The 72,089-nt window shown below is 39.7% G+C and overlaps 1 long non-coding RNA gene across 1 annotated transcript; it reads left to right on the top strand.

The window, feature by feature from the left end:
* The first annotated feature begins 23,227 nt into the window (after positions 1-23,227).
* On the top strand, positions 23,228-47,405 carry LOC107306040. Its single transcript, XR_001551967.1, has 3 exons — positions 23,228-23,537; positions 24,314-24,411; positions 47,170-47,405. It is a non-coding gene; the product is annotated as an uncharacterized LOC107306040 (long non-coding RNA).
* Positions 47,406-72,089: the final 24,684 nt, after the last annotated feature.

Genomic DNA, 72,089 nt, shown 5'->3' with positions numbered 1-72,089 from the left:
ATTGACCATAGTCAGAGTGCTCTACTGCAAAACGGATGCCTTCCACAATTTACTCTTTGGACTCAAGCAGAAAATCCAAAATATCAAAGCAATAACTGCATCTCAAGGTGGTCAGTCTCTTAGCTGAATTTAAAAAGGCAGGGATTACAAAGCAGTTGGCTCTTCAGTCAAAAATGAAAGGCATAATACTTCCATAGCTCTTTCCAGATGCCCATCTCCTTTATGGAGAGCTCATGTGCTGTTGACAAGTCTGTTTCCAAATAGCTTGTAATCAGAACCTTTGGCAAACAGTCTGTATCTTCAGAGGAAATGGCTATTAATTTAGTATATGCAAATAATAAAGCTCAAAACAACCAGTAATCTGAAGCTGCCAGCCGTATATTTCAGTCATTGTGGTCATCTGAGCGACAGCTTTCCTAGAATCAAAGAATCATAGAACAGTTTATGTTGAAAGGAATCTTAACTGATACCTGGCAATAAATTCAGAGCCTTCAGCAATTAATTCAGACTCTTCAGCAAACCAGTATTCTATCCAGGGAAGGTGGTTGCTCCCAGGTAAGCAGGACATCTGGAGCCCCCAAGCAGCCTCAACATCCCACAGTCTGTGAGAAGGTACACTATACCCTGGTAGGGCTGATAAGACAGGCAATATAACAAGGCTGACATGCTAATTAGAACTTATTCAACAGCCAAATTTGCTGTATATAAAATTTTGACCAAATATGGGACCTGGCTTTTGTCACACACAACCTTTTGCATGGATAACACAATGCAGTAGGACCTCATAACCACCAAAGGCCCAGGCAGTTTGAGGGCATACAAGTAGATTTGAGCAGATTTCATGTGAATTGTGCAGAATGCATGACATTGGAGTCAAATTCATGAAAATATGATGAGAACAGACAGGTCGTTCAGTTCGACTATTATTTGAGTATCTGTGCTAAAAGAAGCTCACACTGTCAGTGACCCAATGGCTAGGGCATACAACAAAAACTCAGCATCTCCCTTCCCAATGAGTGAATAGCTCTTTATACAGAGCACAACAGTTGCAACTGAAAAGGGGATGGGTTCACCCCCTTCTGTCTTTTGTAGCTGAAGGCACAGCAGTCTTCTGAGTGACAGGAGATCTGGACCATAACACTAAGCGCTTATTTGGATCTAAGATCTTTTGCACTCCAGCTGGAGATACTGGAGCTTGAAGCTTGTGTGTCAGAAAGAAATGGGTCAAATCTAATCAGAGAGGCTCCTCAGAATTTTTTTTTCAGCTATGCTGTGTCTAATTTACACTCTTCTCAGTTATATTAATTTATTACTTCCATCCATCTCCTGAAGAAATGTCTATGATAACACAATCCAACACAGATTTAATACTTAGGAAAATCTTTTAACTTGCATAGGATGACCCAGAGTGTAAGGCAACCTGAAATGTGACCCATTGTATTGTTCATAGCACTTCTTACTGGGCTTCTTGAGTTTTCATGGAATTCTAGTAGTCTGTGCACTTGTTTATGTTGATAAAACAGAATATATGGAAAGGAAAAAAACAGGTAAGGATTGAGTGGGACACAGAAATGATGGATAACTTGGACAAAGTCATTGCAAGTTCACTCTTCTTTAAGTGTTGAAACCTCAAGTGCAGAGGTATCTTCAAGCATTATTTCTAATCTTGTGTTCTTAAAGTTTTGCGAGACAAGAAGTATCAGTCAAGTTAATGTATAGGCTTAATACTTTTGCTCAGGCTACTAGAAACAGAATCCTCCAGTTCAAAAAAATCATAAATCCATGTAACTAGTTAATATGCATATCATTTCAGTCACAGTAATGCCAGGGTCCAGACCCACTGTCACTGCACGCTTGCTTTTATCAAGCAGTCTCCAAACACATCGTAGTACAAATATGCAGGACAGCGTTTTATTTTTTGTTTTGTTTTGTTTTTCCACATTCTGAATATCCTTTTTTGTTTTTGTTTTCCAGTGAACTGCTATTACAGCATTTGCGTAGGAAGAAAAGATTGCCAAGAGGAGTGTGAATAATTTATAAAAAATGGGTGAATTTGATATGGCTTTCAAACAATTCATGTATTGAAATGAAGATGAAACACACTTTTAAGAAATCATTTTTGCATTCATCTCCACCTCATGTAGTCCTGCACAGCTGCTATCAGAGATTCAGCATCGAGTGTTAATTTCTAACTATCATAAATTTCTTGGATGTGTTTTTTTATAGAAGATTTTATGCTGTGACACTTTATTGTATCTCCTATTTATCACTAGGCTGGCTTAATTTTACTTGCTTCTTCCTGTGATTTATGTTACTGGCAGACTTAGGAAACCAATTACCTCAAACGGAATGATCTAAAAACAAAATGTTGTGAATTCCAAGTGAATATGTGCAATTGCTTTCCTTTTATTAGCTGTACAAACCTATTATACCTCTGGCACACAAATCATTTGTAATGGGCTGCTAAATGTATTTGTTAATGCATTCACCCTCAGCTTAAGCAGTGTTCTTCAGCAAATCCAATAGATGAAGCATTCAAAATAAACAGAGAAGGCCTTCAATAGCATTGACCTGGACTTGCATAAAAATCAATTTGGATTCCTCAGACTGGAAACAAGCATTTTGTTACAGAAACCTATCATTCCCTGCCTCAACTTATGCTATCAATTTCTTTCAGATGTGTCCTCACTTGGACATTCTCCTTGATCACACTACAGTTTCATGAAGTCTGTATTTCCTCCTGTAAGGCATCTATCTTTTAGACACTGCCATGCATTAGGGTATAAGGAAAGTAGGCAAAATCATGTGGTTTACACATGCTCACAATGATATGCCCCAAGTGTGTCAGCTGGTACCATCTGTGGTGCCTGGAGCGCTGTCTGGGAGTCTGTGACAACTCAATTGCAGACTGGAGGTTTTGAAAAACAGTGGATAATTACTATTCCCTCTTAGGCATGAGGACTCCTATGTGCAGTATTAGAGGGGCCACATCTGTTACAGCTATTACCAAGTTCCTGTCGATCATCAGTATTACAATAAAAATAGTCATTAATCTGGATGAAAATCGCCGTCTCTTTTCAGTTTCAGCCCACTGATTTGATCAAGTTGTAACTAATAAATTGGTGCTCTGTCTACCCTTCTTTTCTGTGCTTTTATTTGCATTCTGGTTGTTTTCAGAAGCTATGCATCTTGACCGAAACCAATAACCCATAGTGAAATGGCCCAAACAAATACCTTGCAGTGGAATTCTTGTATAAGATCTTACCTCTTAATTTTTATTGGTTGATAATGTCTAGTTTGCATTTTTAGAACACATACAGGTTGTCATCTAACTTAAAATGGAGAAAATAGAGCAGAAGCTCTGGCTCAACTGAGTTGTTTATGCTCTGTGCAAATATGAGGCCAATTTTAATCAGTTTCATTTTATCCTAAACTGTGTCTTTACTGATCATTCACACATCTATGTAAGGTCTTTCTCAGTATAAAGCATAAAGTCCGATAAACATGGCTTTTTTTTAGCACTTTTTTGTCCAGCTCTGATACATGGAGACTTGATACTGCAAGTACCAGAATGACAAAACAAATATTACTACTGTAGAAATTAAGTATTCAATGTGACATGGATTTCTTTCTAGCTAGCTCAGCCCATGCAGTCCTGTGTTTTATGTTGAACCCAGCAGAAATAACATGACAAACCTGTTTCCAAACAGCAGAAACAAAACCTGAGCTCTTGAGACTGTGAAAGAAAGTTCATCTACAAATAAGTAGTGATGGAAAATACACAAGGGAACTTCTCACATGGTACAGTTTTGCATTGCCTCAAAACTGGTAACTCGTGAAGGAAAGTCTACTGTGCCATATCAGATATCTTAAAATAATGGTTGCCACAGTGTTCCAAGTTTTGTTTTCTTCATAGAGTCTAACAACAGACATAGCAACAGATAAATATCAGGACAAATTTGTTAATATTGCATTATTGGCAGCCAAAAAAGGATCACTTTACATTGGAATGCTGAGCTCCTGCCAACCACCAACAAGTGGATAGTTCTGTTTTAGAACTTACTGCTAATGGCAAAAAATATATGTGCTGCACAAAAACAGAAATGATCTGAAGGCATTTTGAAAGGTTTAAGTTCCATTCTAAGAACTCCTTGAAAACCAGGCCTGATGATGGAAATTGAAAAATACAGCTTGCGGAAAGGCAGTGGTATTTAATTTTTCCACAGCCCTTTACATCTCTTCAGTGCTCTGTGAAAAGGAACCACAGCGAGGAAGGTTATTAGGATCAGTCAGACTTAATGGAAGAGCAAATTCATACAGAGAAGAAATGATTCTTCCATGGCCACCCAGAAGATGGTCAGATCCCAAAGACGTCTGATAGGAAGAGACTACATAAGGTAGCAGGGCTGCTTTGAGAAGCATGAGGATCTGAAATGGAAAACTAGTTTTGAAGTCTGTAATTAAAGGCTGAACACTATTTAAGTGTGCCTTTAAAAAATGAGTGGTATTATAGAACTATAATTTTTATGTTGCCATGAATATTTAAGAGCATAAGTGTTAAAAGCAGAGACTCTTCACAGTGTGTGGGCCTTTCAGAAGTAAGGGCAGAGATACTGCTCTTGACCCTAAGAAGCCCGAGTCTGTTGGTATTCTGACAGTGTTTCTGCAGACAACAGATGTGGGCTTTGTGGCCCTTTATATAAGCTATGATGGTGGAGGGTTTATCTATTCAGGTAAACCTGATGTTAGAAGAAGGAGCTGGGGAAGAGCATGTATGTTGTGTTATTGCCCTTTTGCAGCAAGGTTCTGTTTCTTTGTTTACAGGGGAAGACTGCCCACCTTCCAGTTCATGACAACCCTTTTTATGTCTCATCCACTGAATTCCAGCCATTATGAGACAGTCTTCATGGCAGGGGTACCACACTAATGACATAGGACTTCATTTGCTCCTTGCTAAGGGGTTGTCTTGGTTTCCATACTTCTTTTCTGAGTCAAGTTGCTGACAAGACTGCAGTTTAGGCACAGTGACCATGAAGATGGTGAGAGATCAGGCACCTAATATAGGAAGTCCTACAGTCCTACAGACAGGAATAATCTGATTTTCCTGCCTCTGTGATGTCACAGATAGACTGTGTCATGCTTTTGCTATGTGAGATTTTACTGTGGCACATGAACACACAGAGATAAACACATACACACCAAATTAGTGAAACAGAAACTGTTTAAAAGAAAAAGTATACAGACTGAATCTTGAGGGATCTGAGCTACTGCCTACCTCATTTTTAAAGTCTTTGGCCTGGAGACCGGAGTGATCAGTATGTCTTACAAATTATTAGGTTTGGCTGCTTTTTTTTTTGTTTTGTTTTCTTCAAGCCACTGACGGTGAAAAGGAAACAAAGGGAAGATTTTGATTGATGTAGTAAATGTGGATATGGCTGGAGCCAGGAAGAATACATTAGAGAAGTGAATGATGGCTTTGATTATGGTCAGCGGATGGAGAACACCAGCTTTCACTGTAACTGCAGACTGCAGCTCATGATTCTTTCTGTCTGGAACTGTTTGTGTTTTCCTCTGAATAGGTTCACAGAGACAAGTAACAACAGAATTGGTATCACATTGATTTCATTAATGGTAGGTTGGTATTTATACCGTCAGGGACCCATCTTTACAGGAGTTCAAAACGTTCACAAGGTGGACCCAGATAGCAGTACTTATCTGGCCATATCTGTTGGGTTTTTGTTTGTTTTTTTTTTTTAATTGCTTCAGAAAATAAATAAATAAATAAATAAATAAATAAATATTCAAGATTTATTTTGTAATTTAAAAAGAGTGATCTTTTCTAATCCACTCTGGTGCCCAGTAAGGATATGCCACAGGAAAACGTTTTTCTACACCCCCTTTAAGGGCTAAGTCTGCCAGAAATATGTAGCTGCAGGAGCAGCTTTGGTGAGGACTGGGAAAGAGGGGGTGGAGTCTTTTGCACATCGGAAGTTGTTCAAGGCTAGAACATTAGACCTCTCTAGAGAGCAATGAGGAAACAGTCCCATGGATACCACAGCCAGAATAAAAATGTATGACTTTGGCATCAATGTCTTGTCAGCACAGTGAAGGAAGAAAGCAGTACAATGAAGATACAGTCTTTAGAGTTGGAAGGGACCCTTAAGGGTCATCTGGTTTAACTCTCCAGTAATGATCAGGGACATCTGCAGATAGGTCAGCTTGCCCAGAGCCTGATTCAGCCTCGTCTTGAAAGTCTCCAAGGAGAGGACATCACCACCCCTTGGGGCAACCTGTTCCAGTGTCTCACCACCCTTATAGTAAAAAGCTTATCCTGTATGTCCAATATAAATCTCCTCTCTTTTAGTTTGAAACCATTTCCCCCTGGCCTTTCACAACACACCCTGCTAAAGTGTGCCCCCTCCCTTCTTATAGCCCCCCTTTAGATACTGAAAGGTTTCTATCAAGTCTCCCAAGAGCCTTCTCTTCTCCAGGCTGAACAGCCCCAGCTCCCTCAGCATGACCTTACAGGAGTGGGCTTCCATCCCTTGGACCATTTTTGTGGCCCTTCTCTGAACAAATTCCAGCAGGTCCACGCTTCTTCTGCATGGAGGATTCCACATCTGGGTGCAGAACTCCAGGTGACATCTCACCCGTGCAGAGTACAGAGGCAGGATCACTTCCCCTAACCTGCTGACCATCTGTCTTTTGATACAGCCCAGGCCTTCTGGGCTGCAAGGGCACATTGCTGGCTCATATCTAGCTTCCCATCCATGAGTATCCCCAGGTCTTTTTCAGCAGGGCTGCACTCAGTTCTTTCATTCCCCAGCTTATATTGGTAGTGAGGGTTGCCTCAACCCAGATGCAAAAGCTTGCACTTGGTTTTATTGAACCTTAAGAGATTCACCTGAGCCCACTGCTCAAGCCTGCCTAGGTCTCTCTGGAAAGCATCCAGTCCCATGGGCATGTCAACCACACCCCACAGCTTGGTGTCATCGGCAAATTTCAGGAAGATTGCAGTAGCAGAGGAGGGAAGTGATTATGTGAATGAGAGTGTTTTGGTTTCAGGGATGGAAAGCAAAGGCTAGATATCTAAAATGCTGTTGAAGGTTTGGTTCATTGACTTCATCTTCTCACAGGAGGTGGGCTGGGGCTCTTTAGAAAAGGGCTGAAGTTCATTGGGGTTAGGACAAACACTGCAGGAAGTTTACATTAGTTATTGTGCTGTACTATTACTTTTGCAGTCTGTGAAGGCCACCCAGAGAAAAGGGTCATCAGAGAAATTTACCAGACTTGGAGCACACTGTCAAAGCTGTGGTCAAAGCTCTGCTAATTCAGAAGGCTTGTCCACTTCCTTCATCCTGTTGATGCAGTGTCACATGCACTACTTTGTTGTACTGAATGAACTTCTTACTATTTGTGCAGAACATGTATAAGTTAACCCTGCAGTGGCATAGTAGGTATCTGACATTCACACTTAATTGCTGTGACCTGATACTTGTGGAACTAGAGGATGAAAATGTTTTGCTTTATCTGAAGTGGATTTTCCATGTAATGACCATATAACTAAATTAGAGATGGATAAACTTGCTGAGATTTAATATGAGCTCATAGCAAAAAAATGCATTTAAATAAACTTTCTGTTCAGATAGGTCTTGACAACCGGCAAAAATGCTATTTCTCATTCTTTGCTAAGATATGATCTCATTACACATGAACAATCACAGCAACACAGGCAGAAAACAGTATAAGAAAACCCCCCTTTCTGATATTATCTCTGGTTGTCAAGTGTTAGATGCAAGTCTAATGAGCTTTGATCCAAGTGCCAACCAATTTAATTCTCTCCATTATCTTGGCTGAATAGGGATATATATTAGGTTTCCCCACACGTGCTCACTGTTACACAAAGGCAATGAATCATTCTTATGCCACAGTAACAAAGCTGGTCTTTACTTCATCCATCAGAGACTAAAGCTTTGATTCTTGCTCCACAGGAAAAGCTCAGAACATAAAACTGCTCCCAAAACCAGGTGTCCAGGGAGGGCTACACCTGAAGGGATCTTATGGCATTCTGGATCATGGAGACAATGAACTTGACTTACTGAGGATACTACACCACTAGTCTGATTTTGTTCCATTAAGGAAGATGTCTGGATAGGGGTATAACAACTTAGGTGAATCTCAAAGTTTGTTAGTTATATCAGCTGCTTCTACTGAACTGTTCTGGTGATGTTCACAGACATATGAACACTAGGAAATCAATACAGATAGTGTAATCCAGGTCCAAAAAGGTGAAAGAAAAAGAGAGGAGAATGTTAACCAGGGCCACATGAAATAAATATGCCAGAAATATCTTGTGCTCCCCAAGACCTTCTTTTAAAAGATGAGGGAGAACCTCAGATCAGGACATTCTGAACCATGCTAATTAATACACAGTATCAAGCTCACCTATCTCCCATGGGTATTCCACTTTTGTCTGCTGAAAATGCATTGGTATCCACAACCCACGGTACAAGTGGGCTCTCCACGAGTAGGTTCATTGATGAAGGTGTCAGAATACAGACCTCAATAGCTAATTTGTTTTCTAACTTCTACTCAAATGGCTTGCAACTTTGGTCTTGTAAAAGCACACCTTGTGAGAGTAGTAGCCCAGGATATACAAAAAATAAATAAATAAAATTATTTTCCCTTAATTGAATCTTTGCAGTTTTGTTATTCTTCATAGAGTAATATGATGTCTTAAGGATGGAATGCCAACCTCAACCTCGAATCTTTCTTCTTTTCTCAGCTTCTGTCAACTGTATTTCCTTAGCATTATTTCAAGATCACTTGGGTATTTAATTCATCAGGCTGCAGTACTCCGCTAGTCTAGCAGGGCATTTCCCAAGCCATTAGACATGTCTGTGTGTAAGTTCACACCCAGTTGATGTGCCAGCTACAATTCAGAAAGATAAAGGTTTATTGGAGGCTTTTCAAATATATTCCATTAATCAAATGCAAGGTGAAGGTTTTCTCAGCATGAACTAAATAAGAGTTGCCAAACAATACATACCATACAACATTGTTTTCCACCAGGTAGGCAATATCTGATATAAAAAAATTGCTCACCAGCAAACCATGCTGTTACAAATGTTTGTCCTCCAGACTGAAGAGATAAAAAGCAAATTCTCAGTATTTCAAGGACCAAACTATCCCAGGATGTAATATCCAACCTCCACATTCTCACAGTATTTCATGAAGTCTTATCAGTAAGCTGCAACTGAATCAACTTGACCTTCTTTGAGAGGTATAAAGTCAGCATAATTCTTCTACAATTAATTACAGATAATGAAAGGATATTAAAATAAATAAATAAATAAAGAGAGAGAGAAAAAAGGAAAGAAAGAGACACGATAACAAATGGTAACAGGCCAAGTACAAAAAATATATCAGACAGTTTTTCACCTGGGAAATTCCCCTGGAGGACTCAGGTTAAAAAATTACTCAGCCACTGAGGGAAAGCTACTATATCTTTCCAAATACCTAAGATCTTTTTTTAAGACCACATACCAGACACCTTTTTAATATCCTAAGCTTGACAGTAGGTCTGATGTTTTCAGTGCCGAAATACTGTTAAAAACAAACAAATAAACAATGCAAAGCAAGACTAAATGCACGACAATAATGGAGGGTGGGGGGAATGAAGGATTTTACAGCTTACTCGTTATTTTTGTGAGACATGTCACTTTCCACTGATCATTGCTTAGGTTTGGGTTTGGAGACATGGAGTAGCCTCAGTCATTTCTCATCCATCCTTATCAGACTGTAGGCAAATGTGCCAAGTTTTGGTCACTGAAAGGAGTAGGATTTGAAAAATGCAGTCTCTGAGTGATGGTTCAAATTTTCCATTTGGATATACTGTGAATCTTCTGAGTTTTATGTGAGACTGCTTCAGATCACAGGAAACTCAAGCCAAAAATGGGGAGACACACTGAAACTCACTGAGACTTGGCAGTGCATTGACTCTGCTGGGGCAGGAACAAAGGCTCAGCTAACAGCATATGCTATCTATTAAACTTTGTTCTTTGTGTGTGTAGACAGAGAGAGGGAGAGAGTGACAGAGGTAAGAACTCCAGCTCCCTCGTCTTGATTTCAGACATAGCTTTTGCCCAGATTATCTGATAGCTAAAGAAGCCTGGAGAGAACTAGGCATTTTTGGGAATCATTTCACAGAGACAAGTTTTTATTCAGTGCTCTTTCAGCTTTGTAGGAAACATATTTACAAACAACAATCTAACTAAATTCATTAAGGAATAAATGAAAGCAGGCATTTATTACAATTACTCTCTGCTTTGTTATTGATGAATAAACCTCTCTTTTCAGGCCAGGAAATTTTTTGCTGTTAGGAGACAGAAGATGTTTCCAATTAAACAGTTCACCTGCATCCTGGAAATATATGGGTAGCCTAAATAGGAATGACAATGATTCTTCACATCTTCCATGGAAAAAAAAAAGATGGGTAAGTGAAGCTCTGGAATAAAGCCACTGAGCTCAACAGTATTACAGCTGCAGTTGCCCACTGACAAAGAACTGACCCAGCATACTTTTCTCACGAATTAAAATCCAGTCTTCAAAAGTGAGACAGAAAAGAGTTTAAAATACACGTGGTAAAAGCAAAAATCATGTGTCATTTTGAAAGGGAAACGTAAAAGCCTGGCTTAAAAGGAATTATTAGTAAAATCATCTCTAATCTCAGTATCAGCAGGTTTTCAATCTTAGGTTCAGAGGGATAAGGCTTAGTTGGTGGGGTAGTGTGGCTGGACTTGGCCTGCCTAATCAGTATACCAAAAGCTGCCTTTTCTCACCTTTATCCTGTCTTCTGTCTTTCTGGGAAGCAGGCACCAGTGCAGTTACAGCAAAACTGAGAGGAGTGCCAGATGCACCAGAGGGTCATGGTGCCTTACTGAGGGACCTCAAGAGACTGGAGAAATACGCTGTGAACCTAGTGAAGTTCAGCTAGGAGAAGGGCAAAGTTCTGCACCTTGGGAAGAACAACCCCATTCACCTTTACACTGGGGGATGAATATTTGGAAAGCAACTTGGTAGAAAAGGCTGTGGTGGAGAGCAAGTTGCCTACCAATCACTAATGCACTAATGCAAGAAAGAAGTCCAACAGTATCCTGGACTGCGTTAGGAGGAATTCTGCCATCAGATTGAGGGAGATGATCTTTCTCCTCTTTTTCAGCACCAGTAAGACATACCAAGAAAACTGAGATCAATGTTGATCTTCTGGGCTTCCCAGAACCAGGAGACAGTGATGCAGTGAATCAAGAACAGCAAAAGACCGCTAAGATCTTACATACATAGGAGGCTGAGAGAGCTGAAACTGTTCTTTCTGGAGAACAAAAGGTTCAGTGGGAACCTTATCACTTTGAATAAATATCTCATGGAGAGAGTAAGAAAGATGGAACAGACTCTTCTCAAGGTTGCCTCAAGGACAGGACAAGAGACAGGAAATTCCATTTCAACACAAGAGAAAAAAAAATATTATAAAATGCTGGAGTAGGTTTCCCACAAAGGCTGTCAAGCCTCCAATTTTTACTGAGGTATCAAATCCTGATAAGATACAGTTCTAGACAATCTGCTCCAGGTAGAATGTAACAGTCTACTGGAGATACTCTGGAGAATCCATGTAGAAGGCATTTCATTTGGTGCTTTTTAAATGTTCCAGACAGAAGTTTTATGGAAACACTTTCTAATACACCATTTTGTCAGGAGAAGATGTTCCAAACATTTCTGGTCAACATATAACTGCACCTCAGAAAAGGAGATGATAAGAATGACAAGCCACTGTATGACTTCCCGTCTGGAATTAGGCAAGATAGACATCATTTCCAGTTATTGAGAGAACTTGTTCTGTCGGCACGTCATCAAGACATGACTCTACATTTTTAATATAAACAAGTGTGTGCAGTTTACACAAGGACCTCAGACATGGTAAAGTGATCCTGAACAATTTCTTGCTTCATTACATCTGCTAGAAATTTTGGTCCTTACGCATTTAAAAACCTCTGAGGATGAATCTCTACAGATGTCTGCTCTCAGTAAGGTTCTCCAGCCCACACAACTTTATATGCAGCCAAGTCTAGATAAGGCTACCATACATCCAGCTGTTCCAGACTTGGCTGCTTTTTCCATTCAGAAATGACGACTTTCTCCAGGTTTTTGGATGTCTGGTTGGATGACAGGCCACTACAGAGCTGAACATCTTGGAGAGGCTGAATATACTGCCTCTGCTGTGTGGACAGCCTATCAGTCATTGAGCTAAGCAGAAGGTACCATGATGTCTCAGATATGTCCAGTGTTTTAGCTGCTTTACTTACAAACAGTGCAGATCCTACTACTCCCTGCTATGACATGTGGTGTGGACACACCTGCTTTCAGTGTGGGAAGTTATGTGCTCTATTCATTACAGTACCTGCTTCAAAGTGAATCTAAATTCCTCTCAGAAAAAAAAAGTTTGAAAAGGATGTGGAGGGCATTATGTGTCTGTAGGAGAAAACTGCTCCTTAATACTGTCATTTGGTTTATGCTTCAAGCAACATAGATGTAAGCCCTTTTCTATTTCTTTTCTAGTTGCTCCCATTGCTCATTCAGATGCCCATCATGCATTACATAAACATATTGTTTTATTGGTTTCAAACAAGTTGTTATTCAGTTTCATGTCTCCATGCTTTCATTTTGTTGGAACAGCCATCTTCATTACAGCTTTAATTATTTTGTACACTTCTGTCATACTGTCTCTTATTTTTCTTCTCTAATCTGATCATCACTAAATTTTTCATGCTTTTCTAACATAAAAGACAGATCTATTCCTCACACTGTTTTTCTTGTATTTTTCCTTGGACTCTTAACATCTCCATCATATTATTATTGAGTTGGGTGACCAAGGATTAACAGAGAAGATAAGCCACTGGTTTATACAATTATATTATTTTCAATATTGTTTTATATCCTTTTCCTGATATGTTCTAATAGTGTGCCAACACTTTTACTGCACACAGAACAGATGGTTTGGCTAAGATGTCTGCTGTGGCACTTTTTCTTTCTTTCTTTTTTTTTCCCCTGTAAGATTGTGATTAATTTAGAGCCAAGAAATATGTCATTCTGATTTTTCCTTCCAGCATGCATTAATTTACCTTTGCCTGCACTGAGTTTAGCCACCTACCTTTCTCCACTCCAGTAGAGGTTCTTCACAGACATATTTCACTTGACTATCATGTCTATGCCCATGTAATTTCCAGATGTTACCGCACTACTCAGTCACTTGTTTTCTAAGATTATCAATAGCAAAATCTTCTTATTTCTTGAAAACCAGAAATTCTGTGCTTGTTGAAGACTGTCTCTTTGAAATTGTGCAGATTAACAGAAGAACCATCCTTGTGGTTTTCACTTTGTGTGAAAACCTTTTTTCCTGAAGACAGACTGAAAGAGAAACAACAATCAGCGCAAGTTAAGCAATTGTGGTATGCTGAGAGACCTAATCCTGCTTCAGACCATGGAGTTTTAGGCACCAGTGTGGGTTTTATCATGAGGGTGAGAATTTTCCCACCAACTCAAAATGGGGAAGAGGAAGGAAGTCTTTGTTCCCCAGCAGGGAGAAACTCTAAGTTCTGGAAACAATATCATATAGGAGTTTTGGAAAAGACTATTGTGAATATGAAAACATTAAATTCAAAGGACTTCATGTTTTGCAGTATAAAGAGAGGTTCTGACCCTGCAGAAACCTAAGGGGTGAGTGATGGAGATGCAGAAACAAGAAATGAAGACCTACATGGTGGTATGTAAGGGGGCAGGGTGATGAGAGAGATAGAGAGGCTGACCATTTTCTGTGTCTAACAGATACACCTAGGCCTGTTCCCTTCTGAGGAGGGTGACTAGGGTTTCTCTGATTTCTTTGATTCCAGTTTGACAAAATGAGAAGTGGTAAAACAGTTTTGCTCTCTCTCCAGGCTAAGCAGCCCATTCTACAGCTCTCTCAATTAGTTTGGGAGGTGAGGAAGGAGGCAATGCCAAAGCAACCCCAGTTCCCAGCATTGCTCTGCAGCCCCATTCTCTGACCACTCTCACCAGCCTTTGCCTCTTTCTACTCAGAATTAGTACAGACAGGAGGCAAAGGGGAGCAAGCAGTATTTTGCGCAGGCATGAGAATGATGAAAAAACAGATTTGACTTTTATATTTCCCGTGACAAATAAATTACGTATTGCCATCCATGTCTCCAGAAAAATCATTGATTTCAATGAAGTCTTAGTTAGAATTTTTCAAATTCAATTTCAAACTCTAAAATATTTCTGTCATTGGAGTAAATTGTGAAAAGCCTTTAGACTGCACCCAGAACAAAGCTCTCTGTAACTGAACACTATGAAAATGCGCACGTTGCATATGTTATTGCCAGAAGTTCACTCATATCGTTCCTTAATTCTTTTAAATCTCTGGATGCCTCCAGTCCCACCCCAGAGACTTTGCTGCTATTTCACATTTCTTCCATTATACGTTTTGACCTCTCAGCCTCTGGCATATATTGTAACTTTGCTACTCAGAAAATAGTAGGTATTTCCCCTGTATATCAGTGATTGACTTTAGCAAATCTTTTATCAGAGTTAGCATGAGAACAGAAAAATCACAGCATCTAGAGCCTGTTAGCCTCTGCCCAAACCTCCTTAGCATCTGGGACTAAAATATGTCTCTCTGTAATCTGTTTCCCATTGTGGTTTTAAAGGTCTGCAACATTTTTATAGGCTCAAGAACAAAGTAACTCAAGACTAAACTGTGTTGGCTCACCCTGATGTAACCCCTATAAATGACAAACAAATCAGCATTTCACAGTTAAAAAACAACACCAAGCATTCTACAAAATCCCCAAGAAGTTTACTACAGTGATGCTAACAATGCTAGACATTAAGGCAAGGAATTTCCTTTTTGCATTTCAAGAGAAAAACCACCACAGCTGTTTCTCAGTGGATTCCCAGCCAAGTTGAAAAGGTCACTGACCCAGCCATGATGTAACACCAAAAACCACAAGCAGTGACACCCCCAAGCTGTCACTCTCTCATGAGTCAAAGGGCCATCCAATAATCATTTTTGCCACACAAACAAGCTATTTACTTTGCACACTTCTTACATTAAACCCTCACCCAAAGAGGGTGGCACAGCTCCATGCTCTTCAAATGTCTGAAATCTCTACAAAAAGGTTTGTTGACAGACTGGCGATAATGGGGAAAGTCTGTTGATGAAAATGATGTGCATTACCTCTAAATACTGGGAAATGTGAATGGTCGAAGAGAAAATTATATCTTAGTCTCAACATTCTTAGTTTGATCTATGGTGTGCTTGATTAGAAACCACAAGGGTAGTAATTTCATATTGCCGGCAAAACATCAAAGTTATTGTATAGTCTAAACAGGAAAGGAACAAGACATGAGACAGAGGATCTTTGATGCTGTGACTCACATGCTGGGACTCTACACAAAAGTGTGGGCAAAAACCTGTGTGCTGGCCACCCTGTCCTCCATCCTGCACCAGGTGCCACCAGGCCCTGCAGCAAGGAGCCTGGATGGGCTGTGCTGATACTTGGCAATGTCTTCACGGGCTCTTAGCTTTCTGAGCTTCCTCATCTCTGTAACTGGAGAGTTTGTCTTGATCATGATCTCAATACAAAACCTGCATGTCATAGCAATACTGTGATGATCGAACAGGTTGTCCAGAGAGATGGTGGATGCCTTGTCTTGGAGACACTCAAAGCCAGGTTGGACAGGGCTCTGGGCAACCTGATCCAGCTGTGCCTGATTATGTTCACTGCAGGGGAGTTGGACTAGGTGGCCATTAAATCTCCCTTCCAACTTCAAACCATTCTATGATTCTATGGCCCTGGTAATTGCTGGCCTCCTAGGAAAAGCCACTGGTGTTTGTGAGGCAAAAAGAGCAGATTCTTCAATGAGGAAAGACAGGGCACTTGCAAGGGAAAAGGAAAGAAGAGAGATAAAGAAAGAACTCTGTATAAATTTGAGACCCAAATGCACATTTCAACATGAAATATTTTAACTAGTGGCAGAAGCAACCTCTAATCCTGAGCAGTCTGAGTACTTCCTTCAATCCATGTGCACCAGTCTGTCCTCAGTGCTTTGTACAGGACCTACTCAGTTTGTTAGAGGAAAACCATACTTTGCAGTTGCTTCTCCTTGTTTATCAAACAGAGAGGAAATATGATCCCGTTATTCACAGAATTAATACTTCCCTACAAATATTCCCTTTATAGGTTTTATGTGCTTGGGGGAGAGGAGGAGCTATTTAAGGACATGTGCAGGATTACTGGAACATGCTCTCTGTTGTGTTTGCAATATCTAGATTCAAGCCATTTATCTTGCATCACGATTAACCTTAACTTCTTTCATGTGACAGATTCTACTTCCACTTCACTGAGCCTCTACAAATCATTCACAGAGGTTTTTGGGATCCAGTAGTGGGCAGATGAGCAGGTACATAGGTTGCTATGAAGGTAATGCTTCCTATTTATTTCCATGGAACCTGCAATAGATACAAACAGTACAATAATACTCTTTGGTAGAGATATTCTCAAATACAAAACACAACTTTTCAACATAGTCATCACCATTAGATGATTTGTGCAGATGAGCTGATAGAAACGTTCTTCATTTCATGTGTAAAAGCTGTGCATGTCCATCTGGAGCATGGCTTGTCTTTCATATTGCTTTTTTCACCTTATTGTTCTCACATCCACTTTTTGGTCTCCACAAACATTCAGCAGGCATTGATGAATGTCAGTAGGTGCCATTTTTTCCACATGGATGAGTTAAATGACACACTCTTTTTTTTTGCTTCATACATACTTCTATGTCAGATGTCATTCTGTCGGAGTGCCCCTCTGCTGCCATCTGTCACATGGCAACGGCATGTAACAGGACATTGCTGGGAAGGTTCAACCTCCACTTCCATACCACCAACATCCAACTCCAATACTGTGGGCCAAAATAATATAACAGGAGAAGAAATATAACTTTTGGAGGAGCCCTTATATCAAATCAAACAGCCATTATAATGGCCACATTTGCACACAGGGAGGGAAGCAGAATGTAAACCAAGCAGTGTTTGCTGTCTTGAAGGGCTATTTCCAAATGTTCTTTCTCTGCTGCAAGCTAAACAAACTTTGTGTACCTTTGCACTTACTTCAGGTGTTCCATGAGAAGCTTTTATTTCAAGTGTATTCGCACTGACTCTCCTTCTTCCTTATTCAAATTACAAAAGATTTTGAGGAGGAAGCGTGTGTTGGAAGGCAGAATATCAAAAGTGAAAAAAAAAATTCTGCCTCATTACTTCTGCCCTTCCTCTGTGTCTAAAGGTTGTCTGGAACACAGGTCGGTGGGGGATGTGGGAATTTTTCTCAACTCTCTTGTTTGCAGTGAATGAGGAGAGCCAGAAAGTAGCCTGCAAAATTTTCCCATTAAAAACACATATAGCAAACACTATGGAGGTGGAATGTGACTAAGGGCCTACTACAAAGGCAGGACTGAAAAAAGACTCGGATAGATGTTAAGAGGGAGAACTGTGTTTATCACAGAAGCATAGGATGGCTTTGGTTTGAAGGGACCTCCAGGCCCAGCCAACCCCAACCCTCTGCCATGAGCAGGGCTAACATCCACCAGCTAAAGCTGCCCAGGGCCCCATCCAACCTGGCCTTGGGTGCCTCCAGGGATGGGGCACCACAGCTTCTCTGGGTAGCTGTGTCTCACAAGGGCAGAGCAGAGGGGTACAATCACCTTCCTCTGTCTGATGGCCACCCCTCTTCTGCTGCATCCTGGGATACTGCTGGCCTTCTGGGCTGCAAGTGCACACTGCGAGCTCATGTTCAGTTTTTCATCTACCGGGATCCCTGGGTTCTTCTTTGCAGGAAGAACTCAAGAAGTTCTTCTGTACATGTATCTGGGATTCTCCAGCCCTAAGTGCAGCACTTTGCATTTTGTCTTGTTGAAGCTCATTAGGTGGGCCCATTTATCAAGCCTGACCAGGTCCTTCTGGATGGCATCCCTTCCTTCTGCCATATCAACTGTACCATTTAGCTTGGTGTCATCTGTAGATTTGATGAGAATGCTGGTTGCAAATCTAAATCTCACTTTTGACATCTTGGGAATCCAGGACCTCTTTCCAAAGCTCACCGCAGTGCTGAACAGAAATGTCAATATGGGTATCAGCAATATGTCTGGGTAGCAGCTGTGATGAAGCTCTGCTGACACAACAGATGCAGATATGGGAATCTTTGTAGACCAGCACAGAGCAGAAGCATGAGACATCGTGTCTCTGCACACCTACCTTGGGTACTTTAAGAACACTCTTGTTGAGAGAACATCAGTTAAATATTTGGGTCATCCCCTGGATAACTCAGGTTGAAAACTGAGAAATGTTTTCTTCTTATTTCTCAGATAGAAAACAAACCCTAAAAAGAGAGAGAGAGAGAGAAAGAGAGAGAGAGAAAGAAAGTTTAAACCAACTAAAGTACTCTTTCAGGTCCTTCTTATGTACATCAGAAAAAGAATGCTCAATTTCTGTAGATAAGAAAAATCAATTTAAGTGACTAACTTGTCATTTCATGGTGAAACTGGATTTTATTCTGTTTGCAAGCTGCCCTCCTTCCTAAGGCACATAACTGTTCTGAAGTTTACCTTTCCCACAGTTTGCCCATTAATAATCCTTGCTTAGTGACTGATTAGGAGCCACTTTGGCCTCACTCTTGTTTATGCCTATGAAGGCTAGGATATAAAGGAATCCACACAGATAATCTATTTTACATTTTAATTCACTGTAAAAGCAAATCCGTTAACACTAGATTTCAATTTTTTTAAACTGTGTGTAATAGAGAGGAAAAAATAAACAGCAAAGCAATGGAAATATGTTATGGTCAGAAAAGTACCAAGTTCAATTGCTTTTTCCTCCTGATGTTTTGTTACTAAATTTTGGAATAATTAAAATATATATATTTTTATTAATATCCCCACATCATAGGAAAAAATAAATTTCATGATTAGCATTCATACTTCAAGAACTGATATATCTACTTCTTAAATTTTTATAAGCCACAGAAATGCAGTTGTTCCCATCTGCTTAAAGGACTGAAAAGACTTTGAAAGAACCAGGTGATATTCTACTACTTCTGGTGGTAGAGAGGGCAAGCCCACAGGCTTCACTGCAGGTGCCCAGGCTTTAACAAGAGCTGACTCACCTGCCTGTCAGTGCCTGCTGTGACTCAGCCCTGTGAAAAGGGAAAGTCAAAGAAAACTGGTTATATATATATATTTGTCAAAGTAGGTTTTGTTGTTGTTGTTTAAGAAAATGCAGCTATGACAAATTTCCAGCAAGACCGTGATGGATTTAATGTTCTTCCTCATGAGGCATTTGCGCATATAGGGTGTGTGCTGCACAGCGTGTAAAGCAAAGCAGTACCCAACTAGCTGGAGAAATGTTGGCTCTGCTATGAGAAGCAGCCTCCTGTCCAGCTTGAAGTTCTGTGCTGTCATCCATCATGGAAACAAAGCCTTGGATGTGGGAGTAAGCCTGAGCCTCTGTGCAGCAGGCAGAGGGCATTGCAGGGTTTCCATAAGCTGCAGCTCTGAAACAACCTTGCTATGGAAGCCATTGAAAGCAGGAGTCAATAGCACTCCAAAAGCTTCCATTTTTGGACCCAGCAGGAACCTTTGTGTCGCTGGAAATCTTGGCTGAGCTGGGGGCTTTGGCCCCTGGGAATTTCAAGTTCAGTCTCATTTTGGAAAGAGAGTTTCAGGTGATTCTGAAGGTAATTCAATTTGGATCTGTTTCTTTCCACGTATACATTTTAAGCTGACACTGAGTATTTGCCTCCAAGAATTTTCCTAAAGCGAATAAAGTGATTTTCCAAAGTTTGGTGAAATGCTGCCAAAATCATTTTTGATGCTATTTACTGTATACAAATGAGAATACCTGTTGAAAGCTAAGACCAAGGACTATCCAGTACTTTCTGAAAGGTTTTGCTTTGTTTCCAATGCTCTGTGTCTCAAAACCACCACTAGGAAAGACTGATGATGCTGCTCTGGAGGCAGTAGCATCCACGCGTTGTGCAGGAAACTGAGCGCCATGAGGAGCTGAGCCAGCCTGCTGGAGAAAGGACCCTGAACAAACAGAATGGTATGAGGAAGATTTGAGGCCTTTTGTGCTTTTATTTGGTCATTTCCTTTTCAAGTCTCAATCCTTTCAGCAACTGCAACAAAAAACCTTTTATGCCCAGATGTCGACTTCTGCCCTGGAAAAACCCTTCTTGACTTCTGCTTGCCAGCCCAGCCTCACCCCACTCCTGCTAGAGGAGGCTTGGTGGAAAGCACAGCAGGTGACAAGTGTGCCCACAACCAGCACCGATCTGCAGAGTGCTTCTGCCAATATGCCATGCCAGTGAGGTCCATGCTCTGCTTTGGAGGCCGTGCTTCTTGGGCGAGACTGGTGCTGTCCTAACATTCATGCTCCTTATTGTGTGTCTGCATGGCCACTGCTCCCAGACAACTCCGAAAATTAAGTTTCCAACTGAAATGAATGGCCAACTGCACATGGTCCTATCATCACATCCTCCATGTTTTTTCAACATCTGCAAAGACTTGGCCATTATGCCCTTCAAACCTGGAGGGACTGAAGCAGAATGGGTCCTCCTTTGAGCTGTCAGAGATACAGGAATTGCTTGTGAGTAGATAGAAAGTCATCTCTCGATCGAAACGCAACTGCCTTTTAAGGATGCACAGCAGAAGCACAGAATAATTTGGCAAAGGAGGCTGGAAGAAATGCTGCATCCAGTTGACATAGCAGGAACATTCACAGGTAGGAAGAATGTAATTATCCAGGCTGGAAGCAGGCCAGGATGCCATTCATACTGCAGACTTGGCATTTCTCAAAGTGAAAGAACAGATGTTTTTGTGAACTTCTGTCAGGCATACGTTTTATTAATTAAATCTGTAAAAATTACTCTGCCTTTGGCTCTTTTTTTTTTTTTTCTTTTTTTCTTTTTCTCTAGAAATGTAAGAAACCTGAATGTCATGTATGGATAGATAGGTATGCATATGAATGTACATATACATATCCACACGCCCATCTTCTGGTTCAGAACAGATTAATTTTCTGAAGTCAATGAAAGGGGAAGAAGTTGCTCTCTGGGGCCTCGTGTTCATCCCTAAACTTCAGCTACAAGAAAGACCCCAGACAGACAAAACATGAGAAAATTTGCTGGAGGCAGCAATTTAAGCTGACAGGGTGATGGACTAGGTGATCATATGGATTTGCACTACTTTTAACCTCTCAGAGGAAGAGAACCAGCTACGAGGAGGGTTATGTTATAGGAAAGGCAGACAGGAGGAGATATGTAACTAATGCACTGAACAGAAGCAGGTGAACAGTCCTTCAAAGAGACAGAACTCATTTTCCCACTCTGCAGCTGCCTTCTGCTGTGTGTACCCAGTTAACAGAGACGCAGAGCAAAGCTGTGGGCTGTAGACATTGTAATAGGTAACACACACAGGTAAACATAACCTCTATTTTGAATTGTTCTCCTGCTCACTACTTTAAGAAAAGGGAAAATAGAGTGAAACTTACTTGCTATACTACCAAAACAAGCAAAAAAAAAAAAAAAAAAAAAAAAAAAAAAAAAAAAAACAACCCAAAAAACAAAAACCAAAACCCAAAAACAAACATACAACAAACAAACAAAACAAACAGAAAGAAGTTGTATGTTTTTTGCTGTTGTTGTTCTTTTGTTCTCTTTGCAAAATTTTATTACCAGCTGCATGGTAATATATTGGCTTTCCTAGACACTGCAGAGCAGCTTTGACCTATCCCCCTGTCCCCAAGAGTACTGTGCTTGTGTGAGATTGAAGTGCCATGAGACAACATCGTAGCAGCAAACTGAATTCAAATGTCTCAGTAAAAGTCTCCCTTTGGGCCCTGGTGACAGCAGTAACTGCATTAATTGGTATTCCTTTGGTAACATGGGAAACTCTGGTGATCCCCCATGCTCTGACTGCTCACTCACTTCCACCGATCATTACTGATCATGGGCTCTCTCCTTTATGATGCTCTGGTTGTCTGGGATGAAAGGAAGCTCTGAGGGAAGTAATCCCTTTTGCTTAAAAAAAGATTTCTTCCATCAGAGCTAATGGGAGAGCTGTCACGGAAGATCCCACATTCTTCACCTCACCTCCTCAGTCAAGATTGCAAAGCAAACTAAAACACTTATTTATATACTTTTTTTTTTTTTTTTAATTCAGAGCACTTATTTGTTTCTCAAGTATGGGTGCCTGGAGGTTGGTTCTTCAGTAAAGTGAACTGAATAGCAATAGCATTATTTTAGCCTGGGTCATTATTTGATTAGGATTGAACAAGAGCATAGGGAAAATTAATATACTACATCTTCAAGCCACTCAAGGTAGCTTGGTTATTTCTGTAACTTGACATGAACAAATGCACTAGTGTGTCCAAATTCAGCGTTCCCACTTAAAACTGATGTTGAAAAATGAAGAATAGTTCAAAAGACCTACATGACTCAATGGATGAATGATCCATAAAACATGCCTGGTGGCGGGAAACTCAATATACTCAGTCAATCTGTTTTATCTGAAAGGAAATCAAAGGGGAAAGTCTGCTGATAGCAGTTGATTCTTTAGTGAAGCAGAAGAGGGCAGAAGAAGATTTAGGGTGGAAAGCTCATCATGGATTTAACAGACAAAAACTAATTTCTGACAGCCAGGGTGATTAGCGCTGAGGTACCCCTCCAAAGAGCTTGCCAGATGTTCCCAGAAGAGCACTGGGCAAGGTGTTTCATTTACAAATCTCAGTGCCAGGGTAGCATGCTCCCTCAGGTCCTGCAAGAGATCACTATGACACCAAACTGGGATTCAGAAGCTGGGTTTCTCCACTGCCATTGGTATCTGGGAATCCACTCAACTCTGTTTTGCACACAGATATAGTCTGAATTTTTTTAAGCCAAGATGGATACTCTTTGAAATGGTACTAATACACAAGGGTTTGTGTTGAAGTAATTTTCAGCTCAGGATTAATTTGAAAACCAGTGATTCAGATTAGTTCTGGGTTCAAGCTCACTCATTGTGAATGCAGGCTCTGACTCATGATCCTTGCTGGATTTAACTGAGGCACCACATATGATCTCAACCACCTGCAACAGCGGCTGTCTCTGCCGCAGAATGGCATGGGGCAATCCAGTCTTCACAAGCATGGCAAGATCAGCTAGTTTGAATCAATGCAGAAAGTGCGTGGGGGCTTGTACTAAAGAGAGAACACAGCTCACACTGTTCTGGTGCTGCTGTGAGGTGGGAGCCCCGCGCCCAGCTGAGAGGACAGATGGTGTGGCAGTGCTCCAGACTGCCTGGGTTGAAGCCAGCAAATGCAGTGAGCCATGGCCCCACAGGATAAGGGCAAGCTCTTGTCCTCCCATCCTCTCCTCCAGCATTGTAGTGCAGCAAAGGTAAGCAGAGTCCCCAGCGCTTAGATGGTTTCTATTTGGTTCCCTCCCAAGGTGGGGAGGACTATTTATGTTCATCAGAAAAAATTAACACAGTCTTCAGCTGTGTGGTGGGAAGTAGGCTGTTAGCTAAACAGGAAGAAAATTGTTTGGAAACTACTGAGAAACATTAAAGTAATTATTTACTCCAGGAAAACAGAAAGTAACGCAGCTGAGAGGTCAGGATACTCCAATGGACATGGAAGATTTGAAAGATGAACCACAGACTAAATTCTGTGCATGCATCTCAGCACATATAACTAGATTGAACTCATCTATTCATATTTGTTTTCATACAAGCAAAATCAACAGATTAAAATACTGACTCCTAAAGAGCTGATGCTGGGTTCTTTTATCTTGAAATTGGATGTGGACATAATGGTTGTATAAAATGTCTCTTTCCTAAATGTGCAATTGAATTCCTTGGGAGTACAGCTAAACAAACTTCTTCGGGTGCACAACAGTTAATAAGAAGAAATGTCTTGGTTAGGCATTTTCATGGGGCAGACTATGAACCACAGGGATGTAGAAGTTGGCAGAATCTTATGGAGGACATAATGTCCAGCTTCCCCACTCAAAGGATGGTCTAGCTGTTCATGGCCTTGTCCACCTTGTTTTTGATGGCCTCTACAACATTTTTGGGCAGCCAGTGAATGTTGGATAACTGTCATAGATGAAAAATGTTTGCTTGTTTGTTTTTACATTGAAAGGGATTTTTCTGTATTTTGTGTTTTTGTTAGTGGCTGCTGCTCCTGCTGCTTCACTTAATGCCAATGAGGAGAGTCAGTAAGGAGACCACTGCCCGAAATGCTGCATGGTTTGAAGGAAGAAGACTGAGGTAGGCTGGAAAGTGTACCACAAGACACTGCACTCATGAGATTTGCCTTTCTCCCCTGCTGTCTGGATGAACATCCATTCCACTCTCTCTTGCAAAACCTCATGAGACCAGTCCAATGCCTGCTATGCATTATTTTGAGTCAAAGCCTGTGGGAAGACGTGATGATTTCTATTAACTTAGCAGATACTGCTGAGGGGGAAAAAAACTAAAATGGACTTTTTAGCCACAAACATTTTACAGGACTGTTCCTGTAAAAGTGACTGAAAGATTTTGCCCCTATTACATGTTGCAGCTGTTTGATACATGCCTAACTCATTCACTGTAAAAAATCTAAAGCTTCTTCTTTTCAAGTACAAAACAAGCACATTTGTTTATTGCAAGGAAGTAAAAAAGGTGTGTTCAAATTACAATAAAAGAACCAACGTTTTGTTAATGAAAAGATAATATGCCAGTTCATATAATATGTAAGTTCAGCAAGAACTGGTTCCACTTCACTCTCACACGCAATCTCAGTTTTCCAGTGTAGTGTCAGTCCTTGTGAACATATAACTTCTTTTGCCTCTGGAGGCTGGGACTCACTGGATGCTAGATGGATGGTAGAACTAGTTCCCTCTGACTGTTATGAAATGTAAGATAGAAGACAATGCAGAACACTGACAGGTTTTTCTTTTTATTTGACATTTCCCATATGCCCCTGTTTGTTCCAGCTATATGAAATTATTTCTTAGAAGTCTGGGCTATGATGGCCCAGTCCTGTCATCTTGTTCAGTTATTGTCAATAAATGATATTGATTTCAACAGATATTTTGCCTGAGCTATATCTCAAAGCATATAGACTTTAATTCAAAGTGTATACAGCCAAACACAAGATCACCTAATGCTGAGCAGATATCAGGTTAAATTTCAGTCATGATTCATACACTGGCATGATAACAGAATTTCCTGTTGATATCAGCACAAAGTGTCTTCAGATCTGAAGCTCTGGTATTAAGGAGAGTTCAGACTTAAGAAGAAACACATGTCTCTGTAAGAAGGTGATTCCAGACTCCTATTGTGACTGAGCTTATTCTTTCTTTCTTTAATTTAACCTCCTATCTTCTTACAGCCTTCCTGGAAAAATCTAAGCCCAGAAATACTGAGTCATGTCCATCATACAACCCCTTAGTAATTCAGTTCTTCTCTAAACTTAATTATCAGCAAAAAAAAAACTGTTCAACCATGTTTACCATTGCTAACAAGCACATCTAAAGCCAAACTGAAAATGCAGTTTCAGTTTAGTTCAGCGAGATGAACAGAGTGTTCTGTTGACTCCAGTTTATTGTCTGATAGAGGCATTGTGGATCTCAGAGGGCTTTGGTCAGCACAGGGAAGCAAGTAGCAGAGAAATTTATTCTGACTTTGTCAGAATGAGCAGATTTGCAAATTGGGCTGGAAATCTCAGGAGCACAAAGTCTGTGTTAACATGCTTTGGCAGCAGTCTGGCAGAAGTGCAGGAATAGAACTGTTTACCATCAGGCAGTTCAGCATTTTCACTTCCCATCTCTGACCAAGAAAAGATTTCCAGAGATACTGAAATAGAGGGGCTGGCCTTGGGTCTCCAGTCACCAGAGGTGCGCACTCATCTTGTATCTATCTGGTGCCTGGAAAACAGCCTTATTTACACAGGTAAGAAGTCCTGTTGAATTCAAGATGTTATTTTCATGAAAGCTGTTTTCAAAACTGAAGCACAAATGAGAGATCTTATCAATTGCTCCTCTAGGCCTGAACATCTCGACTTCAGCCTGTCTGGAAAAGAGCTTGGGTTACTGGCTTATGACATTAAGCAAAATGTACTGTGGCTCATAATGATGATCAGGGATACCAGGGCAGCAGAGCCCGCTGGGAATTCCTCAAGAGTATTTAGTTAGTACCTGACTTCTTCCATTTGGATTCTGAGCCAGGAAATGAGCTTGGAGCCCAGACCAGACTAGACCTTTTCAGTAACACAAGAAAAAGCATGGCTGAAGTCCCACTCCTGTTGCTGACTTTTTCTGGTGGTTTTATAGTCTTTCTCCAGGGAACTTGGTTGAAATCTTGCCCACATGAAACAAGAATGTGGACCCTGGCTTCTGTCTCCCACTCTCAGCTGCATTTTCAGTATACTGTGCAAGCAGCACGGCCTCTTTACTTTGGAAGAGCCAGTATAGAAGTCAATTTTCAGAAACCAGCCAACCAAGGGATGGAGGCTCATGGCAAGCTGGGCAAGAGGGGACACCCTGTGAGTTACACTCCAGAGGAGCACAGCAGGGCTGCCCCAATTGCATATCTGTCCAGCTTGTGGCAGACACATACAGCACCATAGAGATCTTAATGGGAGAAATAAAAGAGCAGAAGAAATTTGGCATCTTCACAAGTCAGGCAGCAGCTGAACAGAAGGATCAAAATTTTGGACGCAGAGAGTTAAAGTGTCAGCCTCTGTGAATGTAGTTACTGGTGCCTAGAAAGAGATTAATTTCAATCTGCATATCAGACGTGCTTACTAGGAGAGGTGCTCTCAGTTCAGAGTGGGATTTAGCAACAGTGCTACAGTCAAAAAAATGTTAACAGCCTGAAAATGTATTTTGAGTTATGCTTTAATTATACTGGTGATAATGCTGTAAATATTAATGAAAATGTCAAGCATACAGCTTGGAGAAACAAAATATATATATCTTAAGTGAGACACAGTCATATTCTATCAGCAGTACAAAAATGGGTATTTTGGAGGAGTCAGAAAATGCTTGTGGATTTGACACTGAAAATGAAACTAGCTTGCATTAAAATGTAGCTTGAGCAAAAGAGAATTTTTTTTTACATATTTTACACTTTTTCTGTGAGCAGATTACAATACAGGGGGCTAGTTAATAGTTTTAAGAGAAAATAATCATCGAGTTATTTTCACATTTTGCACATGATGCTGAGCATGTTTGTAGCTTTATGGTTCTGAGTACAATGACTTTTTTATTTCTAGAATTCAAGTAATGTTTTAATAAATTTGTCTCACGCCTATTTCCTTATAAAGCAGCACAGAAAGGTCAAAGAAGGGGTTTCCTTTTATATTATGACAGCCCCCAGTGGGGTAAAGAATAAAAGTGGTTTATAAATAAAAGTCTCTTTCATCTGTCCTTTGATCCCCCCACACAACAAAACCTCCTTGCAAGTATTTTGCTTGACATAGTCATCATTTCATATTAGTTTCAAAATTTCTGCAAAACAATGTCTTGATCATTAGTTATGGTTAAACTCTTTTGGTAACAGAGAAAGGAGTGCATTGTGCAGGGATGGATAGAAGAGACTGCATACTGGTTTTGTTCATTATTTTCAGCTCCCCAGACCTTGATAAAGTAGGACAGAGATTAAACCTGCTGCATGTTTCAGGGCAGCTCCATACTTGGATAAAGCTTGAGTTACCTACAAGCATCATGTATCTTAACCACACTCTTCTGCTCAGGATTTCCAATGCAATTCTCTGCTAGATGCCATGAAAATGAGTTCTACTGGTGAGCTCTAGCTGTATGTGTCAGGTGCCTGAGGAAGTTTCTGTTGCCCACTGCTCTCCCAGCTCTGAGGAAGAAGGAACAGGAGGTACTCCTATGCTTCCACACCCTTCTGCTCAGTTCTTTTCTGGTCTCAGATGCATGGTGTTTTAATAATCACTACAGAGAATGATGCATATTCAGGCCATTCATCAACGGCCTGGACAAAGGGACAGAATGTGTCCTCAGCAAGTTTGCTGATAGAAAGTTGGGAGGTCTGGCTGACACACTAGAAGTCCGTGGTGCCATTCAGAAAGATCTGGACAGACTGGAGAGCTGGATGGAAAGGAATCTTATTTAGACCAACACGAAAGTTCTACATCTGGGGAGGAATAACCACACACATCAGTACAGGTCAGGGGCTGATCTGCTGGAGTGAAGCTCTGTGGAGATAGACCTGGGTGTCCTGGTGGACAGCAGGCTGGCCATTAGCCAGAAGTGTGTCCTGGTGGCCAAGAAGGCCAATGGGATGCATTAAAAAGATCATGGCCAGCACAATGAAGGAGGTGATCCTCCCAGTCTATGTTGCTTTGGTGAGGCCATATCTGGAGTACTGTGCCCAGGTCTGGGCTCCCCAGTTCAAGACAGATAGGGAACTATTGGAGAGAGTCCAACTGAGGGCTGCAAAGATGACTGGGGCCTGGTGCATCTCTGTTATAAGAAAAGGCTGAAAGACCTGGGAGAGTAAAGCAGGGCTTCAGTTGCAGAGCCAGCAGCTCACCCTGACCTATTCTGTGAGCTGACAATAAGAGAGCTTTTGGAAAAGTGAAAAAGGCCCTGTCTTTTAGAGATCTAACTGCACCTGAAAGGCAATTACACTAACATAATGAAATAATATAAATGAAACAAATAAAAATGGATATTTAAAAAGAGCTATCATTAACCATCATTAAATTCTTCCTCATACTGTAGCAATTGAAATTTTAATCTGTTTGCATCTTTTTATTTATGCTCAAGCTACATGGGGTTTGTTTAGTCCCTTTTCTCTAATAGAATTAATATTTACAAGTGCATCATTAATTTTCATTTATTAAAAACAGTTTTCCTGCAAAAAAAAAAAAAAAAAGTAATTCCAACCGATTATTAAAAACATACTTAAGAAGGCACAAAAAATATATTGATTTCAGGGATTTTGAATGGCAAGAAATATGTTTTTAATTACAGTTATTTTATTAATGGACAAGAACTATCTTATTAATAAATCTAAATTGGATATGTACTGAGGAACACTAATGCAAACCATTCCAAGAACAGAAATTAAATACATGTTGGTATATAATAAAGCTCTCGTATACAATTGAGGCGACTTACAAAAAGATCTTTCAGCTTTTGAGCAGACCAACAGGCAAGCATTTCACTGTCTTGAGTTCACAGTAAGGTCTTTCACATAAAGTATGTCGCATAAAAGAGCCCGCTTCTTCTTTCTGTTGGGATCACATGTTTGTGTAGCTCCATCAGCTTCCAGGGCATTGCTTCCAAGTTAAGACAGATCAAAACAAGATTTGGGCAGGGAAAGCTGAAAGCATCCAGCTAAAAAGTAGTAGAATAGACGTAAACTATCAAACATTGACCCTGAGAATGCATTGCAGTGTAGGCAGTTCATCTTGACTTCCCTTCTCTCTCCAGGCAGCAATTAGGTTGCCAACAGCTACAGAAGCCAGGAGTTAGGGAAGCTGAAGATGGTTGTGGACATCATCATAGACCAAAGCTCATCCTCTTGACTGTGCTAATATCTGATTGCAACCTGGGTTTGCAGTATGCAGAAAGCGAATCTTCTTCCTCTTACATTTGTTTTTGTCCCAACAGCATAACAGGTCACTTGAAAGCTGCCCATGCCTGTTATAGCTGCTTCTTATGATTCTCTTGTGCTGAGAAGCAGACTCTCTAATCCCATCTTTCACCAGAATACATAGCAAAGCCTCAATGCCCACATATGTGTAGCAGATTCCTTTTTTTTTTTTTTTTTTGAGCAGCAAGAGTTGCTTGCGCTTTCAATGCAAGCCTGCTATTGCTCATTTATATGGTTCCAGTAAAGAAACAAGCATATTTTGTTATTGTTTAATGAGGGGGGGTTATTAGACTGATGATCTGAGCAAAGATACCTCAAACCACAGCAGCATTTGTTTTGTCCTAGACATATTGGAATACCAAAAAGGAATTTCCTGTATTTACTTGGAATAAACAGTTTTCTGCAACAAGTATTAAGAATCTGAACACTGTTTAGAATGAGAAGTGAAAAGCACATAGACACAACAAAGCTGGAAGGGCTTTCTTGTTGGTTTTTGTTGTTGTTGTTTATCTATAGGGAAAAAAATGACTTTCAATTGTTCAGTGTCTCACAATCAGCTCCCTCCAAACTCTCAGTTACATGTTCAGCCTTTCTGATGCCAGGGGTAAGATACCAGTGTCAGGACACTTGTGTGGTCTAGTGGGAATGTCACCAGCATCCTGCTGGCCATGGGGATAAAAACACTTCCCTGGAAAGTAGAATTATTGCACTTGGCTCACAGGTGAGTTGGAAAGAGGGGTATATGCCTGTGTGTCTGGCTTGTCAAAGAGATGTCATTGTGCACTGTTGAGGCTGCTAGGGCATGGAAAGGAACTGAAGGCAGTGGTAGCTCCTCACAGCTCAGTAAAACCTCTCAGTACTTCAGCAGTTGTTTCTACTGCTTCCCAGGAGGCTGAGGGAGCTACTGCTGTGGTATGCCTTTGCCATGGAATATTTTGCCATTCTTGGGAAGGCAAGAGAGATGCCAGTGTATATCTTTGGCTTTTTAGCCACTGTGTCACCTCAGGTTCATAGGCTGGAATCTGGATAATACTGCATAACACACTAGAAAAATCTATAACCATGATCTTGAGAGATATTAGAGAATATTTGGAGAATTCTTAATGTTTTCTTTTTGTTGTTGTTGTTGTTAAGTATATCTGATAAGAAAATGATTGTTACATAAAATATGCCAAGTTATGATGACTTCGTACTGAAAAGCACACCGTGAAATCAGTCAGAATTTTTCCCAGTGTAAGGCCCAAAGAATTTTTGGCCTTAGGAAAAAGTGAAAGTAAATTAAAATCCAAATGCCAGTTGGCTAGATAAAGATGCACATTACACAAATTGCCTCCTGAACTTCTCTGTCTTCAAGGTTAATTTAAAGAGTATAGCTAGCTCTTGATACCTTGCCTGGTGCTTTTCTACAGCTATTCTTTCCATCTGAAAAAAGGCAAATCATTTGCTAATTGCTGGCAACCAAAAGCTCAGTACATGAGAATGATAAGCACTGAGGAAAGCAAATAATTTCATTGCTGCTGGCTTCACATCACACCTGATAATACACCAAGCATAGGTAAAACTCGGGGATAATTGTGAATCCACAAAGACCATACCTTGATAGGTCCTGGACTGCCCACATAAATTGAGGACATGGAAACAAAGTTCTTTGCAGAAGGTTGTCTACCAGTAATTGCAGGGCATATTTAGCTATTGACATGAAAACTGTTCATTTTCTTGGTCGTATTATTCAGTTAGACTCCTTTGCCATTAGTGTTGAAAAACTAAAAACCTATTCAGCTAAGAGAAGATAGTTCTTCCATCCACTTATTTCTTTACTTATTTTATAATTTAGCTATGTTGGGACTCATTCTTCAGAACTTGACATGCTCAGGAAAAAAAAAAAAAAGAGAGAGAGAGAGAGAGGGAGAGAAAGAAGAAAAAAACCCACAAACAACATAAAACAGATTAAATAAAAATAACAACAGAACAGAAGCACAAGAATTCGCATGTAAGTAGACTTGTGTCCATAAAACTGTATATGGACTGCATATGCATTTGCTGCATAACAGCAAATAGGACTTTTTTTATATGCAAGTACCAACATTAGTGGAGTCCTAAAATGGATTTACACAGTGATAAAGAAGCTACACAGTGAAGTTACATCCAGTGAATGTTGCCTTTTCTGAGAAGAACTGGTTAGATTCCTCTCCAATGCAGTGTGCAACGTTTGGCTATTGAGATCTCATTTCAAACAAAGTATTCCACTGTCCAGCTCTGCGTGAACAATGAATCCCAGAGGCTGAACAAGACAAATAAATCCTGGGAAGGTGGAGCAAGTGATGACTCAGGACCCATTTGAGTTCAAGGTGAGGACAGGGCCCACAAAAGTCAAACAAGACTGTTTCAAAACATGAGTCCTTTGTCCTGCATGTTCAGTTACCGCATCGGCTTAACAAAGCAGAACAAATCAACACACCACAGCTGAGCTGTGTGAAGCTTCTTCTTTGTAGGGAAACACACAGGGAAGCACTGAAACTTCCACTTTGGTGAGTGCATCTACAGATGGTGGATAGCAGCTGAGAGGATGATACCAGTATCTTTGTTGCTGCCGAGAACACATGGCTTTTTCAATAATTTGCCTGGTTTCAAGAAAAAATAAAAATATAAAAGGAATTAACAATGACATTGTGATCCAGAAACCTGCAAAGCCTGAAGTGAAATAGTCAAATGTAAAGTTTTGAAACAGAAATACAGAAAGTGCTTGAGGTCAGAAAGTCAAGGGTTTGAAGTCACAGAGGCAATCTTGCATCCTTGAAAAGAGAATAGGCATAATTCAAACAAAAGCCAAGAGGAAACCCAGACACAGATTTTGATAGAGAAAGAGAAGAGCATAATCACATGCATTGGCATCTTTGGGAAGATTTGGTGTTGCGAAGTTCAGCCAAACAAATGCTGACGGTAAGAGCCTGTCTGCATAGGGTGTGGATGGGAGTGGAGGTGTCCCAGTAAAGATCATGATAGTGCTAGGGCCATCACTATGCAATTGCTGCAGCAAAGAAAGGAGTGCAACAATTTCTTGGAATTGTGCTTTGCATAGAGAAATTTACAACTAAAGTAGTTATCTGAATGAACAGACTTAGAGCACGCCTGCTCAAAAATATTCAAAGAACAACAGATGCAAATCTTGAGAGAGCCTGAGAAACTGAAGGATTTAATTAAAGAGGCCCCAGTTCTGAGATACTACAACAATAAGCACAAAAGTAGCTTGTCCATGGATGCATCCCAGGAGAGTATTGGCACAATCCTCTTTCAATAACACAGTTGAAGCTGGAGACAAGTGGCTAATGCATCATGGTCACTAACAAAGACTGAATGTAAATATGCTGAAAGAATGAAGGAGGCCTTGGCCTTAAGCCATGTCTGTAAAAAAAAAGTTCTTTATTTATGGGAGACCAGTGTTAGCTGAAACTGACCATAAACTACGCACAGCTAGTGCCAAGATAGGCTTGATAAATACCTCCTGGAGAATACAGAGATTGTGTGGTTTTTTTTTCCAGCTACAAATGTATGTTTTACAAATTGAGTAAGCCTGGGTGAGATTTGGTGGATGCAGACAAACTCTAAACTTCATATTATATAATTTCCAGACATTGATTATGGGTGTACCGAATCTATGAAGGAACAGGAAAACTATTTACAGGCAAAATGTGTGCTCTGACTGTCAGTATCATAATGAATTTGTGATAATAGGAAAGGCAACTAAGTCTTCGTCGCAAAGCTGCCAGGGCCATATTCCAACCTCATCTATTGCTTCAGTGGTGAGGCCTGAATTAGTAGTTGTGGATTTTTAAGGAAGCCTGAATGGAGAATCCTAAACATGTTATAAAAAGGTAAATGAAAGTCATTAAGGAATGTGAATTCATAGAAAAGGGCTAGACACAGTTGAAAAGTCAACACTGGCATAAAAGAACCCCACAATATTATTAAATAAACCTGCCCATGCCAGCAATACAGACAGCCCCCTACAAAAGAACCCACAGAGGCAGCAAAACAGAAAGAAGTTTGTGTAAATCTTCTAATTTTTATTTATTATATTAAAGAAGGCTACACTGAAAGCAGCGTCTCCTATTATATTATGTTGGCCCAAAACATCAGAGGCAGATGTTGGTGGTACAGTAGTAGAGGTTGAAACTTCCTACCAATATCCCATTAAGTTTTGCTTCCTTATGACAGATGGCAGCAAAGTGGTACTCTGACAAAATGGTGTCTGACATAGAAGCAAAGGAGCACCACTGAATTCCTCCATGTGAAAAAAAAAAAAAAAACAAAGAAAAAGAAAAAAAAAAAGAAAAAGAAAAAGAAAGGAAAGGAAAAAGAAAAAGAAGGAAAAGAAAAGAAAAAGAAAAAGATAAAGAAAAAAAGATGAAAAAGAAGAAAAAGAAAAGAAAAAGAAAAGAAAAGAAAAGAAAAGGAAAAGAAAAAGAAAAGAAAGTAATAAGGAAAGAAAAAGAAAAAGAAAAAGAAAAAGAAAAAGAAAAAGAAAAAGAAAAAGAAAAAGAAAAAGAAAAAGAAAAAGAAAAAGAAAAAGAAAAAGAAAAAAAAAGGGCACCTACTGACATTCATCAACATTTGCTGATCGTTTCTGGAGACCAGACAGTGGAAGTGAGCACAGTGAGGCAGCTGCTGGTGCTTTTCAGCAGTGGTGAAAGATAAGCTGTGTTCTAGATAGCCATGTGGATTTTGTTTGTCCCTGGCAAAAATGCATAGCTAATGGTGGTGACTGTGTAGAAAAAGAGTGTTTTGTAGCTAAGAGTTTTCTCTAACAAATACTCTAATTGTTCTCTTTGTGTTTTTTCATGGAAATAAATATGAGGCATTGCTAATTAGAACGCATTATTAGTAGTAGTAGCAGTAGTGTTAATTATTATCTCCACTACATGACCTTCCTAGGAGTTAATGTAGCCAAACAAGTGGCCTGCACCTCACTGGTGTGATTGCTAAACAAGTGTAGGAAAGCTGCAGAATACTGGAAGAATAGTTCATGTAATTTTTATCCACATTGACACAGGAACACTTGCTGAGATGATAGAAAAACTGTTAAGAAAACTTGCCAATGATTTCTAAGTCAGCAACCAAGTCCAATGAATACAGTCCTTAGGGAATACTTTCTGAAGATGTCAGTTAATTTGTAGTTAGCAAGCCTCATATTTTTTACCATTGTTGCCCCTAAAGTCCTGTCATTAGTCAAACATCTGTTTTCACAGTTAAAACGGACTCCTAACCCCCACCCTGGAGAAATACTTGAAAGTATTAATCCCAGTGGCAAATGCAAAGAACACAGAGTACATTACCCTTTTAACCTCTCTGGGCTCGGTAAGCATGGTAAGGTGCCTTTTTGGTTTTGTTTTGCTTTTAATATTACATATGCAACTTCAGACTTCTCATTTCACAGAAAGTGAGAGAAATTTAAGTCTGTGCAGAATGGGGAACATTGCAGCATTCATTCAAAGCTTAATCATAAGCATACTGTGATGGTGGAGAAGGCTTGGAATAAGGCCAGTGGCTGTGCAGCATGACCTGAGTGTGGGCTTAGGGTTGTGCAGCTGATCACTAAGCACAGCCTTTTACCACCCAATGGGTACCCAAGGTCCTATCAGAGACTATCAGCAGGTCATTATTCAGCCGTTGGTGAGTGTGTCTTCATGGGCAGAGAGGTGCTCTCCCTCACTTGTTCTGTTTAGTGAGACTGAAGGAAATGAAGCACTTGAGATATGAGGTTAGCAATTAGCTCCATTATCGTGAAACTGCGAAATAGGTGAGATGTCACACTGGAAATTAAGTTTAACATCCTTTTTATGGAGAGGAGCTGGTGACTTGAGTCTCCAGCAGATAAAACAGATTCTGATTGTCATATTTCCTTTCTTCAGAGTTTTAGTCTTTCCTCCATACTATTCCTTCTATAATACAGTTGTGCTTCATTGTTTGTTCTTTCCTGGGATACTACTTAGAGGTACTCAACTGGAAAACAACAACAACAACAACAACAACAACAACAAAAAACCAAAAAAAACCCCAAACCCAATAATATGCATTTGTTACAGCAACCAATAAACACATAATTATATCTTTCGTGATGCAGCTCATTTGAAAAGAGTTAATCATTAATTTTCTTCTAGAAATGGTATGGAGAATGGAGATGTCACCACCATCCTTCATATTCTTCTGTGTTTAGCTCACTCATGGTCATAGATCTTGATCTGAAACAAAAAATCACTGCTGTCATTTATTAACACCTGGTGCCTGACATAAAAATTTGCACACAAAACCAGTTGCAAAAATGGAGCAAGCTTTGTAAAAAATCTCAGGAGACCCTGTGGTCTAACACTAACAGTTGCGGAAAATGGCATTCTGATCATCCATGGGAAATGAAAGTTAACAATTCTTGAACATCAGAATTAAGTAGGAAGCTTGAAAGTCCTTAAGCCATGAAGAGTGAGAGAAGTACTAAACTGGATTGCAATAGAGCAGGAAGAAAGCTTGCACCTTGAATCTTCTGTATCACTGCAGTGAAGAAATGGGAAAATACTAGAAGAAAACGAGATCTCTGTATCCACCATGGGAATGATCTGTCTCTGACAGAACCTCAAAATGTTGTGGTGTTTTACTTCATTGTTACTGTTCAAACACAAAAATCAGAAAGGAGTTTTGCATTTGCTTGGGAAAAAAATTCATTTGTTGGCAATAATTCAAAAGTTAAGGAAGATTTATACACCAAAGTCCCATTTTGTATTCCTTGGGTAGAATCCCAAATTCCCTTCACTTTCACCTCCAAGGAGTCATTAGCATTTATCAGGTAAATAATCTGTAAAAGGAAGATTATATGCCCATAAATCCATTATAATTACATTGATTTCAAAAGGTTTTTTGAAGATTTATATCCATGTTGCTGACCTCACAGTTGGTAAGCTTTCTAAGGAAGATTCTAAATATTTCCTCAAGAGAAAACAGCCCTTACCATGTGCAATTTTTTTTTGTTCTAAACGTCCTCACCTTCCATCATAATGAAGTATTTTGTATAAACACAACATGAGGTAATGACACTAACTGAGAAGAAAAATAAATTCACACTGGAGTATCACTCTGAAGTCTTCTCACCTGTTTTCTATTAACTCAGACCACCATCTTAACATTATTTAGCACAGTATTCTTACTTAATTCGGGCCATCTATTCCCTCCTTTCTTTGTCTACCTGACAAAAACCTTTCTTCTCACTGCATTTTAATGCCAGGCATCCAACCTGCATCTTCTCAGATTCTTCAGAGTAAACACTGATAGAAAGCACACTCATGGGCTACTTTCTGTTGCACATCTGGACACTAATGCACACTTTCTGTGCTGATGAACCATACTGAAGCATCAGCTCAGCCCTCACAAAAGCTGGATGGAAGCCAGTAACATGCTGCAGATACTGCTATGGAGAAGCTAGTAGAAGTCCTGATTGCAGATTCTTAAAGCCCATTGTGCTGCTCTTCCACTGATAACATCTACCCCATTATTACTTACAAAGCAATACATAGAGTAGGTATTGTGACAACAATGATAACAGAGTCTACAAAAGACATTCATTTACTCCTTGATGCACAAGATAAAGCAATACTAACTAAATGTCTACATGATCGGTCTTAGAAATGTCTCACATAGTTATTGTTTCAAATATAGTGTTACTGCTTTTAAGATTGTGTTTGCAGAGACGTAAATAACAATCATTAATACTCTGGGACTTTTGGAGAGAATAAGCATCAGTGTGACTATTGTGTGACAAACTGGAATTACAAAGGCTTCAGTTTGCTACAATTAAGTTCATTTATTCATATAAGGGAGGTGTGTATAGAGGCTGTGCTCAACGTAGAGAGCTAACAAGTGTGGGAAGTCCGTAATAACATAGTGAAACAAAGTGGGTGCACTGTAGGAGCCCTGACACTGGGGACCATGCTGTGAATCTTAGATCAACAGCCTAACTAGAAGTGCCAAAGTACTAAGAAGCACAGCTGAAGAATGTGGGGAGAGGAAAAAAAGAAAAAAGAAAAGAAAAAAAAAAATCCAGAGAAAAATAAATGTTTGGATGAGAAGAATAACATAACAAAACCGTGTGATCAGATATGACAAACATCTGCACAGCCAGATGGTTCCAGCACAGGATCAGCTGTTTGCTATGTAAATACGGCTTTTTCTTTCCTCTTCTTACACCTCACCTGAGGTATTATTAATTCTTACATATCACCATTTTTTTTTTAATTTCTCCTTTTTGTTTTAACAAAGAAGGTGAGAAGATACTACAGAAAAAATATTCCCTTATCTGACAAATCTTTCTGCTGGCAGAGACAGATCCCAAGATGGTGAGCAGAGTGTACTGTGTGTCCTCACCATCCTTGTCAGTAAGGGAGATGGGAATCCATCATATGATAGTAGCATCATATCACTGATGGATTCTAGGGTCGAGTGCCACTTGGGGGAGTAAGGAGAGGTTGTCCCCAGGGGATGAGTAGTGAGCAGTGGTCCTAATGAGACAGTCCAAAGCAACCCTCTATCCCTTCCTTTCACAAAACAACAGGTTTACTAGTTAACATCCCCTTTAGGTTCTGCTCTGTAACATGGAGATGGATTCATGTGAAGATTCTCCTTTAAATCATCCCACAGTCAACCTAGCACATTCCCAGCCTCAACATGTGTCCTTCTTCACCCATCCCCTTTAATAATTTTCCATCTTCTCTTGCAAACATAAATGTAATCTCTCACGAGGAAGAAACGCAAACACTGGGCTCCCAGTGTCTGTTAATGCCTCCAGATGTTCTCCCATTTGCACTGCAGGGTGATATGGCAAGAACGCTAAGTGTGACTGCCTGTGTTCCTCTTCTCACACAGACCTCATTTCTCAAATTCCAGTTTGGTTCCCACAGGAAAACTTCCTGAAGAAAAAAAAGAAAACTTTCTGAAAGGCTTCTCAGCTCCTTCCTAGTTCATTTTAAAACTACTCAGACTTTTTTTAAAAAACACTGGGTTCACATTCCAGACCCTTCACTTTTTGAACTTGCAGATGTTAATAAGTGGACCTAGGATGTTGTTATTAGCTTGAAGTTTGCTACAGAGCCTGTTTTCTGTACAGGTGTCCAAGAGGACCAGCTGAAATATGACAAAGAAGGTGCTTTGTGCTTTGGTTGCTATTCCTACAAGAAGCTCATACATGTGAAATTATTATTAAAAGTCATCAATGGATATTCAGTTACTGTACCACGACCTAGCTGAAGAATAAGACCCATTTCAATAACAAAATGTATTGCTGTGAACCTGCACACACCTGCACAGTAACAAGAAGTACTGGTTTTAGGCTGACTCCAGCTCGGGTTTAGGAATGCTGATCAGTCTGTGCAGTGTCATAATTTTGGTTTTACTTCATAGCACTTTCTAATTATCTGCACTGTTTTTCTCCTGTTTCTATAAGGCAGTTGTCTCCTGTACAAGAAGGGACCATCTGGGCTACAAAACATGTTGGCTATGACCTGAGTGGCACAGTTCTGTAACATCTCAGAAGCTTATGAAGTAAAACTAAGAAGGCAGGAAACAGTGCACAGGGCACACCCAGCAGCAGCAGCACATGTGGTCAGGGAGTTGTTTGCTGCTGCTGATGGCACTAGCTGCTCACACTTCTCTAGTCTGGCTCCTGTGATGGTTCACAAAGCTTGGCATAAAGTGCACAGATGAGGTGCCATGAAAACACAGCTGCCTCTGCTCCACTGGGTAGCAATCAACTAGAACAGAGTAGAGGACAGAATGGGAAAATTAATCTAAAATGCTTAGGAATCAAACTGAAGACAGTATTGTTGGGTCCTTCTGAGGAAGCCCTGATGTCAGTGGATGCGATGCTGGCTGCCAGCTCTGGACATCCACTAGTAGAACAGCACTGCAGTCTCCAGGAGAGGCTGATAAGAGCGTGAGGCAGCTGGGATCATGCTGATGCAGCATCTCACAGCTCTAGCTTTCATCTCTAAGTCTCTGACTCTGTAGCTAAAACCCATATTCTGTACCCTGCTGAAATCAGATTGTGTTATTCTCAGCTTGTTTTGCATTCTGGTCCCAAGTGCTTGTGATTTTGCTTGAGATATCCACACTTCTCAGGGACTACTTGACTGATAACGCTTCTCTGATGCACTAAATAATTATGAAAATATTCCAACATAGCAGTATTGTCCTTGTTCTAGTATTCGAATAAACTTGCTGGTGGTTTTATTCCCAGTTTATGCAAGACAAAGCTTCCTGCAGGAACTGAAGGCATTGGAGGGTACTTAATTTATGCACTCAATATTGAAATGAGGTGAATAACCACCTTTTTGAAGTTCTGCCTTCTGGCAAGATTCATGTAGTCTGGTTTCACCTCGTTCAAAAGGTTTAATGAGACATGGATCTCATGTGCATGCATTTATGGAAATAGAGAGAAGGGCTGTATAGAGCTAGGAAGCATGAGACTGTGAGAAAGAAAATAGCTTTGTGGGCTGACCTCAGGTATTCCTCACCTATCAGATCTCCACATGCAGAATAGGTGGAGCCAGAAGAAGGTAAAAACATAGGAAGGCTTATGTGCCTACAAGCCTATGCATTTTTCATTGACCAGAAAGCACTGTTACTCTTTCCTGACTTTACCCTGTTTGTGTTTCATGACTCTGATCCATTTATAAAAGTGTTTGTCCAAAGCAAATCATGCTTGGTTTTACGGCAACAGCTGGGGACTGGCCTTACTGCACTGAAACCTGCCTGAGGGAAGCACAGTGGGTAGCAGCAGACACTATCAGCAGCAGGACTCTGCAGTGGAAGTGCTTTGTTTTGGCAGGTAAAACCATGGGAGAAGAAGGTTGCAGTAGCAAGTTGTGGACAGGGCACCAATAGAAAGGCTTATATTCCAGGTAAATTCAATCAATGTAAGGACTGTGGAGGGTTTCAGTTTGTTGATTTTGAAGTTATTCATATATGGGACAAGCTTCATGAGTGTTCTCAATCTTAATTAATAATAGGTTGCCTCAGACTTCAATCAGCAATCTACCCAGTTCCTTCTCTATTATATTTCTAATTTTAGATAGGTTTTTCCAATTCCTATGCCATTTACACAGAGAAATAATAACAAATAGCTCTAAATTAAAAGAACAGTGACTCAACAGGGCCATTACCGGGTAACCACATCTCTCCTAATACTGATATTCTTCTTTAGTTGTGGTATTCTGGGCAACCACATACTTAACCAATGCCTAGTGCTGCCCCTGCCAAAAACAAATCAGTTTCTCCTCTGGATTCACAGACACATCTTCTTTGCTATTGAACAGCTTACTGAAACCTTCTTTTTACTACTTCCAAGCAGTCAGCTAAGGTGTGCTAAAAACTGTTGCTTTCCAAGTCATTAATCTGAAGTGACCTCTAGTTTTACTTAGCTGTTCAATCAAGAATCACAGATCTTACACTATAAATCCTAATGGGATATTCCCAAAGTTCTAGAAAGGAAACTCATCTAGGCAATGGCAGCTCAAGTTAGAAATTCATGATCTCCAGAGAGATGCAAATGCTACTACTATTACTCTAAGCCTGGGTGTTATAGCTCCAAAAGAAGCAGCAAGAGAACTTGCATATGTACATTTTGTTTCCAGGGATATTGCAATTTCCAGAGCTGGACAAGTAACTAATAATGTGGTTTTTAAATGATGGTGTTATGTAACTTAGTCACTGTTTGAAAGTACACTGTGAAAAGTCTGTAAGGTAAATCTTATCCTACAGGCTGTGGACAAGCCATTAGATATAAACATTTGATACTCCAGACTCAGCTCCCTCAGCAACGCTATTTTTTCTGTGCTCTGCTTGGACAAACAAAATATTTCTAATGAGTTTTCTTCTGCAGATACTCATAATCCTGAATTATATTCCTACTTTCTGCCTTGAGTCAGCAATGTTTGCCTGAATTTTGCTTTTCTGGCAAGTAGTTTAAAATGTACTTCTGTTGGCTACAAGTGTCACTGCAAATGCAAACAAAAGAGATACAAAACCATTTTAAACAAATGGAAAAGATGTGGTGTGATAATTCTTCTCAGACAATGCTCACACAATGTCGTCCTATTATTGCTTTAGCCTTAGAAAGCAAGAGAGATTGAACTTGCAAAATCCCTGAAATAATTAGGCACCTTTGAACACACTGAACAGTTGGGAAACTATCATGAAATTTCTCCAGGTTGGTGTATTTTTGAGGTAGCGAAAAGTGCAATAATTAGCATAGTAATTTCTAATGTTTATTTTTTTTGTAGAGCTTGTGAGATTGTTATGTCTCACTTGCTGAGAAGGTGCCACACTCCCCAAAAAACTAATCCCAGTAATGAAATAAATATCAAACATTGCATATATTTTAAAATAATTGTCCAGGTTTTCAATTTTGCTTGAAAATGAGAATTCTCTTTTTCATGAATCATTGGATATTTCTCTGGAAACATCCTCGATGTATTGATCCCTACTATACAGCAAGAGTATTTTCTTTGTCACTATACTCTTTTTTGTATCTCGCTTCTTACAGACATACACTGAATTACCATTAGCCCACATGCCTCCAAATTTCCAGCAGGTCTGATCTCTGTTGTGTTGGCTCCATCTCTTAAAAGCCGTGTTTTCCATTCAGTGGAATTTGTTTGTTTTACTCCTGGCAGCATGTCTTCTTCAGTAGTTCCTTGAAGCCAAGGAGTATCTTGCCTTCTGCATTTAATTTTAATCACAGTGTCCTTAATGGGGATCACATACAAGAAGATTCCGCTGAGGCACTTGTATAACTTTCTACCCCAGAGTCTCATTCTGAAACAGCCTTTGAGCTCAGAAATAAGGAGGGGTTACACATACTCAGCACTCCAGAAAAGCTCTTCCAATGACAGTCTGGAGCCATGATACTTAAAAATGTCCAACCTGATTTAAAGGTGGAAAAATAGTTTTAAAGGACAGTGCTTTGCCTCCACTGCAGTATAGTGATATCTCTATATGCTACTAGCCCACAGTAATCTTCTCCTGTGAGCAAACTTACTAATGATTATTTGCATCAGTTTCATAAAAAAATAGTCACTTTTTGTATCACATAAACCATTGTCATAACTAGCTGAATGCATTATCCTGAATAAAAATACTAAAGGTGAGAAGGGAAAAAAAAAAAAAAAGGTTTTCTCCTTGCTAAGTAATGGACATATTTTCTTACCTTTAACTGAACCAGATAAATGCTCTACCACATTCTACTGACATTTCTCTGAAGGCAGGTGCCTTGCAGCTGAATACACATGCTAGGAAAACTACTCCATGCACACATGCTATAGGTCCCCACTCACTCTCACTATCCGTTACTATTCTGACAGGTCAGGGTAAAGCAAACCTTTCCCTTTCTCATTCCCTGATAATGTACAGTTGGGAACATACATACTTCTGTCATTTCTACACAGCCATAGGAGTGAAAAGGATCGCTATGCAGGCCTTCAAAAATCACTTAGCTCCTTCCCCATGACTGATTTCCTATTTCTACATCTTCATATATATATATATATGTATGTATGCATATATTCTATAATCTAGGAGACCACAAGCACATCCTTGCCAATGGAAGAGTTTAACTGAGATATTTAGTATGAAACATCACCCAGGTAACCATTACAATGAAATATCAGCAGATTCAGACCCGACCAACCCTGAAGTACGAAATACAGTTGAGACTCGCCTTGTTTCTCTGATTACCTCTCAATCATTTGCTACAGAGGCAACTGCAGATTTCCTAACCTGTTTACAGTGAGACATATTATGTAGTACCTAAAAATAAATTGTATTGTAGCCCTCAATTTTGCAACTGTCCCACAGGAAAACAGAGCCAGGGTTACAAACTTTTGCCTCAAGCAAAGATAATTAGGAGAAAGTCTGTAAGAGCTGCCAGTATCTCTTTCTAGTAATTGTGCAAAGTGGGAAAAAGCTGCAGGCAAATTGTCCTGCTATTTCCATTAGGTGAATAATAGAAAATGTCAGCCACTTTTGTGGTAAAGGGTTTATGCTTTGTTTCATTAGATCTTTACTGAAGCTACTAAGACAGAAAATAGTTGTTGTCTGACACAGTGGTATCTGATCAGATGTATCTTATCTGCCAAGCAAAGAAGAAAAAATAAATGACTTACCTACATACAGTTTTCACTGATTTAGATAATTTCATGCCCTGAAAACCCATTATGCTTGTCCAGCTTGATTTGTGTAGCACAGCACAAAGATACTTATTTGTAATTCCTCTGTCAGGTCCATATCTTGTGGCTGAAATATGACACAATTTTTTGAACAACTTTTATTCTTGAATTAACAGATCTGAAGTAACTGTGAGTCCCTCACGTTCCTGTAAAAACCATCCCAGTGCTCAACCATCATCATGAATATCTCTGCGGATACATCCAGCATCATCCACTCACCATCAAATCTTGCTGTGTTTGTCTCCTACTTTAAAAACATCTATCCTATGAGAAAATTGTTTTCCTGTATAGGCATGCATCAAGCACAGTAAATTAATCTTCACCCTCTTAATCTTCACCATCTTAATCTTCACCCTCTGTTTGAGAATCTAAGTAGGTATGTCTGCATTTCCCACTGCAGGACAGACCTGCCAGATACTACAGTATCTTTTTTTATGTTCTCTGTTCTCCTTCTAACTTCCTATTTTGTCCTGAGTTGTAGCTATCAGACTGGGCACAGCCTTCCATGAATGGAACCCTTGCATTTTTGAATAGAAAAATAAGAGTACTTCCACTCTTGTTCTCAATATTCCCATCCTTAGATGCACCCTGTTTTCCTCACAAAGAATAGGGAAGGATCTGATGCCTGCTTGAGCATACACTCAGGTGGAAAGCTGGTGTATTCTGCAGCACAGTCCTTTGACCACATGTGGGCTCAGGGCTGAAATTGGTCCATCAGTAGCATCACCTCTATAGCTGAACAGTAGCACTACATGTGCAGCAGTTTATCCCTGGTGTTCATATGCAAACTTCTGAGTTTACATCCAATCTACATTTGCTACATCTCTATTCTGCATGTCAGTGTACTAATGCTCACTTGAAAATCGCTCAGGACCCTAGATTCAGGAGCAAGGAAAAGACCCAGTCCAGCATACTTCTCTGCAGGAAGACTCTCATTTTTTTACATAGCGTGTGTTAAGGCCCATGGAGCTCTGCCTACAAAGAGAATTTGTAGAGTATAAAACCATTCTAAAACCTAGCACTTTCACCATTAAAATCAATGAGATGTTTGACATAGATGGAATTATCCTCATACATAATTGTTTGCACTACTAAAGTCCACAGTGCTTATCCTAACAAAGAACAGATAAGTGTAGAAAAAGAAATCTGGTAGATTTCCTAGAAGGGAAGTCCCTGTTTTACAATGAGAACAACTGCTGTTTGCAAAGGTCTGCCAATGCAAAGCCAATTATAGGACTCAAACCCAAGTCAACAAACTACATCAGAATTTAAAGAGTGGCAATCTTCCCCTTCCAGAGCAGGGTCATATTTGAGAGAGAAGTCAGACTACAGGAGGCAGACAAAAGGCTGAAAAGGGGAATTGCCACTTAGACACATACAGAATTGCTCTAAGGAGAAAATGTCACCTGGGAGGGAGTGCAAAGTCTACTGAAACAACATAGAAAACCACAGAGTAATTCCATTCACCTCAGTAGGCTTCAGATCAGACCCTGAATTACACCTTTGATTTAGTTCAACTTGAAAAAGTTAGAGTGGTATAATTCTTTCCCTGACTCACCAATGCATTCTGATATAAATTTCAGGACAGTGCTATGACTGTTTTGCAGATCCCAAGTGTCTTTCAACACTTGAAAAATGATTACTTGTGCAGCATAGCCCTTGAAACCCTATGTCCAATTTTGCCATGGGAGAGTGATCACAGTATATTTCACTCAGAGGCCTGGTGGGACATCAAAGGCCATCAATGCATCAGAACCCCAGTGGTTCCACTGCACGGCTGGGGATGCATTGGAAAGGACACAATAAAGGGATACTGTATGAAAATAGCTGCCATTTCACAAGCATATGCCTCCATTGTAGAAAAAGATGCTTTATGCAGTCTGTCACAAAAGTCGTGCAGACCATTATGCATAAAATCAAGACACCATCCTATATCCATCATCTTTTGAATAACAGATGACTCTTCTCAAAGAAAGCAGCACATCTAGCTGAAGTGCACAGGGTCTTTGGTCTGTTTATATCTGGTACACCATGGGAGACTGTTCAGCACAGCACTGGGAGGCTCTCCATGACGCCAAGGCTATTTGGATCAGAGTCTCAATACAAGGCTCCTACTCTCAGCTGTTCTCAAATAGACCTGTCTGTATCCTGCCACTACATATTTCATTGTAGGAAATTCCTGTGATAATGGTATAACATACCACAGCTGCTACTCAACATCTCTTTCAAGCTTTTACCAGTTGCTGGAAAGAAAATTATTCTTTGCTGAAACAAATAGTGTCATCCAGCCCTAGAATGAAAATTGCTGCCTATCCCACTCAAACTTCACAGGCTGGGAATTTCCTTCTAGCATCAAAGCTTTGAAAGACCTCCAGTTCTGAAATCACATTTCCTTTTAACATTCACACATGTCAGTGCTTTGAGATAATGACTTGTGAAATCAATACTGTAGCACACTGGGTAAGTAAAAATGTTGGCACATACCTGGAAAGCAGTGTGTATGATACACAAATGTCACATCCTTCAGGCTTCCCAAACTTGTACTTCTGTGTTTGTAAGAGAAGGACTCAAAGAGGTCTCAGATAAAATCAGAACCCCTTTGGTCTGAGTGCTCCATAGAGAGTGCACAAGAACCCTTTTCCTCAAAAGTGTATGCATAAAGGACAGAGCAAACAGGGAGTCAGGTCTGTAAAATGTCAAGCTCAAAGTCAGCAGCAGAGCCAGGATTACATTCCTACAGTACAACTCTCGGAGGTCTGCTGCACTTCCCTCACCTTTTCATAGTAAACATTTGTGATGCCTCCATTGAAACCCTGAGATCAATGACCCCTAGCTTCCTCTCCACCTCAGCTGTTAAATACAGCTCAGGACCCAAGCACATTCCAAAGTGAGAAACTTAGGGTGGCATTGCAACTTCCAATAGCACTAGTTACTAGCTCTAAGGCATGCCTGGTTTCACGTGTTAGGGTGGCAAGACACATGGTATTAAAACAAGAAGTGATTTATTACCTCCAAAGCTTCTCAAACTCCACAGATTACTGATCAAGATTTCAAGGACAACAACAACAAAAAAAAACCCAATATTGTATTAGCTTTGCTGCTGCAGAAACAGACCAGCAGACAGTAACTGCCTGTTCTTTCTTTCTCCCTGCAGCCACCCATGTCATGTTCAAACACAGACCCTCTGACAAGACACCTGGAGCATCTCATTGGGCCAGTACTGCAGGTACACAGCCAGGGATTCTGGCAGCTCCACACCTCTGCTTACACTGTGTACCTCACACTGTGCTCATCCACACCACCAGCACCTGTACTGCTGCCAAACAGGGCACAGGACACTTCCCATGGTTTTTGCAGATGCTATGCAGCACCCAGCAGATAATTTTCATGTAAGGCAAGAACAAATCACTTATCATGGGTCTTCTGCTACATGAGCTTTCAGTCTTTCAAAGTGCTAACCAGTCATTTTTCACATGTCCTGGGATGTGCCCCAGTGAAAGATAACATCATCATCATATGCATTAGCTGTACCACAAAAGCTACTGCAGGAACCCAGGTAAAAATTGTAGCACAGTGTATTTTCCAGAGCACTCTTCCTGAACATTAAGGAAACTACCCTAATGTGGGACAAATGATGGAGGTTACGTTTACCAGACCTCGGAGACTAGCAGATAAGTAATGCTTCCCGGGGATGAACTCTGAGGCCAGGTGCAGGGAGTTAGTGATAAGGCCGCCTTTTATGCCTGTACAAATGCAGAGAGCCATGCACTGAAAGCCACCATTAACCTCTGGAGGCTTAATGAGTTACGTACCTAACAACAGAACTTTTGAAGTAGCTACATACCATGTGGAGTATAGCAGAAAGGTGGGTCCTGCTTGCATGATTTACTGCCACTGCGATGTGGAGGAAAAATGTGTCAGTTCTGTGGCTGCAATCCCCATCAAGAGCCCCATTAAAATCAGTTGCTACTTTTCTGAGACAATAAGGATGTGTTGTTTTGGAGGAAAAGGTCCTAGTACTCATCAGATGGGGCGTCCAGCAAGCCTTTCTGACCTGGGACAGACTAGCTTGGGACCCAAATGGTGCTTTCAACCCCTCAGCATCCAGAGAAGCACTTCCCTGGGCCCTTCAGTTAGGAATACTTTTTTCTCTCTTTCATTTTATAAAACTTGATCATCTCTAAAAGGTCAGGAAATTAAAGCGTTTACTGTTAACACTGAAATTTATACTAAAATTATTTTAGAAATTAAGTAAAAGGCATTGTGCAGATATCCTTTAATTGGTAATATCTCCTCTCTGTTCTTTACGTGAGTCGCACTTTTCAAAGCCCCCAGCTGCACTTGGACCCATTCAGCTAGATCTAGGGTTGAACCTCATTAACACATCAGGCTAAAGAACAGCTGACCGAGAAGTGGGATGAGGAGATCACATATCAACTTGCAGCTTTCTGCATTAAATCAATATAAAAAAGTTCAATAGCAGCTTCTTTCAGAATATAACCTCACCTCGCTGATACATCTGTGTTGGAGAACATGTAGGCTTTGGAAGTCCTCTGGAATTGATTTTATTTTTTCCTGTTAAGATCCTTTACTCTGTCAACCGACAGCAAACTAAACATTTTATTGTGTATTCTTGAGCTACCATTTCGAAGGTTTTCCATTTTTGTGGCAATACATCTTGACCTTTAACATCTTCATATGGGAAAAAACAGTGAGTGAAGAAGCAGTAATTTCTTAATTGCTTTAGACAGAGGTCAGGCAGGGCAATAAGCCGAGAGTCAAGGTAACAATGCAGTGGAAGGTCCTGTTGTGTGAGCTTTGTGTGTCAGTGAACTTGATTCATACTTAGTGTGAATAGAGGAACTCTCAGCTATTTCAGGAATGTCAGCAATTTTGTCGTAAAGCAACTTTGATCTTGCTCCAATTTCCCAGGCTCATTCATTAGCTGAGAATGTGGAGGGTAAGATAGGCTCTCTCTTCCCTGAGAACGGCTGCCTGCTACTTAAATAAATCACCTACTTTTTCTCCCTGTCCTTCTCATAATAAAACAATCCTTCACAGGTCTTCCTGCCACACGATGAAACTTTTGACTCCAAGGAAATCTCTCCCTGATGCATGGGCTAGGAGGAATGCCTTTGAATTCTGAAACTGAGGGTTGGATTCTATAAACATACCACCCCAAAGCCCATCTTCCCCCAAAGTAACATGAGACAAGCTGGTGACCTTTTGATACTTCTGACAATGTGGAAATTGAAGAAGTTTCTAGCCTTCAGAAAAAAAATAAAATAAAAAGGGCTCTTCTTGCCTTTGTCCTGTCAGCTCTGAGTTTTTTGAAGTGTGGCACACTCTGCTCCTTCTCCTCAGACAGGCTATCATATAAGAGGGCTGTCAGGGCAGCATCCGAGCCTCCCACCACAACACAAGCACCAGCTGGACTAAACTTTCACATGCTGTTTGCTCTCTCCCCTCTCCGCAGGGACAGATAAACGTGCACAGAGGAACAGCTCTTTGGGTACAGTGTGGAGTGAGGAGATTGTTTTTCTCCTATTCTGACTTGGGATAAAAATGAATATTCTGTGTTGTCTTTGATTCCACCAACATTATAGTAACGCTTTTAAACATTCACTGTGGATTTTTTAATTTAATTTTTTCCTTTTTTTTTTTTCTTTTTTTTTCATTTTCTTTAATAATTAAAGCTCATTTCCACCCTCCTTTTTCTCTTCTGCTCCTGCTGTGAAGCAGGAAGTCACCTTTTAAAAAAATGTTAAGTGAAGTACAGAGAAGCTAATTGATTCATCCAAAGGTCAGAGGGTGTCAGCAGCGGAAGGAGAAACTGAAGCAGAGCATCCCAAGTCTCCTTTAAAGGAGACTTGCCTTTAGAAATCACACTCTACTATGGGTTTCCCCGATGTCACCACCTATGTTTTTCAATTCCTCTCAGTTCGTTTCATCTCAGACCTCTGTATTTCAGTCTCCTAAAGTTCCTGGCTTTGCAAGCAATGTGTTCATGTTCTCAAACAAACACTCAAAACTCACCAGCACAGTTGTTAAGTCTCCTAATCTTACACGTACTTACCTTAGAAAAAGAAATAACAAGCACACTTGTTCAAACAATCTTTGTGCCAGCTTTCCCCATATTTTAATCTTATAAAAATGTTTCATTTACACAAAGGGATTTAGAAACATGTTTATGAACATTCTTCATAACATTTTTTAAGATTACAGTTAAAGCATTATAATTGCCAGGTGATGAGATTTTTGGATGCTGCAGAAGGAAGTGAATCCCTATGGCTCCATCTCCCCATAGGCCCCTCTCTGCACCTCCTTCCTTTTCAACAAAGGCTCAAAGTTGAAAACGTGTGAGATTTGCACCAGAGTTGAAAGCCTCTGGGTCTGCAAGGAGGTTTTGTGACTAGATGCAGAATACACATCAGGGTCATCACAGTCTCTGTCAACTGGGATGTCTATGCAATTATACAGCTACAAGCAAGATGGGTCAGTCCTAATGGGACAGAAAGCCACCTTTTCCACTTATCTCTTTGGATAAAATCATCCCTGTAAATGCCTGAGGCATTACCTTTTGTTCTCATTTTCACAGCCCCACAGTGAAACCCATGATATCTTTTACTCACTTTCAAATTCAAAGTGTTGTAGTATCAGAAAGCAGAAATGATATTTAGTGTTCCTAAAAACGGCCTCCCCCAGTGCTGCTTTGTGTGTTTAAAGAGGGGTGCTGCAGGGAGGAACACCGCTCTCTTCTTATCTTCAGGCTGCTTTCAAAACTACTTAGCATGTGGATTCCTTGGACAATGAACGTATTTTCCCCTCTGAGGCAAGAATATCTGCTACACTCTTGCTTTGCTGCACAATAAATCAAACCGTCCAAGTACGCTATAATAAAATACTTGCTTTGAAGTATGGCCTAACATGTCTAATTTCCTAATGGTAACAATGATGCCTTATCATGTGTTGGTTTTTTCTTTTTTTTCTTTTTCTCTTCAGCCTGTTTTTTTTCTATCTGGTTGTTTTCTTAACATGTGTGGCTGTCTAACGATTGGATTTTGAATTCCAGATGTTCTGGCAAGAGAAAGCACTAAACGGCCATATACATCCCAGAAACCTCATACCACCCAAGTAGCTGTTATGTCAACTGGCTAGTGTAAGCCTACCCAGACAATTTTCCCCTCTTCCTCCCCCTAGATGGCTGCTAACCCTTTAGTCATCAATACAAAATGATAGAAATTCTTTTCTGCGGCTACTATTACAGAGACGTACAGAGTGGGGGATATAAAGCACCATGCAAATGAGATCCATGCGTTTTTGATGGAATGAAAGAGCATTTTAATTAAATAATGAGCTCAAGCTCTTTCCTGGTGAACAGGGCGATCAGCCTAATGATTAGGTAGGTATATTTGCACAGGCAGACATACACATGAATGCATGTGCACATACAATGCATGGATATATACAAAATAACTCTTTTGCAGGCTGCTTGTGACGCTATCAGTTTTGACCTAAGCTTTTGCCTGCAGGAAAACAAAAGTAGTAAAAAGAAGCAGTCACTGATGTTGTGTCTGTGTTGGCATGTGTTGGCAGGAGAGGTGTCTTCTTTGAAGAGGACAAAGGTATGATTTACCACTTACTATGCAACACCATTACTGCTTGGTATGGATTTTGCTAAGGCGTTCCTTCACTGCCGGTGGCCATGAGTTAGAAGAGCACTAAATTGAGAGATCCTAAATTGCACCCCAATAGAGATTAAGCCCTGGAGCCAGCCATTAAAACTGGAAGAAAGAGAAGTCAAAGAAGAAAAGCATTGCATATTATTTTAAATAATTTTCTCTCTTTCTTCTCTTATGGGAAATCCTGATGTGCAAATTGCTGGCCTATTTTCATGCTTCCTCTTGCTTTTTCTTCTGCTCTGAATACCTTATCATATGCTGCAGTAATTTTCCTTTCCTTTTAGTATCAAAGACATGGGGTTCAATCACAGATCCAATGCTTTTGAAGAGTTTTGTCTCCTCATAAGCAGACTTTCTGTTTTGTCTTTATGAAAGAATCCATCATTTTTACTCCAGATGGTAGCCACAAGGGAGAAATCAAATAAGTTCATACCTGGAAAGAGTTGAGCATAACATATTATCATCTCTGCCATTTCCTGCAGGGATCAGCAAAGGTAGATTTCTTTCTCTCACCTGGCTAGGTTCCACCAAACTCTTTAAGACCCTTGGGGCACATCAAAAGTGGGTCTTGGGATCTGGGTGGAAGAGAAAGAATGAGTTCACTGGTACTAATTACTGATTGTATAGAGCGTTATGGTGGAAGGCATGATCAAAATAAGGATTTAAACAGGCAGGAAAACAGTGAAGTAATGGAAGCACAGACTGAGACGACATCTTGATGTAAAGTCTGTAATTTGCAGTCTGACCCAGAAGAGGCAGATGATTCACACAAATGTCTAAGTGCATGTTAAGAGTAAAGGAAACTATTTTATCTATTATATTTTTAATGGAGTGGAAGAGAGCAAGACAGAGATAATCTGCAGAAGTACATTACAGAAATACATTACCAGAGGTGAGAGTCAGAAGAAACAATTGGCAATCACCTAACCAAAGGAAAAAAGATGTAAGAAGGGGTTGGTTTAGATATCAAGGAGGCTAGACTAGACTCTGCCTGTGTAGTACTCAAATGCAGCCCAATACAGACACTGCTCTCAGCTTTATATGTCTTAAGGAAGAACTCTCAGGAGCAGGATGATAGGGAGAAGGAAAAAAAGAGGCAAAACAACACCAAAACTGCAAAAACGGGTGAAATGGGAGAGGCACAGTCTTCTTCCTCCCATAGGCATACCTCCTGCTTCTGTTTACCTGAATCTGAGGAATTCCTTTGCCCAAATGCCATGCTCCAATACTTTTCATATTTCTCAACTGGGACGTGGAGGAATTCGACCTTTCCAAGCACAATTGCCCAAAATCATATACTAGAGCAACTAATTAGGCAATGTTGATTAAAAGAGATAAAACACTCAAAGCCAAGTTACTATTATTTAAATGACCAAGCAAAAAGATTAGATGGTGAGTTTTCACAGGTCTTCTCTGTAACAAAATGGCCACCATAGATTGCCTGCATAATAGAAGATATCAGACTGATAATCTCTGAGTAGCGGGATCAGTGAAATTCATCCAAATGCAAACAGTGACCACCTTCTAAAGAGTCAAACTATCTGTTTTGCTGGGTGGTTCTTTTGTGTTTACATGACTACCATTCAGTCAAACTCACCACTGTTACATCTAGAATCCTACTGCTCTTAGAAAATTACTTAGTACTTGAAATTCAGTTGCACCTGTGAAGTTTAAAGCTTAATCCTCTAACTCCTCTTGACTATCAGTGTGAAACTTTATGATTAAGTAAATGATATGACCATTAATATGAATTGTGAGCACAGTGTCATTGTCAGTGGCACAACTGTGAGCAGTCTTGATGGTAACCATACCCAATGATAGATAGATAACCATAACCATCTGCACCTGAAGTGCTCTGCATTCAGAGGTCTCTTTTTAAGGTCAAACTTTCCTTCGAGTCTTTTTGACCATTTACTGAACTCTTAGCACAATGAGGAGTGTTGAAATAAATGTCTTCAGGCTCATGCACTGCAGACCCCAGGGTATAGCTCTAGGGCTAATGTTTAACTGTAATGTTTTAGGGTTCTGCTTTAGCTCTGCAGTGGCAAATTCATCAGTCTATTTATTCAGGGCAGTTTAAAAACATCTTCAGTTTCATTCCCTCTTTCTGGAAGATTTTAGGCCCTCTTTATTGGAAACTACTGCATTTCTTTAGGCAGGGAGACTGGCATGAACAAAATGAGTACCTGAAGATCAATAAAAAAGCCAGTCATGTGAATACGAACCTACAAAGAAGGCTATCACTAATGCCTAAGAAATCATCAGGGCTTCAAGAACAGGCCAACTTGTTCAACTTTCTCATTGTATCATAAAACAGTGAACCTTCTGAATGAAAGCCAGTTCCAGAGAGATAAGTGATCGTAGAAGGTATGTTTTAATCTCATTACTAACGTTCCAGTTTGTATGAATGTAATACCATTTGTTTCTTACTTATTGCTTACTTATAGCAGCCCATTACTTATAGGGGCTGCTAAACTGTAGTCAAAAACAAAAAAGGAAGACAGATATTTTATTTTTAGGAAAATAAAACATTATTCTTTCCCAAGGAAACTGAGGTGCTAATGGCAAAGCAAATCTTAATTTTTCATATCAATAATTACAGAAGTAGCATAGCTAGCAATTTCTAACTGTTGAAATTTAGCTGCTAAGGTGCTGAATATTAAATATTCATTCAGATATTGTCTTTCTTTTATTTCTTAGATAGAAATCTCAAAATCTTATCTAGGTTTTGTTTACCATTGCTGATACTAAACATTCCAAGGCAGAAGACTATTTCTCTATCTCTCTCTCTGAGTGCTGCTGTGAAAGTAATGTCTCCTGATTTATTATGTTGGCTCAAAACATCAAAGGTGGATGTTGGTGGTATGGCAGTGAAGGCTGAGCCTACCCACTAACATACCATTACATGTTGTCATCATGTCACAGATGGCAGCAGAAGGGTACTGTGAAAAATGGTGTCTTGGAAGTGTGTATAAGCAAACCTGTGTCACTGAATTTCTTCATGTAGAAAAAATATAGACCCTTTGATATTCATCAACACTGAACATTTCAGGTTACCAAACAGTGGATGACAGCACACTGAGGCAGTGCACAGTGTATTTCTGCAGTGGTGACAGCAAGGTGAAAGATAAACCGTGTTCAGGACAGCCATGCACAGCTGTCACACCACAAAATGAAGAACATCTCAATCAGCTCATCCACATGAATCAGCTAATGATGGTGACTATGTTGAAAAAGAGTGTTTTGTAGCTGAGAATTTGCTTTATCCAATAGTGTTATTGCACTGTTTCTGTCTGTTGTAGTTTTCATGGAAATAAACTGGAGGCATTACTTTCAGAGTGACAAAAATGTAAGTAAGAATATATGTCTCATTGTATTTACACATTCCTTTCCACCTGGATACAGGCAAAATTGAATTTACTTAATTTATTCAACAAATCTACTTATACTATTTGGTTTTAAAATGTTATTTAAATGATCTTTCAAAAGTTGATAGGAAGTGTTTATAGGTATTTTACCAATTTTTATTTAGTTATGTTTTCAACTTGTTAACAGGAATCATAAATTACTTAGTATTTAAATCTGAAAAATTTTAGTAATTAAAAAATGGTATTAAGCTTCATATGTAACTTTCACTAACAGATTATTTGTGCAGCTAATAAGGAAATGAGAATAAAGGCAACAACAGAGGGTCCTATTGGCTAAACACGAGTGCAGGGGATCATTCTCAAGCTTTTTTTCTCTTATCCTGAAACAGAAGACATCCAACTGGGCAAAAAGACCCCCAGGATTTCCTCACAGAGGAAGCACTGTGGATCTAAACAGTGCAAGCCATCAGTCAAATGGCTGTGACAAGAATGTGGAGGAAGTTTCTAAATGACTGGCTGCTGGAAGCTGGCAGAATGCATCAACAAAGGTTTGTAATTTAGGTGCATTTTGTGTACACTGAGTATCTGTAACTGATCACTGTCAGCAGAGATAGGATGCTGAACAAGACAGACTTGTATTCAAGCCCAGTTTTCCTGCTTTCACATCCTTGCTCTAAGAGATAACAGAACTATTGTTAGACACACAAAAAAGGGCAGCATTAAAAAAAAAAAAAAAACTTGATTTCTCTCTGTGAATTTCATCTGGCATTTCTCTTATGTCTTATTTGTCTACACATCTACATAAAACTCCTCCGCAGTAAAGAAATGTTTGCGATAACTGATAACAAAATCTCCCCTCACTGTAACAGTCAGTGAAGGGCAAGATACTTGGCTTCAGCTTTGCACTGGTTTTAGCTGGGATAGGTTTTGTTTTCTTTGTAATAGTTTGTATAATGCTGTCTTTTGCATTTGTGGTAAACACAGCTCTGACAGCACACAGATGTCTCAGTCGTTGCCAAGCAGTGCTCACGGAGCTGAGGACTTTTCTGTTTCTCACAACTGCCTTACCATTTAAGAGGACTGGGGACCCTGCTCCTCTGCTCCGCACTGAGCACACCCAGGGCCCTCAGCTGCTCCTCACACACTTTGCCCTCCAGACCCTTCCCCATCTTTTTTCACTGCTTGGTGCAGCAAGAGAGTGGCTGTGCAGGGCTTAGTGCTTACCTGGATTAAACTGCAATGGATGTTTGTTCACTTCCACCTGCCACTTTCACCGCCATAACATACAGATCCTCATCGCTTTCTTTGACCAGTCCCTCTGCCCTCCCTCGCTTTATTACTGGCCTCACTCAAATCAGGTACTGATGCTGTGAAATTTGGTCCTACAAATAAAAACTTGGGTGCAGAAACATGAGTCAGAAATTGTCACAGTTGAGACCTGAATTATTTAAGATGACCAAACATACATGTATATATGTATATGTAATATATCTACTTTCTCCTTCCTACATCCGTTTTCTGTTTGAAATCTACAGCAGATAAATCTCAATGGGCCCCAGATTCAAAACACGCAAAACTTAAAATCATTAGGAAGTCATATGCTGAAATGCTTATTTTGCTATAGTAATGAAGAAAACAAGGCAATCTACTAATGTGCAAATATACTGGCTTTTGTTGGGACATAATGAAGATATGTCTGTTTCATGATAGTAGACAAGCTTCTACTTACAATCTCCTTTAACTCTCTCTGTATTTCATGTTGAAATTCCCTAATGCTTTCACAGGTGAAGAATTTACTGTGCTTTATCTGGATTGATGTGGATATCTGCTTTGTCCCGATTTTAAAATCTATTTTGCTTCAGAGGAGTATTAAAAAACTACGACTACAATTAGGCAGTTTTAAACAATGAGGTTACAACTCAATTTTTAACTTGTTGCCTTTGAATAAAAATATTTTAAGTGTCACTCTCCACTTTCTACCCTCAGCCTGCTAAAAACAACACCATTAACTTGCTTCTCTAATTAGCTGGCTATATCCATTGCCAAAACAGATTGCTAAGGGCTACGTCCTCTTACATAGCTTCCTTATTAGTAGAATTTATTGCAGCAAAATATAAATGGCCAAGAGATTACCAGTTATCCCAGAGCTGTCAGGATATTTCTACACTGGCTGCTGTAGTGTCCACATTTCTAGCAAGTGCTAATCCAGTCATGAGACCAGTAATGTTTACACCTACCAGATAAAGGATTGTTCTATCTATTAGGGCAACTAAAAGTTATACTGATGAATTTCTTTGAAAAGCTCATGGAACTTAATTGCAGATAGCTTTTGGACAAAAACCCAAATAATTAAAGAGCATCAGCAAAACACTCTTCATTTTTATATGCATCAGGAATACAAATACAAAATTCAAGCAGTAATCGTATCTCATTGTTTGTAAAATAAATAAAATAATTAGCAAAACAAGAAGTTAAAAAATAGGGGGAGGAATGTTTTTCCTCTTTCTCCTCTCCTGCCCATGTTCCAATCTATTAGTAAAGCTGTCAAAGAGATTGTAGAATTCCTCATGTCTCTGATAGGAACTGACACTTGAAATAAATACAGTTTGTATTTCCTCCATGTTTGCTTGCATTTCTCCTTGCTTCTGGCATCACATCTGATGTGTTTTGCATTCTTGGTGCAAATGAAACTACCTTATTTCCTTCCCAACTCCCTATTTTTATAGTGATTCCTGGCCTGGACAATTAATAGCCCTGTAAGATATTGATCTGCTTTCTATAATAAGAAAAAAAGAAGGTGGAAATCTCTCTTTGATTTGGAGGATGTGTCCTGAACAGAGAGAACCAGCTTAACAAGTCAACAGTTTTAGAAAAAGTAAATCAGGTACTAATAACAAAGTATCAACCCAAAAAGAGCAAAGTCCATTTATAAAAGAGAAGAGTACAGAAGATGACAGAAATATCGCAGATAAAGAAACTTGCTGTAGAAATAAAGTTTATGACAAGAGTTAACAAATGTCAGAAGGGCCACAGAAAACTAAACTTAAATCCAGTAGGGTGAATTTAGAAAGCAAAATGTAAGGATTTAGCTGTGTGTCTCCTGCTACAGTCAAAGGAAATTCTTAAGCTAAAAAGCTTGCAAAGCATCTTGAAGATTTTTTGTTGCAGAAAGGGTCTTAGTTAATACTTCTGAAGTTCCTTTTCTCCCCATCAAACCTCATTAAAAATTCTGTTCTGTGTGAATTTCTTTTACAGTTCAAATAACGACTAGTCTCCTATTGAGCGGCTAGCACGTAAATCATACTTTGTTTTTCTATCAAAAAGGTAGTGGAGAGAGCAGCACAACAAATAATGTGATGAGTTCATCTCTTCTGCCAGTTCAATGATGCTAAATGTTGTAGAACCAGTGCAGCCAGGATTCAAGAACAAATAATTGTAATTGAGCAAAGGATTATATCACAGACATGGCCAATACCTTCCTCTTCTGTTTGCTATACAGAAGCATAGCATGAGGTTTTCACACTGAGCTGTTTTCTTGGGAACTGTGAATTGGTGAATAACTCCGGCCTGTAGCAGCAGCAGCTTAAAGGTGAGGTCAGCATCCTGTTGGATATCAATGACAGCTGACGTAATCTTTCGCTCTTTGTGCCAGTGCAAATCTTCCCAGTTCAGCTCAAAATGATGTGTTTTTACTGAAGTGCCTGAAACTCCACCTCTGTGCAACTTGCTGTTTTCTCACAGTTCTTACTTAACCTGTAATAAGAATCAAATATAATCTTTGAAAGCTGAAATGTTGTCATGTACTCTGAATGCAAGTCATTTGGAAAACTTTGCATAAGAACACATTGCAGCTGGATGAATGGCTTCCTTTCCATCCAATGACAGACAGAACATGAGGAAAATGCAATGGCTTCTCCATCAGAACGTGGCTTGCACAGAAGCTTCATTGTATTTGAGTGCCTTTACAACTGTGGGCCCTGACACAAAGTCACAAAGGATGAACAAGCTGTTCCTAACAGCTTCATGGATCAGCTGTACATACAAAGTTTTTGGCTGGGCAATACTCAGAGTGATCTATAATAGTGCTGTTCTCAGCTTTGGTGTGAGTGACATGCCCGTTAATGATCTCACAGGCTGAACCAGGGGTGGTCTGGCTGTCAGAAAACTCAGAAAACTTGAAATGGCTCTTAAGCTCCAGGGACAAGCTGTGGGGAGGTCCTTCTGGAACGATTAACAGACAACAGATAACAGCTCACATCACTGCATGAGGGGAAACTGGATAAGCAGTTAAGATCAAAGGATCAGTCTTCACATTCTGTGGCCCAGTTCAAGCCTACTGCAACCCTGTCCCAGCAAAAGGCAGGGCACCACAACAGCTCACAAGCAGCCCATGGCCATCCCAGCACAGCTCTCCTTCCACCAGGCTAAACACTGCTTCCTGATCGAGCTCCAAAGTGTCTCCTCTTCAATTTGATGAAGTATCTGACTGAATGAAACGGCACACATAACCCAGTGCTGTTCTATAAACCATAAGCAACTTCTCCCCAGTATCATATGAGACATGCATCCATTAGTACCATAACTAAAATGGAATGAAAAAATGCTACTGTGGGATGCAGCAAGAAACTTCCCTAGATTAGCGAAGCTGGCATTATTTCAGTTGGCACTGAGCTAGCTCTGTCTAAGACTGATGCGGACCTTGGATAGGAAAGAAAAAGTTGGTTGTTTTGTTTTGTATCCTGCAGAGGTCTCAACTCTCCTGCTTCTCATTTTGATCAGTTTTGCCAGATTATATTAGTTTCGTTAACTGCAGATGAAATTCTGCTGGCTTGACCTTTGGTACGAGTTGCAGCAATCCCATATGAAGCATTGTTGCAACTAGTCTGATGGCAGGAAAGCCTGAATAGCTGTGTGGGAGAGAAGTGATCTCAGGAGAAGGGGATTTTTCTGGAAAGAGTCGTCATGGGTGATGTCTAGCCTTGCTAACATGCTGGAGCTTCCACCACAAAACTAGGCACCCTTGACTATATATGCTTTCAGGAGCAGTGACCACCCAACTGTGGTCAAGATGGACACCGAGACACCAGGAAAAATCCAGGAGCAAGGTGAGAGCTCTCACTTGATAGTGGTGGGAAGAACCTCTGCACAGAAAGAACCAAAAACATAAAGAAAGATTTGGCTACAGGAAAGAGGAAATTATAGGGTACACCATCACTGATTCTGAGGAAAATTATTCTGGAAAATGAATCACCTTATGCCCAGCCAAAGTGCTTTAATTTCATTTAAAATGCTACATGGATGGATTTCCATAGCCAGGTACCCTCTTTCTTCATCCTAACAAGAGAACAGCTTAGGAAAAAAGCTCTTTCTGATGATGGTGTTGGAGGCTTTTAACCCTGAAAGTGACTTTGAATCATTTGAATCATTTAAATCATCAGATGGCTCTTTGTGAAGGGAGATCTGTCAGTCTTATTGAAACCACCTGCTTTCGTTCTGTAAATTAAATGAATTTTGGATGTTTCATGTTGTAATCTTATGGAAATAGGAAGTGATAAATAGCTCAGTGCCCGCTTACTGCAGATAGACATTTGCTTGTATACAAAACAGGAGGGATGGTATGCAACTTGATATCATCAAGAAATGACAACTTATGATTCTAAATGGGATCAAACTGTAAGTCCTTAATAATTTAGGTGGAAATGTTGGTTTTGTAGAAAACTATCTATGTTCCTCCATGACACCTTTCCTACCAGCAAATAAAACATAAATAAAGCTCCAAATGACTAAAAGTGTCATGTTTGCAGTGTTTTTTTTTCACTTTTAACACCTATATGCAAGTGCCTAGAGGTAAGTATAGCACTTTATATGCAAAACAGAAAGAGGGTTTTTTTGTTTTTTGTTTTTGTTTTGTTTTGTTTTTTAATGTACAGTATAAATACGCTCCAGGGTTTAAATAATGAGGCAAACTTTGAACTGTCTTTGTTCCTCTGGAGGAATCCAAAGAGGGGAGGGGGCTGGAAATGGCCTTTCAGGTTGTAGGAAGTGTTGCTTTACGTTCTCCTGCAAAAACCGTAATTCAATTATAAAAATGCTCAGGGCTTCAGAACAATCAAATGCTAGAAATGAGACAGAAGCTGTATTCCGCTGAAATCCTAAGATATGACAGGCTTTCCTAGGAAATCTAACTCACACAGCTGTGGTTTTATAACAATTAGACACACCTAGAAGATCAAACCCAGATGCCAAAAAAATGTTCCCAGGACTGAAATGATAAACAGGCTGACATCATAGTCATTGATTTGTTTTTAAAATGCAAAAGCCTGTGCAAAAAGATCATGCTCTGATAAAAATCCCATCATTTGAGACACATAACTGTTTTCTATCAATTGCTTCTTGGAGCGGCTGGAAAAACACGATCTACGAAAGATAAAACTATTCCTACAAGCACAGTAAAAAGGACTACAGAGAATGAATTATAGATCCGAATTTTCAAAAATATGTCATTAGTTATAGCAGTAAGAGAACACTGTTCCATCCCAGTCAAAGACAGGTTATAAGTATATATGGATCTGAAGGAAAATACTGAATGTGAATGACCTCAAATATTTCTCTTTTAGGAGCTTTCTCAAAGACAGAAACTGATCTGACCCAGATTTCATATTTCATTTTTGACTAAATAAAATACAGTATATGAACATCCACATGGGATAAAATTTACATCTCCAGAAACCAGAAAAGAATTCTTATCAGAATGAGCAGTATGGTCTGTGAGAACAGGAAGAATAATATGCTATGATGAAATTTATATTAAATATGTATACATGGTGGGATTTCTTTGGGGGGAGAAGATTAGGAAAGACTTGTTAGACAGGAAATTCCCATCCATTGCCTTCCCCCCAATAGCAACTAGGTTCACATCAAGGCAGTAGGGCCTAGAATAGAACAAACTTATAAATCATGGAATATTTTTTTGGAGAGGGTACTGAAATTGGTTAACCATTTCTGTGGTCTACTTTTCTGTTCTAAGCTGATCCAATCTACTCATTTCAAAGACTAGAATTCTTCATCATAGACTTTTCTGTAAATTTTAAGTGCATCAAATGAATCAAAACAAAAACAAAGCACTTCTTTAAGTGTTCTCTGCTTCTCGACAATTTAATTATGAACGATAAATATATCTGCACACTGCAATAAATAAATAAGGAATAATGGTTACAGTATATTATAATAATACATGCTGAAATGTCAATTAAGAAGCACTATATTTATATAGAGTATAAATATTTTATGTGAGCAAACAGGAAGAGAGTGTCTCAAGGTCATTGGATGAGTCTTCCAATTACATTAATACCAAAGTGGCAATAGAGAGGATGTGACATTTAAGCTAAACAAGTACTTTGAATGAGCCCAGTTAAATAAACTGTTTTGCAAAGGGTACTTCAGTTGGGTAATGTTGGGGTAATAAAGAAGGGCAATAACTTTTTCTTTCTCTCTCTCTCTCTTTATTTATTTATTTTTTAACGATATATAGTGCTCCATTATCTACTTTGCTGTTCTCCTTCTCTGTCTTCTTCCCGGAGGGTAAAAGGAAGAGCAGATTCAGTCACTGTTCATCCCGATAAAGAGGCTCATAAAATTTAAAGAGAATATTTGGCATTAATTCATAGTAAAGAATTACAACTGACAGACAACATAAGGGAAATGAGCTCAGAAGTCTTTTCTTGTACAATACTGGATGCTACTGTTGTTACCAAATGACTGCCTTGCAACAAAAAACAAAGACATACTATGGGAATATGCATATGGAAGAAAGATTTTCACTGAGATAACAAAATAAAGAGAACTGATTTGATCATATATTTACAATGTACTACGTTTTTTCTGTTAAAAATAAGAAACTTATTCCAAACAATATTTGACAATATATTTATTCCCCAGTGACTTCAGTGTATGCCTTTGAAGTAAAAAGGATCTTGATTTCTAACTCTAATACTCACAAACACGAGCCCTGACTTACAGAGCTGTATGATGTTGCGGTTCTGCAGTATTTTGCAGACATCAGGAGCTTCCCTTCCTCACCTCAAGTTCACAAGCAGCCAGTCTGGACCTGTTCTCATACCTACCAAATTACTGACATAAATAACCAAACAGATGTAATTCAGAAGTATATCAATCTGCCTGCAATCTACATACAGCATGACTCTCATTTTGTAAGCCAGCCCACTGAAACCCCTTTGGTAAGCCCATGGCCAGCTGCAGGTGGTTTTTGACTTGCTGCTAAACAGATAGCCATTAGTGAGCTGTGGAACTCCTTGCCACAGCAAGCCAACATTACAGATGAATTCAAAAAGTGACTGTATACATTCAGGCAAAAAAAACCACAACATGAGCTAGTACATACATAACATTATGTAGACTCTCTAACTCAAGAAGCCCCTCCACAGCAGGCTGCACAGCACGAAAAAAGCAGTGTTCCTCAGTCCCTGATCCTTGTCTTACATTTTTTTTTTACTAAGCACCTGCTGTTTTCCACTTCCAGAGTTGGAGCAGTTTGCCAAACAGATCTCTGGCCCTAACTGGTACATTTTTGCAGGTAAGAAAGAAGACAGAGGCCATATTCAGTGAAATCAGGATTAAACGCCTGCACTTCCAGCTTCAAAACTGATAAACAGAGCAGATGCCAGATAAACAGTGATCATGCTTAGGGGCTAGGGAATAGAAGCATCTGCTTTTCCTTATTTTGCCCTCCTTTCTTCTTCTCTTATCTAAGTAGTTGGAGAGGATCAGTATTTTCTGAGCAAAATTCCTGTCCTCTTAATATTTATTCCATTTACTGAAAACTGATTTTAACAAAGCATTCATGCCGTCTCTCAAACCACTGTAAATCAGGAGCAGCACAACTGATGTCAATGACCTAGACCTACAAACTGAGCATAGCAGCGGATTTCACATATTACCATTACAGTCTCAGAGTGCTGAGCCAAATGCTGTGTTCCTGCTGCAGTATTCAGTAAGTGAAGAGAGTATGTTTCACAGAAGCACTTACGATAAAATAAATCAGAAAAGATGTAAACTTACTTCTATGGCTAAAACCAAAGTTCTTAAATTCTGTGAATGAAAAAAGAACAATACAAGTAAAAGCTACTGGGGATAAATAAATTTATTTTTCAGAGAAAATGTCTTTTATACTTCCCTCAGCAAAGCATGGCAAGACACACACACACTGCTGATGAGAAGCCAACAGTTCTATTTTCTACAGCTCCACAGCTTTCAGGTTTGGTTTATTTTACTCAGTGAAAAGAAGGAACTGGGTAGCAATTGTGCTGACTGATTGTGTTATTTGTGTGATTATGTCATTTGACTGAAAGCATTACTTTTTATTTCACCTCCTCCAACTCCAGAAGTGAACAGAGATGCAACTCAAGCTCTCAGAAATCCAATCAATATCAAAACAGTTCTGAGAAACAGTTTGTTTCAGTGGAACAGCGTAAGTCTAAGCAGTATGTAGCTCAACTATAACTTGTAATGTAAATCAAATGAAGAAACTGCACCTGACAACAGCTTTGCTTTGACAGTCATTTGCTTCAAACACTTCTAATGAACATTTCAGAAAAGTAGGCCCCTTCTTCTGGCCCTACCCCTCGGCTTATTTTTGCCCTGTAAAATTAAATTTGCACATTTCGGATGTGATTAAGTAATACCTAACTGCTGTAAATAAACAAGCAGATAATATGACACAAACAAAAGCCGGGCCTGCCAAGTCCTAACAAGTCAAGGAGATGACACTGTTTATACATGCTTGAAACCACAGAGCAATGAATGCTTCCAACCCAAAGCAAGCATGCTATGCCTGCACAAACAAAAATAGGTATGTCCATATTTCTCATATGCTTCATCTACACCTTTCTATACTGAGACACCATGGAAATTTACTTGATGTGTGGTTTGGGTGTCTGATCAAATGTCTGAAAACTAACTGCATGATGAAACTGAGATGTGGGTGTGGGTTCAAGATCTCTTATTAGGTGAGTGATCCTTTGTAGTTCTCTGCAGATTGCACCTTTGCTTTTCTTAGCACACTTTCTGCTGTGTAACATCAGGGCCTATAGAGTGAAGCAAATAGTTATTGGGAATGGAAACCTGTGCTCTTCGCAAGACCCTATTTCAAAACAAGATCTGTCAAAATCATTTCAGTGGCTTCAGTGAGTCCATAGCACAACTGTTAAATTGAACTTTGCCCTCTTTTCATTTTCCTGAAAATTAAATGTACATCTAAAAGTACTTTTGACCACTCTGTTCTGGAGGAAGAGGTTCTCAGGGAAAAACAGCAACAGACCCTTGAATAAAAAAATTCCGTAATTTTCCAATACTTTTATAGTAAAAGAATTCTACAGGTTCCTCAGTGCTTCTATTATCATGTCCAATGTCAATTTAAAAAGCACACTCCTTCTTTGTCAAGGAAATGCCAAGTACTGTGATACCAAGTGTCAAGTCAGTAAGGTACAGTAGGTATTTTTCCATTTAATTCTCTGCAGGATGTCTTTTGAAAGGAAGAGAACTGTCATTCAGTGAATAGTCTTTTGCTTGAGTGTCCTTACTGCTGGCTGTGTTATGGAATTAATTTTATAGAAGAAAAAGGGATTTAGCTTCTGGTATAAAGTGAAAACTCTTTAAGTTAGCAAGTGGAAAAGAAATTCCCAAAATGAAACATGCAACAGCATAAGCACCTAGAATTCCCAAATGCTGTGTTAAGGGACAGACCACTCTGTTTTCCAACACTGTTGTTACTGTTCTGTGTGAATTTTAAGGAAAGCTGAGAGCACCAAGCATAGTTATATTCACATCTAGTGATAACTTCAGGAAGCATGTACTGTTCAGACCCTATGGGCTTGTCAGCTGAGACATCTGGTCACATCAAGGGAGATTCAATTATCAAAAATCCTTTAAAAATAATAATAACAATAAATTATGTTGTTCCAAGCTGCTTTGTTATTGTATCTTAACACTTTGACTGGTCAGGATAGCCTCATTATCTTCCATTTCTGAACTCTAGGAATATTATTTTCTCAAATCCAGTTAAAGTATATGAAACGGTCTGCAGTGTGAGAATTATACCCATAAGGAGAAGGTCAACCTGAGGTGCTAAACCTCAGAAGGAATGGACACCAGTACCTGTATTGCACAGAGAAATCAGTTTAGGGACTTGGCAGACAATGGGCAACACCAATTCATCAAAGCCAGTAACAATTAAAACTGACAAAAAGGCATAGCTTTTTCTCAGGGTCGGCTGACAAGGTGAAATCCGAAGGTTTGGCAAGAAAACAGGATGGATTGCTGTCGTTTAGTACAGGATGTTAATTGAAGATTTGAACTCACATCTTCATGCAATTTGAAGGTGAATACGTAAGAGCTGTGTATTTACCTATACAGGATGGCCATGAGATTCTTGTGTAGCCTCTTTCGAAACTCCTAATTAATACTTCTAAAATGTTCTGATGAGAAAAAAGCAAAACACGCCTATAGGGATATATTTAGACATTAGCTTTTCTTTGTCACTGAATTTGTATTTGGCACATTTGAAATAGAAACAATATCAGAATAGAGTGTAAACATGACTAACCATAAGGCTTCAGTACAGATCCATGTGGTTGAACTCATCATTGGAGATCTCTGTAAATCAACCTGAGAACTGTTGGCATGAGGGCCAGGGATCATAAGAGTATACAGAACAAGTGTTGCATCACGGATTGGAATCTAAGCTTACCAATAGCTTAAAATGCACTGACAGTCTTACTGAATTTGTTTGTTTGAAATTAATGAATGACTCTGAAGAATAGCGAGGATACAAGAAAAACAGAGCTTTTTTTGGCATGCTTTTCTGGATGAACAATTGGAAGAAGAAAATGGATATTATGGATATTATCTGAACATACTTGCAGGCAAAAGGAATTGTGGTCATTGGTAGTAGAACTGGAATCATCTTAGGAAGAAGGAAGTGATATGTGCTTTCACTCAACTCCTCCACTAAGGTAAAAACAAAGAACAGGGAATTGGTTCTAACAATCAGGGAAATAAATGAAAGAAAAACACCTACCTGGTGGTGTGAAGCAGCTGAAGGGGATATATTTATTCCAGAAACAGTATGCAGGCCAAGATATTCAAAGGTAAACACATTAACTGGTTCTGACTGTATGAAGTCATTAAGCTTAGGAAAGAATGAAGAAATTGTAGGTGGTATTTACTTGTACCTTGCAATCAACTGCATGGTTGATATTGACCCATTTAATGATATGATGAATTTTCCTACATGGAAGTGATGAAGCAGTATCATCCACTAAGACTGGACATTTTTGCCATCAAATTTCACATAAGCAGGGCTGGATCTTCCAAAAGCACTGTTCAGTTGCTGAGGTTTTCTGATCTCCCATTTTGTGACAGTACATGCAGTGATCAAAGATGAGATTTTCACAAGATAAGACATCTTTATACTGTGAAAAGAACTGGAAGTTCTCTCCCCATGCTGTTGTGGATATGGCTGGATGTGGAAATGCAATGGCATGTTGAACCACAAGGAAGTGCTGAGATGCAAGAAATATTTCAGTTAAAAGTAATCACAAGTATCACCATAGAGTAAATTTCCAAATCAATATCTACACTCATCAAAAGTCACCTTAATTGCCCATTTTGGCTCTTTTATTAGATTACTTCAAGCCCAGGAGCATGGCCTTGATTTATAATCCAATCCACTTGTCATTGATAGTGAGTCTGAAAATATATTTGCAAAATGAGTCAATCGGATGTAGAAGGCAAGCTGCCAAAAGGCAGCAAGTTATTAATTCTAAGCAGAATTTGGTCTGATCTGATAATGAACAAGCTGACTCACTAGTTTCCAAGGATGCAAAGAAGATAAAGAATCATCATATTTGAATCAGCGAATGATGAAACTATTTTTGTACCCTAATTCTGTTTCACGCTATTTGTCAAAGATTCACCCATCTGGGACAACTCTTATCTCATTCATCACAAGATTTAAAAGTGGCTCTTAATATTGACTTGCAGAAGATTGTATGTAATCATAATTTCTTTTTACTAGCCATTAGAGCCATATGGGGGTACATTTCCTTAAACCACTCATACAATTTTAGGACATATCTGTTCTGAGTAACAAAAAGATAAGGCAGAGTTTCTTGAACCAGCACAAAACTCTGCCTGGAAAGCCCTTATGGGCCTCCCTGTGGAAGCTGTATGTTGGTTCCAGAAACAGTAGGAGGTTAGACTAGATTAAACATTTTGGGCCTAAAATATTATAACAAGTTTCTTGAAATCATCAGTTACTGGGTTATTTGAGGTCCTGCTCCTGCAGATTGACTTTGGTGTACATCACCGTTGTTCCTACACTATGGGCATATGAGCTGTGCTGGCTCCAAAAATTAGTGTAGCTTTATTACCAATCATTTTAGCCTCACTTTGAATTCCACCAAAGACTTGCAACTTTCATCTCACATTTAGGCCCTTCTCATCAGGATTGATTGTGACAACCTGAGTGTAAGCACTTGGCTAATTGTTGTGCAGAGGCCTGCTGAGTTTTGATTTTCCATTTTTGTCTTATATTTAATTTTATTATTATTATTACTATTTGTAAGAGTATTAAATTCAATCAGATTAGTCTTCCCTAGCAAAAATGTGACAGAAACCAAAAAGTAGTTCCAGTTCTACCTACACTTTTGTTACCAGAAAAAAGGAGTGCCTTTCAAGTCATATGTTTATACATGTAAATTAGAATCCAATCACATTTTTTTCTGTTTAAAGCTTCAGATTTAATCCCTGAACAGCTTAGAACAGCTAATGTTTGCATTGTTTCTCTAAGCCATACACAGATTTATGCCACCTGTTAGTGGAGGAAATACATTCATCATTTCCTCTACCTTAATTGGAACAATCAAATAGTAGGTACTATTGACTATAACTTTGTGAGAATACATGTGGTTTTTAACTGATTTGATGATTTGAAAAAAACAACCTGGATTTCTTGTTCCAAAGAAGCAAATAGTTTAGAGATGCAGCCAGAACCCACAAGAGGCACAGAAGGTAAAGACTGTCACAGCATAAGGAACCTGAGAGAGAGAGGATCAGTAGTATTGAGAAAGGCAGTGATGAAAAATAAAAGACGTTCTGTTCCTGAGAAATCTTCGCAGGCACAGACTACAGTGACAATGAAAACACAGTCAACAAAAATTAACTGTCATTTACCTTACGATTCATGTTTTTCTGTTTCTCTTTTCTTAGCACTCATTTTCATTCAGTCTCTCATATAATCTGTCATCTTTCTTTTCCTTGTGCATTCCTATATGGTGCTCCTTTCTCTTGCCATCTAATTTTATTTATCCTCCCCAGTGTTAACGACCACACCTTTGCAATGTGCCACTTTCTTCCTTTTTTCCCTTTTCCTTCAAACATCTCCATATGACCTCAGCCAAGGCTTTTCACTCCTACCTGTTCTTAACAGACCAGAACTAGCCTTGCAGCTGAATTCAGGTGCTTGAGGCCCCGTTTGGATACTCTTATTCTACATCAAGGCTACAGAATACTGAGTACTATGCAGTGCAGATAACCTGCTTTCTTTACCATATCCTCACCTGTGCCTTCATCTTAAGTGTTTTCCCCTCTGTTAATCAGAGGAGTACTGCCCATGGAGAGATGATTTTGTTGGTGTTTTTTGTGTTTTTTTTTTAATCTTTTCCTCACATCTCAGTACTGACAAGATTTGTAGGCTATAGGAAAGCAAAGCTCTGCCCATTGCTATCCTATGGGAGACCCTGAGGTAATGGCCTTCCAAACACTGCTGTTAGTCTGTAAGATGAACATTTCATAGGGCAGCAGTTGCTCCCTGCCACAATACTGCTCCCCAAGCTCAGCATAGCTGATGTGCTCCTCATCGAACTGAAGCTTGCTGCTTCTGGGATAACTGGAGTTCAGTATGGACAATTTTTAATGCTCCTGTCATTGTTCCCTTTATGGGATGATGGAGATGGAGCATGAAACAACCAGAATGCAAAAAGGATCATTTCCATAGCCACAGTGACAACTAGACTTGCTTAATGATTAGTGAAGCAAAAGGGAGCTTAATCTTTATGAAAAAAAGAGAAGCCCTAACATGCTTTTTATCTCATTCTTTTCTGTTTAGCTCTTTAATGATTTTCTTGCAGCTGCTGCTGAGTGATGTTGTTTGTGGAAGAGGAGTGCAAACAGTGCTGGACTGTGGATGCAAGGAGGCTAAATCAGTTTGCCTTTCTTTGATCACTCTCTGGATAGAGAGAGACAGATTCCCATGCATGATCAACCCTCTTTTGCTAGCCAAGGAGTGGTATTTCTGACAGATAACAAGCAACTTCTTGTCTCTCTTCTTAGCTACAGGGTAAAGGCTAAGAAATAGTCTTGTGTTAATGAGGAAGAAAACAAGGGATTAAAAATGATCTTTTTTTTTTTTTTTTTTTTTTGAGGTTAAATGACTCCTCCAACTGAATTAATTCTGTTGACTTTCTCCTTATTATGATACTGCCTTCCATGCTTGACAGCATTCCCTTAGGCTTTAAAGCTAAAGACTAGAAGTCATTTTCCAAAATCCCCATGTACATAGGTGCACTTCCCCCCTCCCCATTTCATTCTGCATAACCAAATGGAAAAGACAAAATGAGCTATTTATTGGCTCCCTTTCTTTTAATCCAGGAGTAGCATATAATTATCTGGATCTAAATCCCAACTTGTTTATAATTTGAGTCTGTTCCTTTCTGGTGCTCAGTTCCAATTTGGGCTGCATGCCAACCCTAAGACACAGGAGCCGCCCAACTGCATGTGAAGCCAGAATGATGCTAAACTTCCCCTAGCAGGCACCTGGGGACCTGCAGATTTTTGGTCTAAGGCAGAGCAGGAGAAATTCAGCACCTGAGAAAAAAAAAATTGGGCAGATAAGACAAAACTATTAGGATGGTCGAGAGGCTGGGGTGCAGTGCTATGCTCCTTTCATACTGGAGGAATGGGCCAAGAGGATTCTTGTGAAGTTCATCCAAAAAATGTGAAGACCTCCATATGTGTTGGTACAAGCTGGGGACCTGGTGCTACAGCTTTGTAGAAAAGTACCTGTGGATTCTAATAGGCAGCAAGTTGAATATGAGTCAGCAGTATGCACTTGTAGCAATGAAAGCTAACTGTGCACTGTGCTTTCTTTAACAAGAGTGTCACCACTCAAAGGTGTGCAAGCAAAGGACAGTGGATGATTATTTCAAGCAAGGGAAATTCCAGTTGTTCATCAGGAAAAAGTTCTTCACCGTAACAGTAGTTAAACATTGGGTCAGGTTGTCCAGAGTTGTCATGGAATCTCCACCTTTGGGTATTTTCAAAATTTGACTGGAGAATACCTTGAGCAATCTGATAGCTCTGCCCCTCAGAAGGGGGCTGGATTAGCAACCTCCAGAGATCACTTCTGTGTAAGAGTTTTCTATGTTTTTGTGAAATGACAGCATCCAGAATGATGTTACAGAGCACCAGAGATGGTGAATGTTTGGACTGTGGGGGGTTTAAGTACTTCTATGAGCTGGAAGAAGAGGGATCCTCTTAGTTTGGTTTGCAAAAACCAAACTTTTGAATGGTTCCTGAAGTGCGAGCAGTCATCTTTAGGATCTTAAAACTGAGAGGATAAATAAATAACTATATATATAGTATGTATATATTATAACTCTCTAAAAGGGAGGGGGTGGGGTGTCAAATGGATGGTGCCAGGCTCTTTTTGGTAGTGTTCAGTGACAGGTCAAGGGGCAACAGGCACAAAGTGGAATACAGGAAGTTCCATGAGAACATGAGAAAAGCTTGCTCTAAGGTTGATAGAGATCAGGAACAGGCTGTCCAGAGAGGCTGTGGAGTCTCCTTCTCTGGAGATATTCAAAACCCACTTGGATGCTTTCCTGTGTGACCTGCTGTAGGGAACCTGCTTTAGCAGGAGGCTGGACAGGATGATCTCCTGAGCTTCC

Source organism: Coturnix japonica, chromosome Z (assembly GCF_001577835.2).
Source record: "Coturnix japonica isolate 7356 chromosome Z, Coturnix japonica 2.1, whole genome shotgun sequence".
Classification (NCBI taxonomy): Eukaryota; Metazoa; Chordata; class Aves; order Galliformes; family Phasianidae; genus Coturnix; species Coturnix japonica.
The sequence above is the reverse complement of the archived record's forward strand: the minus strand, read 5'-3'. Positions and strand labels throughout refer to the sequence as shown.